Source organism: Cornus florida, unplaced genomic scaffold (genome assembly GCF_030987335.1).
Source record: "Cornus florida cultivar Cherokee Brave unplaced genomic scaffold, ASM3098733v1 CherokeeBrave_3.0.0_Hap2_Chr04, whole genome shotgun sequence".
Lineage (NCBI taxonomy): Eukaryota > Viridiplantae > Streptophyta > Magnoliopsida > Cornales > Cornaceae > Cornus > Cornus florida.
Genome location: NW_026775574.1, coordinates 81,132,282 through 81,204,370, shown reverse-complemented (window position 1 = coordinate 81,204,370; position 72,089 = coordinate 81,132,282). Strand labels below are relative to the sequence as shown.

General features: G+C 37.3%; 2 protein-coding genes across 3 annotated transcripts; both read right to left on the bottom strand.

Annotated features, from left to right (window-relative positions):
- Window positions 1–54,949: 54,949 nt before the first annotated feature.
- LOC132303653 (receptor-like serine/threonine-protein kinase SD1-8) lies at window positions 54,950–55,695 on the bottom strand. The gene is made up of 2 exons (XM_059800995.1): window positions 55,424–55,695; window positions 54,950–55,325 (listed from the first exon to the last, which is right to left on the bottom strand). The coding sequence occupies exons 1-2, from the start codon at window positions 55,562–55,564 to the stop codon at window positions 55,017–55,019; spliced, it is 450 nt and encodes a 149-aa protein (XP_059656978.1). The 5' UTR covers window positions 55,565–55,695; the 3' UTR covers window positions 54,950–55,016.
- On the bottom strand, window positions 55,431–69,832 carry LOC132303651 (G-type lectin S-receptor-like serine/threonine-protein kinase B120). 2 transcript variants are annotated; one of them, XM_059800993.1, is made up of 7 exons: window positions 69,612–69,830; window positions 57,297–63,003; window positions 57,089–57,198; window positions 56,604–56,851; window positions 56,014–56,224; window positions 55,681–55,918; window positions 55,431–55,571 (listed from the first exon to the last, which is right to left on the bottom strand). In XM_059800993.1, exons 2-6 carry the CDS (start codon window positions 58,655–58,657, stop codon window positions 55,695–55,697), a joined length of 2,154 nt encoding a protein of 717 aa, XP_059656976.1. In that variant the 5' UTR covers window positions 58,658–63,003; window positions 69,612–69,830; the 3' UTR covers window positions 55,431–55,571; window positions 55,681–55,694. The 2 variants fall into 2 exon arrangements, with proteins under 2 accessions (XP_059656976.1, XP_059656977.1); XM_059800994.1 differs by lacking the exon at window positions 55,431–55,571 and having other exon boundaries at window positions 55,779–55,922; window positions 69,612–69,832.
- Between the last annotated feature and the right edge of the window lie 2,257 nt (window positions 69,833–72,089).

Below are 72,089 nucleotides of genomic sequence, written 5' to 3'. Positions count from 1 at the left end.
TCGAGGCGGGTATGGACTTGACAAAAATTAAAAGGGGCGGGGCGGGATTTAGGGAAACATGCTCTAAACCCGCCCCGTTGCCATCCCTAGTTACCATCAAACTCAACATCCGATGTTTTTCCATTCTCAGCCTCTTGTAGAGTGAGTGCGTCCAAGAAGTTGGAAATGAAAATGAAAGGGATGGATGATGGGAAATGAGATGAAGCTGTGTAGGGAATTGGGTTGGGCCTACATTTGTTAAAGTTTTATGAAATTGAGCCCAAAGCAGAGGAAAACAAAAAAAACACATTGTTTTAACAGTATTAAAAAATAGTTATTAAAATTGTCATTAAAACAAAATTTGAAAATGTTTTTGTTTTATTTATAGTTTTCTAGTCAAGCAGTTAGCATATTAAATCCGATGCTTGAAAATAGTTATTTATCACATATTTGCAATTATATATATTAGTTTAATGATATTTTTTCACTTTTCAAGTTTTTACATGGGACAAAAGTGGGCATGTAAGTAGTCATAAATCATAATAAGAAAAAAATATTGTATTTCTTTGCCGGTAATGGAAGTGTTGGACTTATCGGAGCATCCCATAATTTACTACTAAGCATTTGCAGCCCCCAATAAAATAGTCTTGTCATTAGATTATCCCCTTAGTTTTGTAAAGATTATTTTTTTTTTTTTTATAACTAAAAATATATTAGAAAAACGTTCAAAATGGGAACGCGTCCCTAATACAAAAAAACAAAAGAGCAAAAGCCAAACTTACGGACCAACAGAGCCCAATAGAACAAAAAAGTCATTAGTTTTGTAAAGATTATTGGTGTTCAATTAGCTATTTTTCGAATTCTTAATTGCAATTTGTAGCTCTCATATGTGTAATTATTTGCTCATAAGTTCTCTTTTTCTCTTTATATTTGCGAGTTTTTTTTTTGGTAGCTCTCATGTAATTTCCACATTTTCTTCAAGATTAATAAGATAACTCTCTTGTTGTTAGTTATTTATTTTATTTTTTCATGGCCAACATATAATTATATTAATTAAAACTAGAAAAATCGACCCTTTTTAAGAAATTAAGAAAACATTCATGTTTGTTTAAAATTCTTCAAAGGGCCTACCAAATTACCTTATTATTTGGCTTGACTTTCAAATGAAAATTTAAAAGCACTGATGAAGGTGTTGATGAATATTTGACCTAAAAGATGAACATGAATGTCATGATCACATTGATAAAAATGTCTATTATTGCAAAAAGTTACGGCCATACGGGTGTTATCTATGAGAGTCCTCCTAATCCAAGAGAATTTATTCACACTTTATATGTCAAATGTTAAATTAAATTTAACTGTCACAATCAAAACCCATTCTTTCTTTTTACTTAGGATACCAATCTATGCCTATTTCATTTTTTTAATTTTAAGATTATCAATACCATCAAATTTTATAATTAAGGTAATTACAAAAAAAGAATTAAAAAATAAATTTTTTAGATTTAACGAAAAATGAAAAGATGAGACCATTGGAAAAAAAAATAATAATAAAATATTTCTATGTATATATATATATATATATAAATATGTGTAGATTAACAAAGAATTCAATATTAGACAGAGATAACTGACGGCAGCAGAGTAACGAGATATCAAAGTAATGAGTGTGCTATTAAATTAACAAAGTAAGGAGCAATGAAAAAAAAAAAAAAAAAAAAAAAAAAATTTAATCCAATAATTTTATCTTCTGAGCATGACGGTATGGGATCCCTAGTGTTGATTTTTATTCCTAGAGATGAGAGTAGAATTTCTTTTATTTTTTTATTTTTATTTTTTTTTCAAAGAGATACCTATGTGCAAGAGATGTGAAGAGAGCTTAGTATTTTTTTTTTTTTACTTAAATTTGGTTGGTATTGAATCTTATTCCAAAATTCTATAACTAGATCAGAGGGATGTAAATAATTTCCTTATTTGAGAGAGAGTGACACGTGAGCAAGAGACGTGAATAGAATTAGAAAATATTTTTTGTTTTTTTTTTCTTTCTTCTTTAGCAATTACGTTAATAATTAAATTGGGTGGTATTGATAATTTTATTTGAAAAGTGAGAGTGGTTTTTTTTTTCCTAGTTCGTACTTACACACATATACTTCTATCGAGGTTTGATTAATTTTTTACTTCTATTTGAAAAGTAAGAATCAGATATCACTAGATTACTGGTCTATTAATGATGGAGAGTAATTTTCCAATAAAATGAATATATATATATATATATATATTGTTTTTTTTTTTAAAAGAAGTTTGTCCTCAAGTTAGAAGCAAGTAAACTTTCAAGTTACAAATGTTTCTGAAGCAAGCAAATCTTAGAGATGCTTCTAAGCTACTATAGCTACTTAAAAGAATCAATATATCTCTCTAAATAAATAAAAAATAGAATAAAATCAAAGAGCAATAACGTACATCAAATTTAATAGTACAATCAAAGAGCACTGCACAACCCATCTTCTCCATCTTTGGTGAGACTCCGGCGACCATCCCAAGCGTCAATCATCTCTCTCTTCCATCGTAGAGCTCATTCGCATCTCACCCTTTCGCATCTCAACTTCCCTCTCGGTTTATAGGTGAGATCTAAACCCCTCTTGTGTTTCAAGCTTCGATTTGAGGAATCCATGCTTTAAATGTTAAATCTATGTTGTTTTGATGATGTATATCGCCATTGATGAAGCTTCGAATCTCTTTGAATACATATATATATATGTATATATGGTTTTATATGTTTTTGGTTTTTGATTTGATTTCAGGGGTCACGGGCCGAATCAAGTGACCAATGTTGATACTTTGTTGTGTAGATGGGCCCATGACCATGTTCGTGAAGGCCCTGTGTCATCCACGTCACAGATCTGTGACTTTTTGAGTTTCACCTCACAGTTCAATCGATCGAACTTTTTATTCGATCGATCTATAACAGATCAATCTCACTTATTCTCGATCGATCGAACTTGCATCGATCTCACATTTTTGTGATCGATCAAACTTCACAGATATACTTCACACATTTCACACACCATCTCTTGTGTTTCATGCTATCCCATACATGCCTAATGCCTGTGTTTTCCACATTGGATGCATTCCATACTTATACTGTCTAGCATGCTTCACATCATGTCACTCATTCTTTGTCACTTACATAGATTCATATTCCTTATCTGTTTTGTCTATCTTATTTGGCATACATGGTTCTATCAATTGTGTTTTAATTCTTTATCCTGGCATTGACTTCCTTTTTGCAAGTTTTCGTTTTATTTTGCAGGCCATGGCTAAGGTAAAGACTGTTGCTTGCGGACATTATCACTGTAGGGCTAAGCGAAGTTTGGACAACGAGGCAGGTCCATCTCACGCCCAGGACCCATTTAGGAGGAGCCAGCAGAGCCCACTCCACCTCAGTCTCCATTCGATAGTCGACTATAGTCTTCAGCAAAGGCATTTTTTTCACAGGTTGACGCTGAGGCTGAGCACATACCATCTCCATCACCACCACCAGCTCAGCCAGCCCAGCATTTAGACCAGCCATTGCCGAGATACTCACGCCTTTGAGTGGCGCACTAGTCGGTCTTTGACATAGACTACTTCTCCCGGTCTGTTCTTACTAGAGCAACATATGACGATATAGACCGGAAGGGCATCTCAGCCATACTAGCCCCTATCACATACCCAGTGTACCTGAGGTTGGTCCGGATGTTCTTCCAGAACCTTCGACCTACCCCGAGTAACTTGGCGGAGCTGCGGGCTACCATTGACGGCCACCCTATCAGTATCACGGTGGACACTCTTTCCAAATCCTGTCGTTGTCCACACGTCTGCCCTCCCGATCTCCAAGATACCCATCCTACTCTATGGAGGCCCACATATGCAGACATGGCCGTTGCACTCACAGGTCACTATGCCGGTAGTGAGACTTTCGCCACTCGGACTTATCTGCCAGACGACCTGTGGTTCTTCGATTTGGTGCTATACCGAAATATTTTCATGGCCGGCCACAAGATACAGAGGCGCGGCGACTATCTTATAGCTTTATACGCCTTCTATACATGGCACTGGCTGTCCATTCCTGCGCTCATCTGGAGCATTATGATGAAGCTGTATGTTGACCGTATCAATAAGGCCAAGCCCAAAAGGGCTAAGTATCTCCCATTCGGCCATCTCATCACACAGATTTTAAGAGACCAACGTTATCCCTTCTAGCCACAGGAGCATACTGAGTCGGGGCCTGCACATTCCAGAAGAAGTTGGGATAAGAGCTATAACGCTCTTATCAAGAGTCTACAAGACGACGCTGTCGAGGCAGCTGAGGAGCTAGCAATAGCAGCAGAGCAGGCGGTGGACGATATACCAGTAGATTCACCTACCATGCACATGGATATTGACTTGGAAAAGTCCGCAGAGGACCAGGAGCATCACTATCCGGCTGGGTCACCCATTTAGGATGAGGAGCAGGCTCAGGATCATCATTCTCCCGCTCCAGCGGTACCTAAGGCTCCAGCACAGACACCCGGCTTTGGAGAACGCATCCAGGCTTTGGAGGACGCCGTAGTCTCTATCCGAGCAGACACTGTCCCTATCTGAGCTGACATTACTTCACTCCGTACGAATGTCATAGCTGTATTACGTGATCTATCCAGAGACATTCACAGAGCACGCCCTGCTCGTCCTACCTCCTCTTCATGATTTCTATATCTTCTTACTCCTCTTATATATCTGTGATATCTGTATATTTTTTTTTATACTGTTATATTATTTTTTGCGGCTAGTCTGTTTGCCTTGATATCTCACTGGATGTACTGTACTTTATTATATTTTTCTATTTTATCCGTGATCTTTTGGATGTCATATTATTCTATTGATATATCTGTCTATGATTGACTCCATCAGGTGCATCCCAGTGACTTCAGTGAGAGAGAGTACTGCCCAAAATTTTCAAGACCACCCTTATACCTCTCTCTATTTTCAGTTGCTATCCCATTTACACTTGTATGTCCACTGTGCACTATTATTATCCCTTTTATTATCTGATGAGTTTTATCCAAGTGTCAAATTTTCAAGACCACAGTTAATCCCAAGTTTGGGGGGGCTATGCAACCGACTTTGGATACTTCTGTTCCGGCTATTCTTTGCTATAGTTGCACTGGTATACTATTTCTTGTTGTTCTCTTTGCACATTGAGGACACTATGCCATTTAAGTTTGGGGGTAATAGTGTGATTTGCAGTGTTTGCTTTAAATTCAAAATTTTGAGCATGACTTGTGTATTTGAGGAATTTTCTATGATTGGTTCATAACTAGCTATGATTTTGATCTTTTGAGGACTATATTGCTTAAAATTTAAAAATTGCTTGACTTGAGAGTCCAATACTCCTTGTATGCCTTGTGGATGCCATTTAGGGGTAAATTTTTTAAAAGATTGATATCATGCTTGCACTTATGGTCCACATCATCCTGATTTTGTGATTATTTTGAGATTCACTCTAGTATTCTACACTAGCACAGGGGCGCACTAGCATTCATTTGTGGGATACATGCTTTGTTGATTATTGAATTGGTTATATCCTAATTGGGCTAGTAGTGCATTGAAAGCTTTCATTTTGATAAAGGTGGATAACAACCCATTTTCACTAAGTAGCCGGGATTCTAGCTTCATAAAGCACTGAACTTCTCGAACCGAAAGGTGGAGGGCCCAAACTCTAAGTTAATAAATGAACTTGAAAAAAAAAAAAAAAAAAAGTTGCAAAAGCAATAAAAAGTGAGGATTTCTCCCAAAAGGTGAGAAGTGGGAAATGATTAGATGGAGGTTGTTTTGATTTGTAGCCTAGTTGATTTGAGCTTGTAAGTCCTTAGGGGTGTTTGAATACCTAGTGCCTTAAAGCCATCTGGTTTGGGAGTCATTTACAGAATGCTCGACCTCATGGATCGCTAGAAAGCTTAATAAATCAACACATTGCACTATGCTTCCATCTTTGATCCTAAGGATAGGAAAAAAAAAAAAAAAAAAAAAATCGAGTGAAAAGAATAAGCGCACCTAGAACTATAAAGCTTTAACAAAAAGTCCACTATTTGTCTTGATAATCGGTACCAGATTTGTGTCCTAGTTTGAGGGTAAAGATGTGATAATTTCTTTAGTTGGCTAAGATAGTAACATACTTGATGCTGGTCCACTCAAAAATGATTCTAGAGTTGTTTTGATTTGCATGATCATTTTCTTGATGTGTGGAGGACCATACTTGCTTCCTTGATATTGAAATTTTGGGAGATTGCTTAGAAAGGGTTGAAAAATTGCATACTTGAGGTAGTTTTCTCCCAATGCTTGTTTACAATATTGGTGCCTCTTTTGAAAGAATGAGCTTAATGTTTGTGGGTATCATTTCTGGAAAACCTCACGAGACTTTACTCGTCCACTAGGGGTAACCTAGGGGTTTAAAAGGCTTGTCGCATACGCTAAATGCAATCGTGTTCCCCACGAAAGTGGCTTTATCCATTTATTGCTTTCTAGATCATAGTTGTATAGTTGTTCTTTTCATTCCTTTACTTTCTAGTTTATTGCTATGGACTAGTAATATTTAAGTTTGGGGGTATGATGAGTACTGAAAAGTGCGCATTTAAACCACTTAAGTTTAGGAATTATAGAACCTTTATCTATCTTATTTTTCCGCTTTAGATTGATATTGTATTATTTCTATTTTTAGGTACTTATCCCCAAAATAAGCTAACTCAGCTAAATAAGAGCATAATTGAAGCAATCTTGAGATGAATCAAAGAAAGGAGCAAAGTGGGAGCAAAAGGAAGCAAGTGGTGGAAATTCAGCAAGTTCGATCAATCTCATCAAATATTCGATCGATCGAAAGTTCATCAATCTCAGCATTCCAAGATGGATCCAAGCTCTTTTGTCCTTATCCAAAGATCTCACAAAGTTCGATCGATCCAACTTTATTCCGATCGATCGAAAAGATTCCATCTTATCCACTTGTACCACCCTACTTACCACATTTGTCGCTTTCCCAAAAATATCTCAGATTTGTTTTTATCCAAAAAGGCACCGCCATAGATGTGACGGCCCAAGTTTTTCAACCCGATGCATCAGTGATGAACCGAAAGATGACCTGATAACGGATCCGAAATACGAAAGTAAAAGACAAAACAATGGTGTCTAAAGATACAACATGGCTCTAAGACACCATTATGACCCTCAACGAGGTCACGGAACCCAGAGGAATCAAATGCGGAAGCAACATTTCAAAAACGAACAAGAATGAACCTAGGGGCAAAATTATCATTTCTAACTTAAAAGTGGGTGGCACTGAGCACATCATTGGAAAGACTACGAAAAATTAATGAATTTAGACTCAAGAATCACTTGATTCGGAGTCCGAATGAAGAAGATATGGCTAACGGAAGAAAAATGGGCAAAACAGTCAAAAGTGCAAACCCTAGATCATCTAACCGGTTAGGAGACCTTCCTAACCGGTTAGGAGGCCAAAAATCATGAGAAAAACCCTGCCCACACTCATCTAACCGGTTACGAAACCCCTCGTAACCGTTTAGATGTGAAGGCGGCATAATGGGTAGCAAGAAACCCTGGCAGCAGGGGTTTTTCTGGGAAAAAAGGAAATTAGAGGGCCTAGATGACTTTTTCTGGAAAAACATAAAAAAGAAACCCCTATTAAAATTGATTTTTCTATGTGACGCACAAGGAAAATCAAAAAATACACAATATGAAATACCCAAAATGCCCCTCCATGAAATCCGGTCATGGAGGTCCAAAAAGCTGCTAAATTTAAAAATTGAGAGTTGAACTTCGGAAATTGTTTCCGATGCCAAGACGACATTTTATGGAAAAACACAAAGAATAAACCCCCCCTAAAATCACATTTTCTAAGTGACCATATGAACAACAGAATTTATTTTCTAAAGAAAATTCCCAAAATACCCTTAGGTTAGATTATGCAACAAAAGTGTAAAATGACTCCGTAGGAGGCTCATTTCACCAAAGAAGAAGCTTTGCCCTGAAACGACTATGCACGCAAAAGTAACTTACCTAGTAAGATATGCTACAATGATCCATTGCCCAAAAATATGGCCGATGGAAAATATGAACCCCCAAAGGCCAAAATGCCAAAAATGAAGTTTGAAACGAAAACTTGGAATTTAAAATCATGAGATGGTTTCAAAATACCGTTTGGCCATTGGCCATACTTCGTACATGATGAATGAATGATAATGAAAGAATCAAAATGGAATTCTCACACCCAATGCAAACATGGTGAAGCAAAAACTTAATATTTTTCAATACTTTCATAATAGTCGATGAAGTCAAAAATTACATAGGATACAAATTACATGTCATTGGCATCTGGCCTCATCTCATACATGTCAAATACATCGTAAAGAGTGTACTCATGTACACATTACATATAAGGAATCAAATGTACACATGTTGATATATAAGACTACAATTGGCATTCCAAGCCAACCTTCACAAAAATGGAAGTCTCCAAGTCCACCAACCATCCAAGCATAATGAAGACCTCAACTTTGATTCTTGTACCTGAAATATGCCCCAGTATCGTAGGGGTGAGTAACATAAAGCTACTCGTAGGAAATGAGCATGCATCGACCTACGTTTTACAAGTTTGCATGATTTAATCATTGTAGTTCATTCCACCTAACGTCTATGTCAAGGTGAGACTCAAGGAGCATCCTAGCTTCCTAAGATCATTTTTAGCATCAATCACCTCATTCATGTAATTTTAGCAACATAGGGTCATGCTTACACAAAGCAACAACATAGGAGCATGCTTACACAAAGCAACAACATAAGAGCATGCTTACACAAAGCAACAACATATAGATTTTCAAGGTTATCAACTTGAAGTCAAAAATTCAACATTAACTAAATTTAACAATTTAGCATAATTAGAATATCTAATACCACACATCAAGATATAGATTCTCTAGTTATCAACTAGAAATCTAAAAGTGTGAAATCAACTAAATATATCAATTTAGTATAGATGTACTTAACAACATCAAATCGCCAATAGCCAAAACCACAAGTCAACAAGGTAAACATGATTGTCAACTTGGAATTGAATACGAAAACAAATAGTGGAAGACTTGGACATCACGCTCGGAATTCTGCCGAGACCTCAATGGTTATTCCGGGCACTAACCCGCAGGGAAGACCACCCTAAGTACGCACTATCTCAATGACTTAGAGGACTCACGTCCCCATACTAGAGCCAAACCCTAGCCATCTCAACTCAACAATGTTCCAAGATTCCAAAATATGCCAAATAAGTTTATAACTTATACATATTTCTACTACATAGTAACAAGTTAGCAATATAACTCTCAATTGTGCATAATAAGCATTTCATATCCATAATGCTACGAAATCACAAGCCAACAATATATTCATATTAGAAACATACTCTCATGAATATAAATTTAACAACAATGCCCTTCAATGCATATAACACAATCAAGTGAATACTTCACAAGTCTAAATCCATGATCTTAAAATAGAAGCACCTTCTAAAACATGATTAAATTCATAGATAAATAAGATAGAATCTAATTACATCAAAATAATTAAACTCTCTAGATTTCAAATCATTTCTAATTGGCCCCAATTTAATATATGCTAATAGACATATCATGGTCATTACATATATTCACACAAACGCTTAATTAAGCCCATGAAACCACAAAAATAGATTTTAATTAATTCTCTTAATTAAAGTCTCTAGATTTCCAAACCCTACCAAATGCTCTCAAATTAAAGTATGTTAACAAACATGCCAAAACTTAACTTGGAAGCATAATAAAACTCAATTTCATGCAAGGTACGGCCATGAACTTTAATCTTTCACAAAAGATTAATATTAATTAAAAAGTGCAATTCTTATTTAATTAATCCAAATTTAATATATGTTAACCAGCATATTAAAACAAGATTTTCTACCATGCCACAATTCAAATCAAAGTTATATATCATCATGAATTTTAAATCTTACACAAAGAATTAAAAATTACTAACTTTCTAGATTTGATACAAGGTACATATATAAGTTATATAATCATGCTAAACACTCAATACAACACACACAAAAGCCTAAAACATTCCCTACCTTCATTTGAGATGAAATCTCAAATCCCCACCAAAATAGATCGGCTCCGAATCCGACGAAACTCCTAGGTTTTGTCTGGGACAACACCATGAACATGAATCCCAAGGAAGCCCCATCAAAAACACAACTTGACTTCAAACCCGAACTCAAGAAATGGCCAAAACGAGATTCCAATCGGTTGGAATCGAACGCCTCGCCGAGGGGAACAATAAACACTAAGGCATTAAGGTATTTCATTGAAGGGAAGAAGCTCAAAAGAAGAGAAAGAAGATGGCAGCCATGGCTGCCTCTAGATCCGCCCAAGAGAGAGGAGGGAGGGAGCAAAAATCTAATTTTTCACTTAAAGGCCCCCTATTTATAGAAAAACTCAAAAAGTGTCTCGAACGAGCCCCGCCAAGTCCAGAAAAATGAAATCTAAGCAGACGCGCTCAAACGGCAAAACTCTATGAACAAAAAAGATTCCAAATGATAAAATATGAACAACGGAAGATACGGTGTCTAAAACTGAGTCTCAAGCAGAGAGTTATGCCCAAAACAAGTTTGGCGCAAACTAGGGCAAGAAACCCTGAAACTGGAAAACATCGTCCAGGAGGAAATTCTATGAGTCCACAACTCAACGAAATGTGAAAATGAATCCCATACGAGGATCCAGGCTCAAAACAAGGCATTGAGCAATAACTTTCATTAATTGCACAATGACCCCTCCAAAAAGTGAAAACTGCGAAACTGCACCAGAATGAAAATAAAATATCTTCAAAAGATATTTATGAAAAACACCCCAAGAAAAAAAAAGTTTCCAAAGAACTTTACATCCATGCCCCTATGGACACCGGGAACGACCAGAGTAATTTCTCACGAAAGTAAAGATACGTATCTCATAGAAACCACTGAGAATGAAGATACGTGAAGTCAGAAATCAACTCCGAACACAAGAAGTGTGGTTACGCAAACAGAGTGACAAATGAAGAAAAGACAAAATAGGAAAAAAGACAAAAAGTGAATAGTGTTGAAAAACGAAAAATGTGGGAATGACTCGGTCCTCAAAGGAAGTTGTCAATCCACAAAAAAAAGTCTCAGAAATCACTCCGGAGCACTCGAGACTACACTAATCGACGAGAAACCAAACTCAGAAGGGAAAAGACAACGGAAAAAATTTATCTGAAAAATCCGGGTCATTACAACCTTCCCACCTTAAAGGGATTTCGTTCCCGAAATCCAGCCCAAACAAAACAAAAAGGCGAAACAAGGATAACTACGGAATACATCTCCAAGCACCCCACATAACACGCCACACCAGCGACCTCAAAGTAGAAAAGAAACCCCAAAACCAATGTCATTTGCACCCACGTGCTTATGACAAGACAACCTCTCGAAGGAAAAGTGACCACATGGCCACACAACAAGTCTGAACTCATATAGAGAACCCAAGGTCAGACAAAATAATGGAAAACAACAACCGTAAGCGTTCCTCCTGACAAACCATCATAAGGCACTAGTTCATAACCTGCCCCCCATTAGGTTTACCCATGAAACCTTTCGATACAAGTGACATCAATGTCAAAAATGATCATTGCCAAAAGCATTACGGGGACCAACATTTTGTGAGAGTTGAGATATGGTCCAAAGATGTTCGGCCGGACCATCTTGGCCAATCCCAAAACTCTGACAACAATGCTATAGGTATCGCTATGCTTAAGGCCCCAAATCCTCAATACAGCAAAACCAACATCTCCAATGTCTCAAAATACCCCTATTAACAACATTAATCAGGAATCCAAAACCTGACAAGCAAATCAACGCCTACAGAAATCAAAACGAACCTCACAATAAGACATTTCATCGAAAGTCCTTCATATTACCCCCTGAAATAGATCAACTACATGTAATACCCCTAATTTTAAAAAGGATTTTTCTGGTATTTAATGATATTTAATTTATTATTTAAGTGCATTTTATTTGATTATGTGTCATTATTTTTTTTATTAGGTGCTTAATTGTTTTCTTTTGTGGTGATTTAATTTATTTAAATGATATTTATTTTTAGTTATTTGATTGGAATTACTTGTTAGTGTTTTAATTATTTCATTGGCATTAATGGTTTAAGTGTAATTGGTTTAATTATTTTATGTGTGTCTTATTTGGTTTAATTGGGTTTACTAATTATTATTTTGTTCAATTAGATTATTTGTTAAGTATTTAATGGTGAATAGGGTAATTAGGTAAATACATCTAACTAGGGTTTTAATTACAGTATAAATTAGGGTTTTATATTATAGCCGTCGTAGGTTTCTACGTTAATTGGATGGGCCGGTTAGGATTGTGAGTTGGACTTAAATGAACCTAGGGTTTGGGAAAACTCTATAAGTATAAGATAGACGTCTGTGTAGGGTTTTTTTTTAAACAAAGCACACATTTTGTGGAAGTGGAGAAGGAAAAACGCAGTTTTTGCATTCTGCCCAGATTTCATCAAACATCCGATCCCACTTCGTCCGTGGTCCGATCGAGCTGAATTTTGGAGGAGAGGTTCACGACTCAGTGATGCACAATCTGAACGGTTGAGATCAGAGTTTGACCTCGGGAACAGTGATTCGTACTCGTGAACAGTAACTGGGTCGCACGGGTTTTTTCCATTCTGCCCAGATTTCATCAAACATTCAATCCTGCTTCGTCCGTGGTCCGATCGAGCTAAAATTTGGAGGATAGGTTCATGACTTAGTGTCGCACAATCTGAACGGTGGAGATCAGATTTTGAGTTCGGGAATAGTGTTTCGTACCCGTGAACAGTAACCGGGTTTTGGAACTCGCCGGGATTTTTTTAAGAAGACGACGTTGAAACTTTGAACAAAAGTTTGTGAGGCAAGATTCTATCCTTACTCTTTCCCTTAGGCTTCATACTCTTTGCACTCTTAAATGATTCTAGGATTAATAAAGATTAAACCAAACTAAAATGATATCTGTTTTGCTATGAAACTGGTAGTTACAGTAGTGTTGTATGCTTGTTCAACATAGACTAAGCATGTTTGTGGATGCATTGTGGTTCTGTGGTTTACGTTTTTCCTTACCACTGCTAGTATAAATTATTGGAAGGATGGGTCTAGATGATAGCTATCTTAACTTCTGTAATAGCAACTGTTGGAATTTAAATACTAGGAGGATTTGAGTTTAACACTAGATCAGTTTTGTGGAACACTATAATTTGAGCATGTCTACATACATACTGTGAATATTGTTTTGATGCTTACATTATCACAGTTAGTATCAACTGTGGAGGTTAGGATTTTGTGATACATACCCTACATATCTGTATGTCATTTGTAAGGTGTTAAATGGAAGTTTTAATTAATTCTGTCTTTATATCAGACTAAAGGGAACAACTTAAATTGGGCATGTATATGTTGTTGTTGTGACCCTATTTATCAATGCTTATTTTATCACTGCTAACATTGAATGTTTGGATGTTGGAATTTAGTTGATATATACTTGATTTATTGGTATTATTGACTACTGGAGGATTGGAAAGTAGGCACCGGTATGGGACGGTGGCATACTAAGGATAGGTTTGGTTTTTAAAACAATACCATTACGCACCTACTTGGAATAAGGATGGGATTAACTAAAACTTAAGTCCCGTGGATTTGTATTGTCATGGCAACTACTTGTTGAGCGGCAATACCAGGGATTTTGGATGGATTTTATATATGCACTGTTATGGTGCCTCGGTATGAGCTTGAGCCTCGGGACCGATGGCTAGGGAGCGTATATGCATCAGGATGTGTAGCTGGCTATGATGGTTGGAGGTGTACCCTGTTTAGGTATAGGTACATATGCCTACTTCGTGTGCGTTTTAGCATGTTACCTCTATTCAGGTTAAGACTGGCCTGTAGTCCAGTGAGAGTCCTTTAGTGTGACTATATATATATTTACGGACTATTAGCTATTGTTGAATTGTTTAGGATGTACATGTGTATCGAGCGTCAGTTTGGATTGTAGTAGTATAGAACTTGCGCGTGGGCCTGACCCACTTCTATTTTTCAGGTACACGACAGTTCCAAGCTTAGACGTGTTCGTGTTGAGCAGAGGTCTCTATTCACTCTTCCGATGATGTAGGGCTCTCTCTATAGTTTTATTTCTGGATGTTTATTACAGTTGTTCTATCTTCCGTTTGGATGTTTAATAGGGGTCCACTAGAAATGGATTCCCAAGTTGTAAACTGATGGAGTTTTGGAGTTTGGGTTTGATGGATTTTAATAATTATAATATTTTGCGGATTCTATTTTTAGTTCCTTCCAGCTTTAATTTCATTTCTTAATTTATTTTGTATTCCGTGTTCATTATAAAATATTAATTGTTTGATATTCCCTCGGGTTTGGGCCTGGGCCTGATCAACTCTTGTCTCGGATCCGAGGGGTATCATATTACAAGACCAATCACCATGATCAAACATCAGATCCACATCCCTATCACAGATAACTAAATCCTCAAAATGCAAACCCACTAAGTGGCACACACATCAAAATGCCAACAACCAAGGTCACAAAATGAATCTCTCAAAACCGTACTTGGAAACACCAAGTCAAATCAAAATCCCTCAATTTCTATCAATCCATAAACAACCACTGGAACTACGATTCCTCAAGACCATGCCTAGTTATAACTAGAACGAGAAACTCTATAATAAGCCATATCCAACAGCAATCCTCCAAAACTTTTTCTAAAAGTTAACCACATCTAGGTCTCCAAAATAGAAACAAGTCTCTAAAATACATTCTCAAAAGAACATCGAGCTCACCTCACGATCAAACAAATCCTCAATGATATGGACACAAGTCCCCATAAAATGATCTCACACCAATCAACTCACTCTGAGCACCACAGCCGTCAACAACCATGGCAAAAACTCCCCAAGGGAAGACATGAAAGAAAAGGAACCACCAGTCCTAAAAAGGACAATTCCACGACTCCATCTCTATAACGAAAGACAACAAGGCCAAAGACTTCACCCCCTACATGGAAGTAAGTCGACCAAAATCCAACAAATCCTCACCAAGGACTCAAGACAACAACGATGATTCTCATAGACCAACCAACCCCAAAACAGTGCACAACACGATGAAAAAGAAGAGACTCACTCCTTGTGAAGTCCCTAACACGAACCAACACAAAACCCTTGTGGAAACCCGCATACACACTACGTACGACCGAGGGAAAACAAAAGGGAAAACCAAACCTGGAAGTCATGCATATGACAAGGAATGCAAGTACCAGAAAGAAAATCTACTTATGTAGATAAAAATCAAAAGTACATGCTACACGTCTCCACATAAGCACAAAAGTCATGTTAGTAAAATACAGTAACAACATGGCATCTCTAAGCATATAAAGAAGGCATGCTAATGCCACATAACAAGAAGGCAAATGTGGATATACCTCCACCTACTCATGCATCAGAATATCATAAATCATACTACTAACATTATAGTAAACGAAACTGCATAAGACAACATGATGTAACAATGAACCCTATGGACACCGTGTCCTAGAGTGTCTAAGAAAAGAAAGGACAATTCCTAGTCATAAACTGTCTCCAAAACCAATGCGACAACAACCTGTCTCAAAGCAAACATGAGCCCTTACCACAGCGGTAAGACTCTAACAATCCATCTCCGAATCTAGAGGTGACACTACAAGTGTCACTAACAGTACAGTGCTCTCACTATCCGTAACATCAATCAATCGACTTGATCCCAAAAGCGTCATCACGCAAGAACTCCTCAAGGAAAATGGCAACTACAGCCATACTAATAACAACAAAATCAATCACGATGACTGACCTCCAAAACAACCATCATCATCATCGATCAAAAGGACAATGCCTATCAAAACAAAACCAACATTGATTCCATCCGAACTGTATTTGTAGCTCGTCAGTACGGTAGCATGACAGTGCCATGCACACACCCACAAACGTACCCGCCTACGAAAAAATGCAAGTTCCAGAGGAATCATCCTGAACAATCAAGGATCCTAAGAGGTCCATAATCTCATCATGGCCCAAAACCAACAAATCCACCATTACGGTAACGCCAAATGACTCATCTCATAAGAGCCTAAATAAAAGGTGACCATCCACCTACCTCAAAACCAATGCTAGGTCGACAACAACCTATACCACAACGAGACTATGACTACAATCACCATCAACCTCAACTCGTGCCTCAATGACCAATCCCGTGTCATGCCAAATATGCAACACAATTATGTATATATAATTCTAATCTAGCATACGTCACATGTCATGCTCTTTTCATTAGAATAAAATAATACTAAACAAACGCCATACAACATGTAGCACGTAAGCACATAAACATGTTATCAACCAAAATATGTTATCATAAAGCATATAAACACATAGAGTATGGCAACAAAAGCAAGATATGCACCCCAAAATCTGTCATCCTAAGGTTTTCGAACCTAGGAGCTCTGATAACACTTGTGACGGCCAAGTTTTTCAACCCGGTGCATCAGTGATGAACCGAAAGATGACCCGATAACGGATCCAAAATGCGAAAGCAAAAGACAAAACAACGGTCTCTAGAGATACAACATGGCTCTAAGACACCATTATGACCCTCAACGAGGTCACGGAACCCAAAGGAATCAAATGCGGAAGCAACGTTTCAAAAACGAACAAGAATGAACCTATGGGCAAAATTGTCATTTCCAACTTAAAAATGGGTGGCACCGAGCACACCATTGGAAAGAAAATGAAAGCTTAATGAATTTAGACTCAAGAATCACTTGATTCAGAGTCCGGATGAAGAAGATATGGCTAACGGAAGAAGAAGGGGCAAAACGGTCAAAAAGTGCAAACCCTATATCATCTAACCAGCTAGGAGACCTTCCTAACAGGTTAGGAGGCCAAAAATCATGAGAAAAACACTGCCCACACTCATCTAACCGGTTACAAAACCCCTCATAACCGTTTAGATGTGAAGGCGGCAGAATGGGTAGTAAGAAACCCTGGCAATAGGGGTTTCTCCGGGAAAAATGGAAATTTGAGGGCCTAGATGACATTTTCTGGAAAAACACAAAGAAGAAACCCCCCCTCAAAATAGAGTTTTCTACGTGGCTAAAAAGGAAAATAAAAAAATACACACTGTGAAATGCCCAAAATACACCTCCATGAAATCTGGTCATGGAGGTCCAAAAAGCTACTAAATTTAAAAACTGAGAGCTCAACTTCGGAAATGGTTTCGGATGCCAAGAAGACATTTTCTGAAAAAACACGAAGAAGAAAGCCCCCCTAAAATTACATTTTCTAAGTGACCATGAGAACAATGAAATTTATTATCCAAAGAAAATTCCCAAAAAACCCTTAGGTCAGATTATGCAACAAAAGTGTAAAATGAGTTCGTAGGAAGCTCATTTCACCAAAGAAGAAGCTTTGCCCGGAAACGACCATGCACGCAAACGTAACTTACCTACTAAGATGTGCTACAATGGTCCATGGCCCAAAAATATGGCCGATGCAAAATATGAACCCCCAACAGCCAAAATGCCAAAAATTAAGTTTGAAACGAAAACTTGGAATTTAAAATCATGAGATGGTTTCAAAATGCCGTTTGGCCCTTGGCCATACTTCATACATGATGAATGAATGCTAATGGAAGAATCAAAATGGAATTCCCACACCCAATGCAAACATGGTGAAGCAAAAACACAAAATTTTTCAATACTTTCATAATATTCCATGAAGTCAAAAATTACATAGGATACAAATTACATGTCATTGGCCTCCGGCCTCATCTCATACATGTCAAATACATCGTAAAGAGTGTACTCATGTACACATTACATATAAGGAATCAAATGTACACATGTTGACATATAAGACTACAATTGGCATTCCAAGCCAACTTTCACAAAAATGGAAGTCTCCAAGTCCACCAACCATCCAAGCATAATGAAGACCTCAACTTTGATTCTTGTACCTGAAATATGCCCCAGTATCATAGGGGTGAGTAACATAAAGTTACTCGAAGGAAATGAGCATACATCGACCTACGTTTTACAAGTTTGCATGATTTAATCATTGTGGTTCATTCCACCTAACGTCTATGTCAAAGGTGAGACTCAAGGAGCATCCTAGCTACCTAAGATCATTTCTAGCATCAATCACCTCATTCATGCAATTTTAGCAACATAGGTCATGCATATACAAAGCAACAACATAGGAGCAAGCTTACACAAAGCAACAACATAAGAGCATGCTTACACAAAGCAACAAAATATAGATTCTCAAGGTTATCAACTTAAACTATAAAATGCAACATCAACTAAATATAACAACATAGCATAATTAAAATATCTAATACCACACATCAAGACATAGATTCTCTAAGTTATTAACTAGAAATCTAAAAGTGTAAAATTAACTAAATATATCAATTTAGTATGGATGTACTTAACAACATCAAATCGCCAATAGCCAAAACCACAAGTCAACAAGGTAAACATGATTTTCAACTTGGAATTGAATGCGAAAACAAATAGTGGAAGACTTGGACATCACGCTCAAAATTCTACCGAAACCTCAATGGTTATTTTGGGCACTAAACCACAGGGAAAACCACCCTAAGTGCACACTATCTCAATAACTTAGAGGACTCATGTCCCCGTACTAGAGCAAAACCCTAGCCATCTCAACTCAACAATGTTCCAAGATTCCAAAATATGCCAAATAAGTTCATAACTTATATATATTACTACTACATAGTAACAAGTTAGCAATATAACTCTCAATTGTGCATAATAAGCATTTCATATCCATAATGCTACGAAATCACAAGCCAACAATATATTCATATTAGAAACATACTCTCATGAATATAAATTTAACAATAATGCCCTTTAATGCATATAACACAATCAAGTGAATACTTCACAAGTCTAAATCCATGATCTTAAAATAGAAGCACCTTCTAAAACATAATTAAATCCTTGGATAAACAAGATATAATCTAATTACATCAAAATAATTAAACTCTCTAGATTTCAAATCATTTCTAATTGGCCCCAATTTAATATATGCTAATAAACATATCATGGTCATTACATATATTCACACAAACGCTTAATTAGACCCATGAAACCACAATAATAGATTTTAATTAATTCTCTTAATTAAAGTCTCTAGATTTCCAAACCCTACCAAATGCTCTCAAATAAAAGTATGTTAACAAACATGCCAAAACTTAATTTAGAAGCATAATACAACTCAATTTCATGCAAGGCACGACCATGAACTTTAATCTTTCACAAAAGGTGAATATTAATTAAAAAGAGCAATTCTTATTTAATTAATTCAAATTTAATATATGTTAACCAACATATTAAAACAAGATTTTCTACCATGACACAATTCAAATCAAAGTTATATATCATCATGAATTTTAAATCTTATACAAAGAATTAAAAATTACTAACTTTCTAGATTTGATACAAGGCACATATATAAGTTGTATAATCATGCTAAACACTCAATAAAACACACACAAAAGCCTAAAACATTCCCTACTTCCATTTGAGATGAACCCCACCAAAATAGATCGGCTCCGAATCCGACGAAACTCCTAGGTTTTGTCTGGGACAACACCACGAACATGAATCCCAAGGAAGCCCCATCAAAAACACAACTTGACTTCAAACCCATACTCAAGATATGGCCAAAACGAGATTCCAATCGGTTGGAATTGAAGGCCTCGCCGAGGGGAACAATAAACACTAAGGCATTAAGGTATTTCATTGAAGGGAAGAAGCTCAAAAGAAGAGAGAGAAGTTGGCATCCATGGCTGCCTCTAGATCCGCCCAAGAGAGAGGAGAAAGGGAGTAAAAATCTGATTTTTCACTTAAAGGCCCCCTATTTATAGAAAAACTGAAAAAGTGTCCCGAACGGGCCTCGCCGGGTCCGGAAAAGTGAAATCTGAGAAAACACGCTCAAACGGTAAAACTCTGTGAACAAAAAAGATTCCAAATGATAAAATATTAAAAACAGAAGAGACGGCGTCAAAAACTGAGTCTCGAGCAGAGAGTTATGCCCAAAACAAGTTTGGCGCAAACCGGGACCAGAAACCCTGAAACTGGAAAACATCGTCCAGGAGGAAATTCTAAGACTCCACGACTCGATGAAATGTGAAAATAAATCACATACGAGGATCCAGGCTCAAAACAAGGCATTGAGCAATAATTTTCATTAATTGCACAATGACCCCTCCAAAAAGTGAAAACTGCAAAACTGTCCGAGAATGAAAATATCTTCGAAAAGATATTTTCTTAGATAACCCTGAAATAAAATATCTTCAAAAGATATTTATGAAAAACACCCCAAGAAAAGAAAAAGTTTCCAAAGAACTTTGCATCCATACCCCTATGGACACCGAGAGCGACCAGAGTAATTTCTCACGAAAGTAAAGATACGTATCTCATGGAAACCACTGAGAATAAAGATACGTGAAGTCAGAAACCAACTCCGAACACAAGAAGTGTGGTTACGCAAACAGAGTGACAAATGAGGAAAAGACGAAATAGGGAAAAAGACAAAAAGTGAATAGTGTCAAAAAATGAAAAATGTGGGAATGACTCGGTCCTCAAAGGAAGTTGTCAATCCACAGAAAAGAGTCTCGAAAATCACTCCAGAGCACTCGAGACGACACTAATTCCAAGAAACCAAACTCAGAAGGGAAAAGACAATGGAAAAATTTTTTCCGAAAAATCTGGGTCATTACAACAGAGGATCAATCCAGCTTCAATTCGATATATCTCAGCTATGTTCGATCGATCTCACCACCAGTTCGATCAATCAAACTTCCCAAATCCCGAGAAAATCTAAATTCTAGCTCACTAAAAGTTGTCTCATATCCAATCATTGAAAGGAATATTGGTATACGAGCCTAGATCATTTGGGGTGATATTTAACCTACCTATGTAAGGAATATGAGCCACTTTTTGAGAGATATACTTGAGAGTAGATAGAGACACAATTTCCATCTTCTTAGGGAAGAAGAAAAGAAAGGAGGAGGCTAGAGACACAAGATTGGAGTTCTTCCATCAACCAAGAAGAGGAGCAATCTCTACCATAGAGTTAGCCTTTGAGGGTTGGAGGACACTATCCATGAGTGGCTAAACAATCTCTTAGGGCTAGAGTTAGCCTTAAGCATGCTTTCTAGATCTTAATTTATGTATTTTTTAGGAGATTTGTATTGTGATACATGTTTTGACACTTTGATATATATAGATCTTGTTTATTCAATGATTTGTGTGGTTTAATGCTTCCAATTGATCATTTCATTCTATCCATATGTCTATGCATGCTAGAATAGATGTTCGTGTGTTTATCTCTATTTCTTGTGTTATTGATGCATGTCTATGTGTATTAATGCTATAGATCTAGAGATTGTCAAGACATAGTGCTTAATGGAATGTTCTTGTGGTTTATTTGATGGTTCATACTCATTTCTTGATGGATTGTGCTTCTCCCTTAGTTTAATTAGTTTAATTTCATGTCATTAGCTTAATTGTAGTGTAGTTGTAGTTTAGGTGTCAAATGGGAGGACAATCCATACTTGTTGTTTGATGTTCTATACTTATGAATGCAAGTAGCATATATCTCTAACCTTATGATGCGTTTGGATTGTGAGCTTAAAGAAAGGATTAATGGCTTAATTTAATATATTGTGCTATCCACCATGTTGCTTAGACAATATATGCTCAATTTGTCATCCATGCTTGTTGAAACAACCACACACACACTATGTTACAATACATGTTTTTCCCCTCATTAATCATTCATTAAGGGTGTAGAAAAGTTATGCTTAGTGGTGATCTCTAAACCCCAAGATCTCTCTCTTATTTTCTCTCCATTATATTTAATAGTTTACTTTAGTCTAAATTGCATCATAGTGTAATTCAACCACCAACCAATCTTTTGATCACTCGACCTACTAACCCTAATCTCGATTCCATAACCTAGTACGATCTACCAATCCCTTGGGACAATCCATACTTGCCCTAACTATATTTTTAGTGAAAGGTAGTAGTGGCAATTTCTAAATGTAAAACTTGGCCACATTCATCATAGCTCTACACCATTATCTTTTGGTGCACAAACTTTTAGGTTGGGGTCCTGACAAACCACCACCAAGTTTTTGGCGCCGTTGCTGGGGATTGGTTCAAGGGAACGTCGTATTTGTGGAATCAAATAAGAATTAGTACTACTTTGATCGTGTCTTTACTCCATGGGTTCGGTAGCAATCAACTCACTTGTTAAAAATTCTCATTGAGCACCATGCGGAGCAACCATAGTTAGCAAGTAGTAGCAATACCCAAGCTAGTAGCTAGCACCAGCTCTGGTCAGGAGGCCCTGACCCCTCACACGACCATTTTTTTGGTATTATTGTGTTTTTAAAATTCAGATTTTCTTCAATAAAAATAATTTTAAAATTTTTTTTTTCTTCAATCAAATAATGTATAAAAATTTATTAAAATAAGAGTTTGAAGGAACACAATTTAGATAAAATAGTTGGTATATTGAATTGTTAAAAATCAACATGACATCAACTATAGTCGCCTTTGTATTTTTTTATTAAATGTGGTATAACTGTAGTTTTGTAACCTACTCAAAAATCAAATATTTTGTGAGAGGTTTTAGGATGCCATAGAAGTTTTTTCATTATTAAATTTAGGTTTCCTTTATTGTCAAATCATCATGGTGAAGAGCTCTGGGAATTCACTGAACAAGCCTACTGCCAACCCTTTGATAATTGTCTGAAAGCAAGGCATAGGCACGAGAGAGCATGCCCCAAGCCTTAAACACAAATGGGCCCTTGGTGGTGGCCAACTTGCCTTAGGACAAGGTCCTGGGCAGATTTCGGTTACCCAAGGCGGGTCATGGTTAATGGTGGCAGTACATGGACACACAATGCATGGGCCGTGCTGGGTGCATTGTGGGCATGTTAGTGCTAATGCTTGGCACCTTGTGGCTTCGGTTGGCATACTTTGTGGGCTCGGTTTGGTTTCGTATGTCGACATAATGAGACATTAGTTGGTGGTGCATGGCAAAGGTTTGTGACACCTTCAGTGGGCAAATCTTGTTAGTACATGGTGTTATGAAATAAGGATCGAATAAGAGAGTTTATGAGAATAAGAGAAAAATAAATGACAAGAAAAAAAAAATAGCACACAGAAAAATGAGTCCAGGATTTCGTGGTTCGGCTATGTCTACATCCATGGGGAGAAGATAGATCAATATTTCACTATAGAAATAAAGAGATACAAGGCTAAGTGGCTCACACCCAAAACCCAAATTACACCCAAACTCTCTCGCACCTTTTCTCTACTTTATTGAGTAAACATACTCAATTTTGTTTTCGGATGATCTTGCTTGAATGAGATCCTCGGCTATTTATAGCCAAAAATCTACTTGCCGGGTAAGCATATTAAAGATAGTCAATAAGCTTCTTGTGTACACCAATGAAAGGCTTCTTCAATACGCACCTTGATTGGCAAGTTGCTGATGCAACTACTGACCTCAATTTGAGCCATAAAAGTCAACAAATCTCCCCTTTAGCAAAAATTCAAATGAGTCACTGTATCTCTGTAAAACAAACTGTCTTCTCCACTAAGCCCCTAAGGGTAATTTCAACATTTGAGAATACTAACCAAGTCCAAGCAATGCTTAAACTTAAGAGCTGTAATGGACTTTGTCATCATATCCGCCAGATTTTCAGCTGTGCCAATTTACTTTAAAGTAGTAATTCCTTCTGATATGACATCCCAAATAAAATGATATCTGACATCAATGTATTTGGTTCTCTCATGATACATTTGATTTTTGGTCAAATATATCGCACTCTAACTGTCACAATAAATAACAGTTTAGCTCTGCTACAAACCCAAATCACTAACCAAACCTCACAACCAAATGACTTCCTTTACTGCTTCAGTGGCCGCCATATATTCTGCTTCTGTAGTAGAGAGAGCAACTGTGGATTACAAAGTTGTTTTCCAACTAATTGCACAACCTGAGAGTGTAAAGATGTATCCTGTCAGAGATCTTCTTCTATCTAAATCACCAACGTAGTCGGAGTCCATAAAACCAACAACACTGCCAAAATTATCACTGCACTTTTGATAAACTAAACCAATATTTGCAGTACCTTTCAAATACCAAAGAATCCACATCACGGCTAGCCAATGCTCTTTTCCTGGATTATTCATATATTTGTAAACCGCACTGACTGCATGTGAGATATCAAGGCGAGTGCAAACCATTGCATACATTAAGCTACCAACTGCACTTGCATAAGGAACACGTGACATGTGTACCTTCTCCTCTTCGGACTACGGTGATAGAGTTGTAGAAAGACGGAAATGAACAGCAAGTGGTGTGCTCATAGGCTTGGAACTCTGCATGTTGAACTGCTCAAACAGTTTCTCAATATAAATCTTCTGTGACCCGGTCATTTTCCTTCTTTTCTTTTTTCGAAAATTTCTTTTTTTCCGTCTTTTTCCCTATTTCGTCTTTTTCTCGTTTATCAATTTTCCTTGCATAACCTCACTTTCTGTGTTTGGATTTGAATCCAGCTTTGCATACACCCATGCTATTTAATTTCCATGACATCTACATATTTACTTTTGTAAAAAAACAGGTTAAATGTTTACTTTTCTTGTAAAGGGCATAGATGCATAACTTCTTACAATTATTCATGACTTTTGGATTTTTAGTGTAATTATGCAAAGTAATTATTTTTTATCTTAGGGACCATTTTTCAATTTAATTTGGAAGATATTTTTAAAAGGACTTTTTTTGCAAATTCTGAAAAATGTGACAAGTGTCACTTTCCTATGGTGCCACTTGTTGGTTTTGTGGTGGAACCACTTGGAGACTTAATCTCATGACACATGGAGGGTGGAGATTCACCTATTTGTTAGCCTAGGATAGGAGCACTTGTTGGCATGGAAGGTTGACAAGTGTAGGCTCAATGTTAAGTCTTAGAAGTTTACTTAAGATGATGACAAGTGTAGGTCTCACAATTGGTCTTGCATTGTGTGTGTAAGAGAGGTAGTGCAAAAGCGTCTAGTGAGTGAAGAATCCCACCACATTTAGTTAGGGTTTGTGTCTTTATTTCACTTCATCACTTTCCTTTCAAGAACCCTAACTAAGCCACCATTGGAGAAAAGCTTGGTTAATAGCTTTCTTCTTCATTCGGCCTCCTTCCACTTACCTTAGACTAAAAACCTTTGGAGACAAAAGTTTCCTCTTACTCTCCTCTTCAAAAACCTTGTTTTGTAATGACCCGGTCATTTTCTTCCTTTTCCCTTTTTCCTCAAATTTTGCGGATAAATTTTTTCCGTTGTCTTTTCTTTTATGTGGATGGTTTTTTTTCGCTTAGTGTCATCTCGAGTACTCAGAATTGGTTTTTGAGACTCTTTCATGTGAATTGACAACTTCCTTTGAGGACCGAGTCATTTTCGCATTTTTCGTGTTTGGACACTATACGCTATTTTGTTTTTTCCCTATTCTGTCATTTTTCCTATTTCGTCTTATCTCCGTTTGTCAGTTTTTGGCACAACCTCACTTCTTGTGCTCGGAGTTGGTTTTTGACTTCATATATCTTTATCGTGAGTGGTTTCCACGAAATACGTATCTTTACTTTTACAAGAAAGTACTCTAGTTGCTCCTAGTGCCCATAGGGGCATGGATGCATAAATCTTTGGAATTAATTTCATTTCTTGGGGTGTTTTTCATAAATATATTTTAAAGATATTTTATTTCAGGGGCATCTAAGAAAATATCTTTTGGAAGATATTTTCATTCTGGGGCAGTTTCGCAGTTAACCCTTTTTGTAGGGGCTATTGTGCAATTAACGAAAGTTATTGCAAAATGTCTCATCTGGAGCCTGGATCCTCGTACGGGATTTATTTTCACTTTTTGTTGATTTGTAAATTCATAGAATTCCGTTTTGATCATTTTTCTCCATTTTCAGAGTTTTTGGACCCGGTTGCCGCTGAACTTATTCAGGGCATAACTTTCTGCTTGGGACTCAGTTTTTGACGCCGTTTCTTCCATTGTTCATATTTTCTTATTTTGAATCTTTTTTGTTCATGGAGTTTTTCTGTTTGAGCGCGTTTGCTCAAAATCCACTTTTCCGGACCCGGCGGGGCCCTTTCGGGGCACTTTTTGTGATTTACTATAAATAGGTGCCTTAAAGAAGAAAAATCAGATTTTCTTCTTCTTCCTCCTCTCCTTGCATGACCAAAGGCAGCCATCTTCTCTCTCCTCCTTTAACCTATTTTTCCTAAGTGAAAATCCTTCAGCCTTTGCATTTGTTGCTCGCCTCGTCGTGTTCTACCATTACCCCTTATTAGAAACCATTTCTGACCAAATTTTAAGTTTGGGATTTAGGCCAAGTTTGGATTTTCATGGTGCTTCTTGGAGATTCATATAGATCATGTTGTCCCCGACAAAACCTAGGAGTTTCGTTGGATTCGGAGCCATTTCGTTTTGATGGCTTTTGAGATTTTCATCTCAAATTGAGGTAGGGGGTGTCTTAGGATTATATTTGTGTTCTATTGATGATTATATATGCTTATACAACTTGTATGCATGTTTTGTATAAATCTTGTAATTTAATTTTAATTAATTTCTTTGTAAAGGATTTAATGCTCAAGGATATGTATGACTTGGAATTGAATTGTAACATGCTAGGAAATTATGCTTGGATATGTTGGTTAGCATATATTAAATTTGGCTCATTTGATTAAGAATTAAAACTTTTATTTAATATTTATCTTTAGTGAAAGTTTAATTCACATGGTTGTATCAAGCATGAAATCAAATTGTAATGTGGTATTTAAATAGGCCTTGGCATGTTCTCTAACATAGATTAAATTGAGGGCATTTAGAATTGTTTAAAAATCTAGAGGAAATTAATTAATTAGCTTGATTTATTTTGTTTTAAGTGCTTTAATCACTTAAATTGTCATTTGATGTTATATATGTGATGACCATGACATGTCCTTCAATATATATTAAATTAAGGTTATTTGGGATTAACTTGGAATTTAGAGAATTTAACAATTTTATGTCTAATTAAATTCTATTTTATTACTCCACGGATTTAATTACATTTTGGAAGTTGTTTTTATATTTAAATCATGGATTTGGATTTGGTGTATGTTCACTTAATTACTTTTGAGTATTGGATAACATAGTTGTTACTTTTATATTCATGAAAATATGTTTTTCCTTATTGAATATATTGTTGCTATGTGTAAGGAATTGCACACTTTGTATTTGACATCTTTTATGCCATAGTAGTTGTAGACTTTGAGCATGTATTGTATATGTTTTCAAAATTTGGGTTGTGCTTAGTAAATGGTTGATATCTTGTATATACATGTTGATATATATACATTGTTGCATAATTTGTTGATTTTGGAAACTTGGGGATGTCGTTGTTAGCTACGGCTAGGACTTGGTTCTAGTATGGGGGATTGTCCCTCTATATAGTCTAGTGCGCACATAGGGAGGTTACCCATGGGCTAGTAAACCTAAAGTAACTATGTTCTCGATCTGATCCTGCGTGACGTCCGAGTATCCACTTTGTTTGATTTCGTATTTCATTTCAAGTTGATAACTAGATGATATCATAACTTGTGGTTCCTTATTTGATTTCCTATTTTGAGCTTAAGATGTAACTTTGTGAAAGCAAGCTTTGTGCGTTGTATTGGAAGTTCCATTGTCGGTTAAATTGCATTGATATCATAAATTATATTTTGATGTTCAAATGTAGTTTAGGAATGATCCTATAGATTCATTTTGAACATAGACGTTAGGTGGCATAACCCACTCTTGTTGTTTTCGTATTTTGGATTTCAAGTTGAAGAATTTGAGAATCTATATATAGTTGCTTTGTATAACATGTTTCCATGTTGTTTGAATTGCATGAACAATGTGACTATGCTAAAAATGATCTAGGTAGCTTAGGATGATCCCTGAGTCTCACTTGACATAGACATTAGGTGGCATGAGCCCCTTTAACATGTTTCGCCTGAAGGTGATAAAACTGTAAAACGCTAGGTCGATGTATGCTCATCTCCTACGAGTAGTTTTATATTACTCACCCCTACGTTACTGGGGTATATTTCAGGTACAGGACTCAAGACTTGAAGATTTCATTGCCTTGGATCGTTTGGTAGCTTTATGTATCAAATTTGTATTCTTTGATTCTACATATGTAAAGTGTACATAAGTACACTCCTTTTAATGCATTTGACATGTAAGACATGAGGCCAAGGGCCAAGCAAGTTTATATTTGCACTTGTATTCAATTGGTGCCATATTTTGCTTGAAAATGTATTTTTATCAACTATGGAGGCTTTGTATGCTAAAACTTGTTAATGGAATGTAAAGAGGCTTTAGGCCATGTTGGTACATCTATTTTATCATATTGCATGCACTTGCATACTCACTTTGGCAAACAACACCATCCTTGATGAAACAAAAACTCTAAGTAGCATTTTTAGGGAGTTTTACCCTATTCTGTTCCAGGGGCATTTTGGGTATTTCACAATGCATTTTTTTCATTTTTCCATGCGATTCACATAGAAAACTCAATTTTGAGGGGGTTTCTTCTTTGTGTTTTTCCACAAAATGCCATCTTGGCCCTCAAAAATCCATATTTGTCCGAAAAATCCTTGCTGCTAGGTTTTGCAGATTTTTAGTGCAAATGTATTTGGTACTATTCATCGACTTTTTTTTGAAAAGTGTGAGGACCAATCCGAAAATTTTAGGGGTCTTGTGGGTGTATTTTAAAATTGTATTTTCAATTTAGGAAATTTAAAAACCTCCCGAAGCCCTATTTCCTTTCTTTGGGCAGCAACTCAGAGAAATTTTTACCCCCTTGACTAGATTTTCTTGAGGGCATTCTGGGCATTTTACAATGCATTTTTTTTGTTTCCGGTCACAATCGTGGTAGGAAACTTAATTTTAGGGGGGGTTTATTCTTTGAGTTTTTCTAGAAAAGTTCGTTTAGATGCCCGTTTTTACTCTCAGTTGCAGCAATAGTGGGTTGTCCTCGTCGGGCCACCACGACATCATTTTTGTTTTTGACCTTTCTCCTTCGGCCGGACTCCGAATAAAGAAATTCTTGAGTCTATTACATTTAATTTTTCATTGTCTTCCCAACGGTGTGCTCGATAGCAATTGAATCCACTTTTACAAAATGACCATTTTGCCCCTAGGTTCCTTTTTGCCCGTTTTTTAAACGACACTTCCGCATTTGTTTTCCTTTCAGTTCCATGACCTCATTGAGGGTCACATTGGTGTCTTAGAGATGCATTGTATCTCTAGAGACCGTTGCTTTCCTTTTAAGCTTGGTTGTTTGGATTATAGAGATTCAATTCTCTATTGAGGTAGGGGTGGTTGTATGTTTATCCTCTTTGGGTTTTATATATATTGGAGCATGATATATATTGATTATATGCTTTTTAAATTATTGTATTTGCATATAGATAGAGATTTATTATGCTTGACTTAGGATTTGTGAATTACAGCATGTATATGACATTTAAATGGAATAGGTAAATTATTGTTTAATGACTTGCCTAATACTTGTGATTTTATTGAGGGTTTATTAAGGATTTCTTGGAGTTGGTACTTATATTGTTAAGCAATAGAAATTCCATTGAAGATTTAGTGTAAAGACCTTGTATATAGCACTTGTATTTACTTGTAGGTAAATTACTATATTGCATGATTAGTAATTATGGCCTACATTGATATTAAATTGCTTTAGTGTAATGTGTAGTATTATTAACTTGCCACTTTAAACATGTAACTTTCGGGCATGGTTTGTGTGGTTTCACCCTACTTGTGCTTGGTAGGTAGTTTCATGCATTGAGATTATATAAATGTCATAGACTCGTTGATTTTTGGAAGCTTGTAAGGATATGAAATGTTGATGGCTAGGGTTTGGCTTTAGTACGGAGGATAAGAATTTTCCTAAGTCATAGTGCACACTAGGTTGTACCTTGTGGGTCGTAATTATCCGAAATAACTTGTATGGTCTCATGGCCACATATCCTAGTCTTTCCATTATTTGATTTCGCATTACTTTCCAAGTTGTAAATCATGGATTTCTTGTAGCTTGTAATTTGGTAATCTTAATTTTATTATGGTTAGTGTACTTGTTTATGTATACTTCGATGCTACGTATTTATCGTTTCAAACATTTGTATAGCTTGAGATGATCCCTTAGAGTACCATGGGAACATAAACGTTAGGTGGAGTGCACCCTTGTGATAGTTTATGTTTGGTTCACATTATACTTGAAACTATAGGGTAAGCGCATGCACCACATCCTACGAGTAACTTGATTACTTACCCTAGTCATTTGGGTTATTTTGCAGGTAAAGAAACTTTGATTTGGGATGCATCACATCCCTAAGTTTCCTTGATACCTTGAAGTATTTTGTTGTATTTTTTAAAACATGCAAGTGTTAGCATGTAGTATCATTTTGATGTAAAAATGTTATTTTTGCCTGAAATATGAAATGTGTACCTAAGTACATTTTGATACTTGTTTTGTATGTACAACATGAGGCCAAGGGTTATTAACTTGATGTTCGCAAGTGTGTACTAAAGTTTCAAGTATTGTAAATATAGCTTATTGTGAAAATTAGAGGTTTGACATGTCACAATTGTAATTAAGTTGCAATGAGGCCGTAGACTATTGTAGCACGTCTACTACATCATTTTATGTTTGCGTGCATACTCACATCTCACAAAACTCTTAAGTTTTGACTTTTGAACTAATTATGGATAAATTATGGATTTTTATAAATAAAAAAAAAAGTTCACGCACTGGAGTAGGTTTTAAGTTCCCTTTTGTTTTAGCATGTTAGGGATGCTCTTTTGAGGCTAAGGAATGTTTTTAAGCATGTATGGATCATATGGGATGCATGCACAACCTTAGGATTGGACCGGGGACCTTTTTCCTATCATTGCAGCAGTTTTTCGAGGTGTTTCGGTGTCCGAAACTTTATTTTGGTCGACCAATAGCTTTTGGGAACTTCATTGCACAGTAAATCATCAATTCCAATAGCCTTTTTCACTGTTCAGGGCTATTTCAGTCGACCGATGGCCTATTTCGATCGACCGATGGCTTATTTCGGTCTACCGATGTAACCAACCCTCAAAAACATGACTTCAGAAAAGTTTCTATGAGTTTCGGTCGACTGAAACTCTATTTTGGTTGACCGAAATAGCCCTTATACCCCAGTCTTCGAGATTTAGTTTCAGCACTGAAGTTCCAACTTCAAACGACCATAACTTCTTTATTTCTAATCCAAATGGGGTGAATCTTGAGCCTAAACTCAAGAATTTTCAGTTAGATTTCCAATGGTACCAATTCCATTCTCAGATTACAATCATAGTGGGAGTTATTAATGTTTTAGTGGGACAGTGTCAGTTTTCGCTTAAATTGGGAAAGGGTATTTTGTTGGATTCTTGTCCAAAGTTCTTAGAACCTCTTGGAATGTTGTAAAATGGTTATATTAGGTTGTATTAACCTTGTTTGACTTGTTTAGTGTCAATTTTCTCCTTTTATTTGTGAATTGACTATTTTGCCCTTAATTAACGAATTTAGCTCGTTTTGACACTAGTTTCCTCATTTGCTTTTCTTGAGTTCCGTGACTTCATGGAATGTCACGTTGGTGTCTTAGAGATGATTTATATCTCAAGGGACTTTGGTTTCATCTTTTTCTTCCGCATTTTGAATCCGTTATCGGATTAATTTTTAGGTCATCACTGACGCACCGGGTTAAAAAACTTAGGTAACGACAAGTGGTATCAGAGCTCATAGGTTCGAAAACCTTAGGACGACGGGTTTTGGGTACATATCATACTTTTGTTGACTTACTTTGATATGTTTACGTGTTTCTTGATAACATGTTTTGATTTAATAACATGTTTACGTGCTTATGTGGTAGTATGTTTTGGAGTTTACCTTAACTGTTTTAGTATGTTGTATATGCTTGGATGCCTTAGTATTTTGTATATGCTTGTTGGTGTTGGCATGTTGTATATGCTTGTATATTTTAGCATGACAGTATGTTGCATACATTTCTTACTTCTACTATGTGCTACTTGTTTCGTACATTCATGGCATGAGTCGCATTAGGTCTTAAGGACTTGCATTGTTGTTGACTTTGTCCCTTATGTGTGTAGCACTATGGTTTTGACTCATGGAGAGTCTTCTCATCACGTCGGAGTGGATGAGCAGGTTGCAGACACCGGGCTTGCACGGGGTCCAGGGAGGCCCAGGGCTCGACCGCGTGGTGTGGATCCTAATCTACCACGAGCGTCGACTTATGAGGAGCAGATTGCACAGGGAGTGACTTTGGGGATGTCAAAGTCCATTCAGCAGATGTTTCGTCAACATATGGAAGGGATGCAGATTCTGGCACCAGCACCAGCACCGGCACCAGTTGCTAATGAGGCATTAGACTACTTCATGAAGTTACAGCGGGTTAGGATCGACCAGTTTGTAGGGAGTATGGATCCACTTGCTTCAGAGGCTTGGTTTAATCTCATGGTATATAAGCTTGATAACATAGGAGTACCTACAGACCGATTAAGGATCTCCTTAACAGCTTCTATGTTTATGGGGGATGCCAATATCTAGTGGAGGTCCATAACCAAAATCCATGATATGGAGGTGATGACATAGGAGGAATTCAGGACATTATTCTTCAACTGTTTCTTTCCGAGGGCTATGAAGCAGGACATGAGAGTATAGTTTACAAGGGCAGGATGAGTGTCATTGAGTATGAGACACGCTTCACTTCTTTTTCCCGCTATGCACCAGAGATGGTAGCTACCGAAGAGCTCAGGGTAAAGAAGTTTCAGGATGGGTTACATCTTGATATTAGGCCACAGATTTTAGTATTGGAATTAAGGACTTATAGAGAGGTAGTACAGAAAGCTATGTTGGTTGAGGCAAAGGACCGAGATCAGCTCAGGATCAAGGGTTCATATAAGCAGTCTCATAAATAGGCTTCATCAGTATCTGTTGGGGGTCAGTGGAAGAAGGCTAAGGCCAGGGACAGTTCACGTATTCAGGGATAGTCACAGCAGGCTCAGTCTGTACCTGCAGTTCCAGTATCTTCGGGGTCATCCCAGGGAATGATTTGTCACCACAGTCAGCAGCCGGGGCATATTAAGCCTCTCTGCCCACAACTTCAGCCACAGGCCAGTTAGTCATAGGCTAGTAAGCCTACAGCTTTAATGAAGGGGGTTCGCGGAGCTTGTTATTATTACAAGCAACCAGGTCACTTCAGGAAAGAGTGTCTGAAATTGCAAGGTAGGACACAGAGTGGCATAGGTTCACAGGCCACACCGGCACAGTTAGCAGTTGTGTAGTCAGGTTTTAGGGTGCCTCGGGCACCGTAGTCAGCAGCACCGCCAGTTGGTTCATATCCAGTCAGAGGCTCTATGCCTACTACTTCCAGACATCAGCCGGGCCACCAGGGTAGTTCATATCAGTCAGGGGCTCAGGAACGGGCTTACGCACTGCCACAGGCCAATACCTTTGCTGGGACTTCTACAGTTCGAGGTATCTTTCCATTTTTTAGTTCTTGGGCTAGAGTTCTTGTTGACACAGGTGCGTCACATTCATTCATATCTGCTTCATTTGCACATTCATTGGGTCTTGAGGTCGCGTAGTGAGATGATTTCCTTTGTATTGACACACCAATTGGGGGTCCAGTGTTTTTGGACCGTGTTTGTCAGGGTTGTGCTATCGAGATAGCTGGGCGGACTTTAGAGTTTGATTGTGTTGTTTTCGACATGACGGGCTTTGACATCATTCTCATGATGGATTGGTTATCCCTTTTTCGTGCTACGATTGATTGCTTCTGCAAGAGGGTGACTGTTTGCACTCCCAAGGGAGATTGTTTTCACTTCATGGGAGATCAGAGTGATTCCCACTCGACGATGATTTTTAGTATCGGTGACTAGAGTCGCCACAAGTCTTACTTAGCTAGCCTGTTAGCTGACGAGCGTAACAGTTCGGGCCGTGTTTACCCAGCAGTTGTTGTGGAGTTCTTGGATGTTTTTCCAGAGGAGTTGACAGAGCTTCCTCCTCTTCAGGAAGTTGTCTTTGCCATTGATGTCATTTCCTGTACTACACCTATCTTTATGGCACCGTACCTCATGGCACCGGCAGAGCTTGACGAGCTAAAAGCTCAATTAGATGATTTAAAGCTAGAGGCTTTATTCGTCCTAGTGCTTCACCCTGGGGAGCACCGGTTCTTTTTGCAAAAAAAGAAGGATGGGTCTTTAAGACTTTGTATCGATTATCGCAAGCTGAACCACGCTATGATCAAGAATAGGTATCCTTTGCCTAGGATTGATGACTTGTTTGATCAGTTGAAGGGAGCCTTTTGTTTTTCAAAGATTGATTTAAGATTAGGTTACTATCAGTTGAGGGTTAAGGATGAGGATATATCTAAGACCGCTTTCCGTACATGGTATGGCCATTATGAGTTTTTGGTGATGCCATTTGGTTTGACTAATGTTCCAACAGCTTTTATGGACTTAATGAACCGTGTATTCAGTGACCATCTTGATCAGTTCATTGTGGTTTTTGTTGATGACATTCTCGTATACTTAGCTTCAGTGGAGGAATATGAACATCATTTGAGGACAGTGTTGCAAATCCTTAGGGATAATCGGTTGTATGCCATGTTCAAGAAGTGTGAATTTTAGCTATCAGAAGTAAAGTTCCTTGGACATGTTATGTCAAGGGGCAGAGTTGTAGTAGATCTGTCAAAGATTGAATCAGTGATGGATTGGGAACGTCCAAAGACAGTGTTTGAGATTCAGAGTTTTCTTGGCCTAGCTGGCTATTACCGGAGATTTGTTTAGGATTTCTCTCATCTAGCAGCACCTATGACTCGACTTACCCGCACGGGGTCAAGTTCGTTTGGAATGAGGCTTGTGAGTTTGCTTTTTAGGAGTTGAAGGTCAGGTTGACATCGGCTCCAGTGTTGATCATTCCTGAACGTGGTTTGGGTTATGTGATCTTTTGTGATGCTTCGCGGGAAGGTTTAGGTTGTGTCTTGATACAGACAGAACGGGTAGTTGCTTATGGGTCTCAACAGTTGAAGACTTACGAGTTGAACGATCCGACATATGATTTGGAGTTGGCAGAATTATCTTTTCCCTGAAAGGGAGGAGACACTATTTGTATGGGGAGAAGTTTGAGGTTTTCTCCAATCACAAGAGTCTCAAGTATCTCTTTTCTCAGAAGGATTTGAACTTGAGACAGCGCAGATGGGTCGAGTTCATGTAGGACCATGATTTTGAGTTACAATACCATCTGGGTAAGGCCAACATAGTGGCCGATGCATTAAACAAAAAGTCACGGGGGACTCTTGCTAGCATTTCTATTCACAGAAGGAAGATGCTAGAAGAGCTTGCAGATCTTGGTTTACAGTCTTATGAAGATCTTTTGCCAGTGATTTTATTTAGCCTTGTGGTTCAACCGGCTCTTGTTAGCAGGGTTATTGAGGTACAGTTGGAGGATAGGGAGATGAAGGCCATCCATGTTCGGATTTCAGGTTGTGAGAAGGTAAAGGGTTGGACCTTACATTCAAATGGTGGTCTCAGGTACAAGAGGATGATATTTGTTCCCTTATCTTGTCGTGAGGATGTTCTTCGGGATTTTTACCAGTCTTGGCTCGCAGTTCATCCTGGTGGTACGAAGATGTATCACAATCTATGGCGACAGTTTTGGTGGTAGGGCATCAAATGGGATGTTACACAGTTTGTGGCTCGATGCCTTACTTGTCAGCAAGTGAAGGTAGAGCATCTTCAACCGGCATGATTGTTGCAACTATTACCAGTAGCTGAGTGGAAATGGGAGTATATCACCATGGATTTCGTAATGGGATTTCCGAGGTCTCAGGTAGGGAATGATGCTGTTTGGGTTATAATTGACAGGTTGACTAAGACGGCTTACTTCTTGCCCATGGTAGTGATAGACAGTGCAGAGAGACTGAGTGGACTGTATGTGAGATAGATTGTCAAGCTTCATGAGGTTCATGTATCCATTGTTTCAGATAGGGATCCGCGGTTCACATCTCGCTTTTGGCAGGGATTTCAAGAAGCTCTTGATACGGGGCTTCATTTTAGCATGGCATTCCATCCTCAGACTGATGGTCAGTCGAAACGTACTTGTAGACACTAAAATTTTAGTGGGCTTTGGTTTTGACCAATAGACCGATTAAATATGGGCTTAATGTCTAATTAAGTTATTGGCCCAAGTTTGGTCCACTTAAATTATTTAATTAGCCCAGCCCAGATGGTTAAATATAAAGGTAATTATTCCTAATAAAATATATTTGGAATAATTATTTTTAAGGATAATTATCACAATATAACCGGCCCGGCCCAGTTATGATTTTATCCTTATCAAGAGATGACACGTGTCATCATCCTATTAATCCAAGAACCCTATAAATAGAGGCCTGAAGGAATGAGGAAGGGGACATAAATTCAGAATTCAAAAGTCCAGAGACTCAGAAATCCAGAGACTCAGAAGTTAGAGACACAAATTCAGAATCTAAACTTAAAAGCAAAGAACATTAAGCACATCCAACAACATGCCGTTCTTTATCAAATCCCATGGTGATCAACAATAAGCATATCCAACCGCGTGCCGTTCTTCATCAAATTCCACGGTGATTCAAGAAAAAGCTCGTGCAGCCCTTGGATCCAACCAACAAAAAAAAAAGAGATCAAATTAGAGGACCATTCTTTTTGTAAAAGATATCACAAAGGATTGTGCTCCAAATATTTCTGATTTAATAAATTATTATTTTGCCCATATTTTGTCTTTATTTGCAGAGAACAAAATTTGTGTGTACAAATTTTTGGCACGCCCGGTGGGACATCCTTTGCCTCTCATCTCTTTCTCCTACCATTAAGTTTTGTCTCTGTCAGATTCTATGGCTCCCCCTAAGACTCCGACAAACAAAAAAGCCCAAAAGAACATCGCTACTACAAAGGTCGATGCCAAAGCCACCATGAAAAGTGGCACGAAGGCCAAATCAAGTGATGGAAGTACCTTGGCAGGCCCCGTGACACGTAGCAAGTCCCAGGTAATCACATCATCCAAACATCAGCAAGACTTGGTGAAAACCACTCCTGCAAAGCCGACAAACATGAAAACCCAACATGTCAAGAACCTTGACGTTGTTCTAGAGGAGATTCCGCCGCCAGATTCACCTCATTCCATCCATGATGCTCGCTCTAGTGTCGATTCACCCCCAGAGTCACCACGTTAGACTTCAGAGCATTCAATCACTTTAAGAAACGTTGACTCTCAAGGCCTATCATACTCAGATGTGGTCACTGCTATGATGACTAGAGTTGTCACGGTAGAGGAACAACTAGCAACTATGTCTTATGCCATTGAGAACCTCACAAAGACTGTTGAAGAGAATGACTTACAAATTGCTACGCTGATGAACAAATTGGAAGTTCAGACCTTCGGTGAATCACCAGTACAATCTGGGTATCCTAAATTTTCCATAGCACCGCCAACTGGGAATCGTGCAACTTTCTCACCACCACCATCTAGGAATCCTACATCTTCCACAGTAATACTAATGGAGAATCCTAATTCTACCGCACACGGTACTCGCATAGAGGACCCCAAACAGACGCCGGTGATAGAATAGGTGGCTAGTCAAAACCAGACGCCGGTAACAGAACAGGCAGCTAGTCAAACCAATCATGCTTCTTCAGTCTCTTCATTATCTGTCGCACAATTGCAAGATATGATAATAAATATAATCCAAGCCCAATATGGAGGCGTATCACAGAGCACTCTCATGTACTCAAAGCCCTATATAAGGAGAATTGACAGTATGAGGATGCATGTAGGATACCAACCTCCGAAGATTTAGTAATTTGACGGAAAAGGTAACCCCAAGCAACATATTGCCCATTTTGTCGAGACTTACAACAATGCCTGAATAGAGGGGGACTTACTAGTTAAACAGTTTGTCTGCTCCCTTAAAGGAAACGCGTTCGAGTGGTACACCGACCTAAAGTCAGAGTTAATTGACAGTTGGGACCAAATGGAACGAGAATTCTTGAACAGGTTCTATAGCACTCGTCGTACTGTTAGTGTGATAGAGTTGACTAACACAAAGCAATGGAAGGATGAGCCTGTAATCGACTACATTAATCAGTGGAGAGCACTCAGTCTTGACTATAAGGACCGATTGTCAGAAATCTCTGCTGTGGAGATGTGTATGCAGGGAATGCATTGGGGCCTTCCTTACATTCTGCAAGGTATAAAACCTCACATATATGAAGAATTAGCTACGCGTGCCCATGACATGGAGATCAGTATGAAATCCCATGAAGGCAAAAGTCCCGTGGCCATGGAACCACGCAAGGATAAGAAAGACTGGAAGAAGGGCGATAAGTCGTCAAAGACCGCTGCTAAAGATTCCATGGCTATCTCAACCACCCCAATCAAGATATCTGTTAAAGATGATAAGAAGGATGATAAAAAGCCTCGCCAGTTTCAAGAGAGGGAAAGACAGCGTCATACGCTAAAGGAGTTAGAGAAAAAGGAATACCCCTTCCCCGATTCCGATGTCCCCAGCATCTTGGAATGTTTACTCAAAAGTAAATTTATAGAACTCCCTGAACGCAAACGCCCTCAAGAGATGGGACGTGTCAACGATCCAAAATACTGCAAATACCATCGTATTGTCAGTCATCCAATTGAGAAGTGTTTTATCTTCAAGGAGGTGGTGATGAATCTGGCAAAACAAGGAAAAATCTTGTTGGACACGGACGAAGTTGTAACTTTAAATCATACTACTGCTACTGTGACAACCTCTATTGTGGGGAGTACTCATTCTCAACCTTCAACTTTTGAGGTATATTGCACAACCATCCAGTTTGGCTCATTAGAAGCAATCCTCATCTCTCTTGGCAAAGGGAGTGCACTTGACGTTTCAACCTTTGGAAGGGTCTTTCCTCAGGATGATGAAGAAGGATGGACTCTGGTGACAAAAAAGAAACCACGGAAACAATGAGCTGACATTTTTCAGACTAGTTATTCTGACAGGGGGCAAAGGAAAAAGAAACCTCAATATCACTATAAGCAGTCTGGCCATAACAGAAAATAGGTCAAGAAGACACAGTCAACCAAACACGCCTCTATAAGCAAAAGGATCCAGAAGCCCATTACTTTGCAAGAGTTCTTTCCAGAAGGATATCTAGATGATGAAGTTGTGACAACTTATATGGTTTCAACTAGAACGAAACCTGATGGTAAGAATAGCAAGGATCAAGATGAAGCCCAGACTGTGGAGAATTATACAAAGGATACAGCAATCATTGAAAATTCCAATGATGATGAAATAGTTGGAAGTGCGCTGGATTCATGTTATGCACCAATTATTTTCACTAACGAAGATCTTCAGCTGGGTTCGACAATGCATAATTGTCCTCTTTTCGTCTCCGAGTACATAAAAGAACAAAGAGTTACTCGAATTCTTGTTGATGGTGGATCAGCGGTGAATCTTATGCCAAAATCTATGATGAAAAATCTCGGCATCACAGTCGACGAGTTATCTCGTAGCTGTTTGATTATTTAAGGTTTTAACCAAGGAGGACAGAGAGCTATTGGCATAATTCAGGCAAAACTAATTATTGGTGAGCTCCAAGCTGAGACCTTATTCCACGTTATTGACGCAAAAACGTCCTACAATTTGTTGTTGGGAAGGCCTTGGATACATAGTAATGGTGTCATTCCATCGACTTTTCATCAGTGCTTCAAATTCTACAAGAATTGCGCACAAATGGTTGTGGTAGACCATAAACCATTTACAGAAGCAGAATCATATTTTGTCGATGCCAAGTTCTATATCGATCATGATACACCTTCGGAAGTGCCCATCCCAAGCCATCCATCTACACAAGAGGTTTAAGAGGTTCAATCTACAAAAACAAAAGAAACTTTAAGTGATCTATCAGATGTTTCGGTGACAAACATTGTAAAGGTAGCTAAAACGAGAGGGGTCTCGGTAAAAGCATATCGGATGAAACCTATTTTGAAGTATGTTCTAAAATCTCAATGATAAGAAGGGCAGTCACCTGTCATTGAGATACTTGAAACCAAGGGATTTAAATTGAAGATGTCACAGACCAAAGAAAAAAAGATGTGCAAAATCTAAAAGGAGAGTTAACTCTTCCTCTCACTAAGATTAAAAAATCTTCGCCTTCCAAGCCTCCGTTAAAAGGGTTCATGCGGCCTTCTCAATCTCTGGTCAATCATGGATCACTTCTAAAACAAAGGACTGATGAAGGATTCGATCTTAAAGCATACCGACTCATGGCTAAGTTGGGGTATGATTTTACAAATCCTGCAAACCTTGGAAAACTGAATTCAGAGGTCACCGGTGAGAAAATGTATGGCCTCAATAAGACACAGAAGAAGTTGAAAGATCAAGGGCATAAAATCATTCCACCCAAGTTTGGTATCGGTTTCGTACCTTCTGAGCCACTTCGAATTCACATCACAAAAAAGGATAAGAAGTCAAACACTTTTTATATTGGGTTTGAAGAAGTCAAAGATGAACAAGACCAACAACTTTGCATCAAAAATCAGCTTTCGACCGTATAAGAGCTCCATGTGATCGAGCATCTGTATTCAACAGGTTGTCAAGCCAAAAGTCAAATGTCTCAAGTTCTCATGTCAACAGTTTGCCTCGTACCTTTGTTTTTAACAGAATGAGCTTTCATGACCAAGGAAGAAAATCTTCACAACCTCAATCTCGAAAGTCAGTATTTAATCTGATTGGTACTATTAATGATGCACCACTAAGAAGCAGCAAGAGTGGAAAGTCAGAGAAAACTAACATCGAGGTGGTGAACAATAGTGACGTTCGGAGCCTAGTGCCCTCACAAATGAAACGTAAGACAGAGGTAGATGTCACCAATGATATTACATTAAAAGCTCGAAGGTGAACCGTTGTATTCACTAATTAAGCAAAAGAAGTGGATAAAACAAAAGATATTGTTGAATCATCTTATGTTACTTCATACCACATCACTGTTGAAGAGGAACCTGACTCTGAACAACCAGATGACATCGAGAAAGCTCCACCAACACTAAAAGACGGGGGGCAGGCTACCGTTGATCAACTTAAAGAAATCATCTTAGGGACTAATGATCAACCCAGGCTAGTTTTCATTAGTGCATCCTAAGCCCTTCAGAAGAAAATGATTACTTTTAATTATTGTCTGAGTACAAGGATGTCTTCGCTTAGACATACAAAGAAATGCCCGGTTTTGATCCTAAAATTATAGTGCATAATCTTGCTATCAAACATGGGTCACGTCCGATTAAACAGTCTCAACATTTCTTCTGTCCAGATCTAGTTTCGAGGATAGAGGAAGAACTCAACAAATTGATTGAAGTAGGGTTCATTCATGAGGTCAAATATCCAACATGGATTTCGAGCATTGTTCCAGTGAAGAAGAAAAATGGACAGATTCGAATTTGTGTGGACTTTCGTGATTTGAATGAGGCATGCCCAAAAGATGATTTTCCTCTTCCCATCCCCGAACTCACTATAGATGTAACCACAAGGCATGAAGCTCTCTCGTTTATGGATTGTTACTCCGTATACAATCAGATAAGAATGACTCCAAAAGATGAGGAACTAACTGCCTTTCGCACTCCTAAAGGCATATGTTGCTACAAAGTTATGCCTTTCGGACTCAAAAATACGGGAGCAACATACCAGCGCGCCATGCAAAGGATCTTCGACGACATACTCCATAAGATTGTTGAATGTTATGTTGATGACTTGGTGGTTAAGACGAAAGAACGAATGGATCATTTACAGGATCTACGTACAGTTTTTAATCGCTTCCGAAAATTTCAACTCAAGATGAATCCTCTTAAATGTGCATTTGGTGTGACTTCAGGGAAATTCCTGGGATACGTTGTACGTCATCGTGGTATTGAGATTGATCCTAATAAAGTGGAGGCTATTCAAAAGATGCCAACGAATTTACACGAGCTTCGAAGTTTACAAGGTCAACTTGCGTTCATTTGTAGGTTCATCTCAAATTTGGCTGGTCGTTGTCAACCTTTTAACCGACTCATGAAGAAAAACGCCCCATTCATCTGGGACCAATCTTGCCAAATGCTTTTGATAGCATCAAAAAAAACCTTCTCAATTCTCCGGTATTGGGAGCACCTGTACCTGGAAAGCCACTCATACTTTACATTGCTACGCAAGAAGAATCGTTGGGTGCCTTACTTGCTCAGAATAATGAAGAACATAAAGAAAAGGCATTGTATTACTTAAGTCGCAGACTCACCCCGACGGAGCAAAATTATCCTCCAATTGAAACAAATGCCTCGCACTTGTCTTCGCCTCTAAGAAATTAAGGCATTATTTATTGGCTCATATGATACATCTTGTTGCAAGGGCTGATCCTCTCAAATATGTCATGTCTAAACCAGTCCTTTCTGGACGCTTGGCGAGGTGGTCAATTTTGTTCAATGAATTTGAAATTGTTTATGTGCTACGAAAAGCAGTGAAAGGACAAGTCCTGGCAGATTTCTTAGCTGACCATCCTATTCCAGCCAATTAGGAAATTTTTGAAGATTTTGTTGAAGAAGTCTTCCTTGTGGAAATCCTCCCTCCATGGATGATGTTTTTCGATGGGGCAGCACGAGCAGACGAGGCCAGAGCGGAAGTAGTGTTTGTCTCTCCAAAAAGACATATTATTCCATACTCTTTTGCACTCACTGAAAACTGCTCAAATAATGTAGCTGAATATCCAGCCCTGATCATCGGCCTTTAAATGGCAAATGAGATGAAGATCACGGATCTCGAAATATATGGAGACTCTAAGTTGGTGATTAACCAACTTCTTCAAGAATATGAGGTTAAGAACGATGTTCTAGTGCCGTACCATCGTTATGCCTCTCGTTTGTTGAAACGGTTTGATAATGTCATGCTAGAACACATTCCGAGGAAAGAAAATTGGATAGCGGATGCTTTGGCAAATTTAGCTACAACATTGGCGTTAACTAATGAGGACCTGGTTGATGTTCCTGTATGTCAACAATGGGTCTTGCCACAAGTCTTGGAAGATAAATATGAAGAAAGTAATTTGGTTTCTTGCTAGACACAAAAGGAAGAAGACTGGAGGCTCCCTATCATTGATTATCTGGAATATGGAAAGCTTCCCGAAGACCTACGCTACAAGACTGAAATACGAAGACGAGCACCTCATTTCATCTATTACAACGATACGTTGTATAGACGTTCATATGAGGGTCTTTTCCTTCGCTGCCATTGAAATGACGAAGCAACCCATGCAATGAAGGAGGCACATTCTGGGATTTGTGGAGCCCATCAATCTGGTCCAAAGCTTCACTTTTGTGTCAAAAGAATGGGTTATTATTGGCCCACCAGGGTCAAGGACTGCATGGAGTATGCGAAGATGTGTCAAACCTGTCAATTCTATGCTAACTTCATACACCAACCATCGGAACCGTTGCACCCTACTGTGACGTCATGGCCATTTAATGCATGGGGATTAGATGTAGTTGGTCTTCTAGACAAGTCTTCAAAGGGCCACTTGTATATCTTGGCTGCCACTGATTATTTTTCTAAATGGGCGGAAGCTGCACCCTATAAACATGTGAAAAAGGAAACAGTGGTTGATTTCATCAAGTTTAACATTATTTATCAATATGGTGTCCCTTAATACATCATTACTGATAATGGGATGAATTTCAAAAATAATTTGGTAACCGACCTTTGTGAGAAGTTTGGTTTCAAACAACGTAAATCCTCCGTGTACAATGCCCCGGCAAATGGTCTCGTGGAAGCATTCAATAAAACTCTTTGTGAGTTATTGAAGAAGGTAGTCAATCAGACGAAGAGAGATTGGCATGAGCGAATGGAAGAAGCATTGTGGGCATACCGCACTACACATCGTACGCTTACTCAAGCAACTCCATATTCTCTTGTGTATGGCGTGGAAGCGGTTCTTCCATTGGAACAACAAATCCCTTCGTTAAGGATAGCCATACAAGAAGGTTTTACAAGTGAAGAAAATGTCATCTTACGTCTTCAAGAACTGGAAGCATTGGATGGAAAGAGATTAGAAGCTCAACAACAGCTAGAGTGTTATCAAGCTCGACTTTCTAAAGCATTCAATAAGAAAGTTCGACCTCGGTCATTTCAAGTTCGAGACTCAGTATTAGCTATTCGTAGACCAATTGTCATGAATCGCAAGGGAAATAAATTTGTATCCAAATGGGATGGACCATATGTTGTTCGCGAAGTTTATACTAACGGCGCGTATCTCATTATTGATGAAGACGGAGTAAGAGTAGGGCCCATTAATGGCAAATTCCTGAAACACTACTACCCATTAAGGATATGCTCCTGATCATATGAGCTTAAACTGCACTATGCTCCTGGCCCGCATAAGCTTAAAACTGTCTACGGCCCAAAAAAAAAAAAAAAAAAAAGTTCTACATACTCTTGGCCCGCAAGAGTATAAACTGTGAACGGCAAAACCAATAAACAATGACAACATCTTTGTTAAACAAATAGAGATAATAAATCATTTTTTTTATTGCTAAGATTCAAAGTTACAACTTTTGGGTTTTTTTAAAAAATAAAAATAAAAAAAAGGATGATGATCAATATTAAAATTCCATAGCTATGATTTCGTCACGTTCTTGCCGTAATATCTCTTCTAGTTGCTTCACTACTTCAAGATCATTATTAGAGATGACGTTAGATTCTTCCACTGATTTTTGATCTTCCTAAAGTTTGGTGACAACTTCTTTCTTCTGAGATAACTGTGCATCCGCTGTCAATATAAGGACTTTAAGCCCTTGAGTCTCTTCCCTGACTTGTTGCAACTCCTTTACTAACTTGGCTTCTTTAACTTCGACTTCACTCAAACTAGACCGAAGTGATTGTATACCCTTGGCATCCTCATCTTCTATAGACCTAGCATTGGTGAGATGTGTATCAATACTGGCCAATCGTTGAGATTGAGAGTCTGAAGTCATCATACAAGCATAGGAAGAAGATGTAGCAACATAATTGGCCACATTATTCGTATACGAGTCAATTCGCCTCTTCAAAGTTGAATGGTCTCCAGGGAGTTTTGTGAGTCCCTCATAAAGTGTTGAAGTTTAGGTGCTCGAGACAATATTTTGTCGGTAGGAGTATTGCGGATGATACCTTTTATGAAATCAATAAAGAATAAAGCAGCACAGCAATGAACATCAATAACGACCTCTTCAACATTGAAAATTGACATTTCGGATGGGGCAATATGATGTAAGGGTGGACCCTATTCTTTTACCTCTCCAACCTTTTTGACCGCCTCCATAAGTTGACTAGTCACTTCAGCAACCCCCAAAACATCCGAGTGTGGAATAGCTCTGCTTCTTTGTAGTGAAACCTCCGTATCTTTTCCTATCGCAGTTACCAATGCTAAAGCAAAAGGTCCATAAATAGATTATTCACTGTATGTTGGGTTAGCAACAAAGATGACATCTTCCCTGAGAAATCCCTCGTTGCCCGTTGTCTATTAAGAACAGAAAGTGATGGTAAATAGAAAAAAAAAAAATTATAAAAAAAATAATAATAATAAAATTAAAATTAAAATTACCTGTATAGGTTGTGAATTGCTAGGTACTTCATTAAAAAATCGATCAAGAGAAGTGGCAACACGTTCCTGTACTGGATCAAGTCTCAACTTATCAGTAATATGTTTCCAGTTATGATCCTCATCACAAGTTTTCACATCCTCATTTGAATCCATTGATAACTGACGACGGTGACGGTTATTGATTAGTGGTGGGATATATTCTGCTATCTGGTGATAACTACTGGACCCTCCAACGACATCACAATTATTATGAGATTTGACGGTTACCGTTGGCATTGGCTTAGATGGGAGGCTTGACTTCAACCCCTTAATTAAAACCTTCCTGATTTTAGTTGGTTTCTTTGGTGGGGAAATCATCCGTTTAGATTGCTTTAAGGTAGTTTCTTACTGTGTAAATGGATCAACATAGACTTTGGCCCACCATTCAGCATATGCTTTCGTGACTCCGAATTTCTGAAGATTGGAACTCGAAGGAAGCAATACTTTACACCTAGTATGGAAATAGGTGGACAATCTCCATAGTTCCATAACTTTTTCTAATTTACCAGTACGAATGTCCCTCTTCAACCTCCCTGGGACATCTTGAGGAAAGTGAAATTGTCTGCTAAACCTATACGGATGTAAGGCTCAATGATGAAATGGTTACCTTGGCACAATGTCAAATAACTGGACCGAAGAGGCAAAATATTCAAAGATTGAGAATTTTTGCTGGTTATCATCCACAAATAGTTGCTCTGGCTCGAATATTTTAGACAAATGTGATAAATTGACACCTTCATAAAATCTGAACAAATTTTGGGCTTCTGATTCATCGAAGTGTTTCGCTGACCCTTCCCCTTCAAATTGTATCATTTGAGGAACATAGTTGTGCTCTGGAGAAATAAAGTGTGTGTTGAAATATTCGACCAGCCATCCATACACATAGTGAATGGGAAATGGCACTACTGAATTCCATGGGGTAGGGGAAGAAACAATATCGTTCAAGACGTTGTAAATGTTGGCCAGGACCGGAACAGAAAGACAAAACCCATCACCATCCGCAATCATACTGGTAACTTTGAAAACTCCAAGGCAAATCATATTTTCAGGGCTAGAAGGCAGAATGAATTTGCATAACCAACAAGCTACAAAGGCAGCTAAATAAGTTTTACTTTTCATCCCCTGTTCTATTCCAAGGCCGGTGAATACTTCATCCGCCTGCAAAGTCCAAGTATGAACGGTGGTGATCACTCTAGAAGGATGCTTATGAGTCTGTTTGGGACGTTGTGTTTTGTTCTTTGACGTTTTTCTTTTAGATTTTTCATACTTTATTGGGCCTTTAAACCAAAACTTTACCCAATTAGAAATCTTCACAGTCTGCTCCGTTGTATGCTGTTTACAAATATGGTGGAAGACAGAAAATAAGTGCCGACAGTAAGGAGGAAGGAAAGGTTTACCGTCTTAGTCTGAATCTGATAACTCTTTTACAGAAGGGATAACTTCTTCGTATTGTTTTCCAGAAAAAGGAAGACCTCCTATCACATACAAGTCACGAAGAGAAATTGACAATTCGCCTATTGAACAATGGAGGGTGTTGGTAGAAGAGCACCAAGATTCAAGGAAAGCTTTTAAAAAAGGCCCAGGGCGATCATATGTGAATAAAGAAGCAAATATTGCACCATATAGTCTTTTTTCTTTAAGTAATTTAGCATAGCGACCCATGATGTCCTCTGACCATTCCCATTATCCATTAATATAGAATAAATCAGGAATCTTGAAGGAATTTCCCCATTTAGTTCCTTTAGCACGCATCCTATGACCCAAAAGTGAAAAATGCTCCGACGCCTTTATTGGCTCGTGAAGTGCAGAGCGTAAAATCAGAACATTTGAAATTGAGCTTATCTCATTATTCTGATTGTAGCCAAGGTTAGAGAGCTCACAGGATGATATGCGAGACCACTCTGGCAAGTCACGGTACAGAGAATCAGAGTGAAGCGGTTTCAGTGCAAAGCGGCCAATAAGAGAAGTTCTGACATCCAAAGTAATTCCTTTCTCTATGGTGTCGTTCTCTTGCTTCAAAATGGTGATAGTATAGGGCTTGAAACTCTTGAAAAATACCATAGTTGACTATCACTCCCTGAAGAAAAAAAAAAAAAAAATCATCAAAAGTGTGGATTGGCATGGATGGAAGATTTTAGTTCCGAAGGAACAATGGGCCCTTACGGACTAGATGCATTCCGAATGAACAATGGGTCCTTACGGACTAGTTGCGTTCCGAAGGAACAATGGGTCCTTACGGACTAGTTGCGTTTCGAAGGAACAATGGGTCCTTACGGACTAGTTATGTTCCGAAGGAACAATGGGTCCTTATGGACTAGATGCATTCCGAGGGAACAATGGGTCCTAGAGGGACTAAAAGCAGGAAAAAAAAAAAAAAAAAAAAAAAAAAAAAAAAAAAAAAAAGATAGTCATACCAATTATTTGTGTTCGAGCAGAGGCCGCAATCCAACACAGTCTTAGAAATTGTGATCTGACAAGTCTTCAGAGATTATTGGAATTGATGTCAAACCCTACAATATTGAGGGTATATATAGGCAACAAAATACCTCTAAGTTGTATTGGGATTTGGATAATTTTGTTCAAATAGGAAAATAAAATTCCAATCCAAAGTTGGATAGGAAAGCAAAAGAGGAAATCTTACAATCCAAAGTTAAATAGGAAAGTCAAATTCCAATCCAAAATTGGATAGGAAAGCCAAAAAAAAAAAAAAAAAAAAAAAAAAAAGAAGAAGAAGAAGTTGGATACTTCAAGTCCCACTTGAAAAAGGAGATAAGTCTTGTCATCATCCTATTAATCCAAGAAGCCTATAAATAGAGGCCTGAAGGAAGGATGAAGGGGACACAAATTCAGAAGTCCAGAGACTCAGAAATCTAGAGACTCAGAAATCCAGAGACTTAGAAGTCAAAGACACAAATTTAGAATCTAAACTCAAAAGCGAAGAACATCAAGCACATCCAACAACGTGTCATTCTTCATCAAATCCCACAGTGGTCAACAACAAGTACATCCAATGATGTGCCGTTCTTCATCAAATTCCACAGTGATTCAAGAATAAGCTCGTGCAGCCTTTAGATCCAACCAACAACAAAAAGGAGATCAAATCAAAGGACCATTCTTTTTGTAAAAGATATCATAAAGGATTGTACTCCAAATATTTCTGATTTAATAAATTATTATTTTGCCCATATTTTGTCTTTATTTGCAGAGAACAAAATTTGTGTGTACAGTACCATTCAGATATTAGAGGATATGTTACGGGCGTGTATCTTGGATTTCGGAGGTAGTTGGGAGGACTACTTACCTTTGGTTAAGTTTGATTACAATAATAGTTACTAGACCATTATTGGCATGGCACCTTTTGAGACGTTGTATGGCAGACCTTGTAGATCTCCAGTTTATTGGATCGATGTCGGTGATACCGTTGCCTTGGGTCCTAACATTGTCATTGAAACTACAGAAAAAAACAAGTTGATTTGGCAGCGGTTGGCTACTGCACAGAGCAGACAGAAGAGTTACGCTGACAGGAGGAGGCGTTCCTTGTCTTTTGAGGTAGGGGACCATGTCTTTCTCAAGATTTCTCCACGCAAGGGACTTTTGAGATTTCGATAGACTGGCAAGTTGTCTCCTAGGTTCATTGGACCATTTGAGATTTTAAAGCGCATTGGTGAAGTTGCTTATCATTTGGCGTTGTCGCCAAATGTGGATAGGGTTCACGACGTCTTTCATGTCTCTATGTTGAGGAAATATGAACCAGATCCATCACATGTTTTACGGTGGACAGATGTTGTTGTTGATGAGGATGTGACCTACGAGAAGGGTCCGGTCCAGATTTTTGATTCATGGGAGCAGGTCTTACGGACCAAGACCATCCCATTGGTTAAGGTCTTATGGAGACACCACGGCTTTAAGGAGGCTACCTGGGAGCTAGAGCAGGAGGTTCCCTCTCGGTATCCCCATTTGTTCTCTCTTTCAGGTACGACTTGATTTCGGGGATGAAATCCTTTTTAAGGAGGTTAGGTTGTAATAACCCGGTCATTTTCCTTCTTTTCTTTTTTCGGTAATTTCTTTTTTTTCGTCTTTTTCCTTATTTCGTCTTTTTCTCGTTTATCATTTTTCCTTGCATAACTTCACTTTTTGTGCTCGGATTTGATTCCAGCTTTGCATACACCCATGATATTTAATTTCTATGACATCTACATTTTTACCTTTGTAGAAAAATATGTTAAATGTTTACTTTTCTTGTAAAGGGTATGGATGCATAACTTCTTGCAATTATTCATGACTTTTGGGATTTTAGTGTAATTATGCAAAGTAATTATTTTTCGTCTTAGGGACCATTTTGCAATTAATTTGGAAGATATTTTTAAAAAGGACCTAAATGCAAATTCTGAAAAATGTGATAAGTGTCACTTTCCTATGGTACCACTTGTTAGTTTTGTGGTGGAACCACTTGGAGACTTAATCTCATAACACATGGAGGGTGGAGATTCACCCATTTGTTGGCCTAGGATAGGAGCACTTGTTGGCATGGATGGTTGACAAGTGTAGGCTCAATGTTAAGTCTTGGAAGTTTACTTAGGATGATGACAAGTGTACGTCTCACAATTGGTCTTGCATTATGTGTGTGTGTGAGGAAGTGCAAGAGTACCTAGTGAGTGGAGAATCCCACCATATTTAGTTAGGATTTGTGCCTTTATTTCATTTCATCACTTTCCTCTCAAGAACCCTAACCTAGCCACCATTGGAGAAAAGCCTGGTTAATAGCTTTCTTCTTCATTTTGGCCTCCTTCCACTCACCTTAGACTAAAAACCTTGGGAGACAAAAGTTTCTTCTTGCTCTCCTCTTCAAAACCCTTGTTTTGTTTTCCTATTTTAAGCTTGGTTGCTTGGATTATAGAGATTCAATTCTCTATTGAGGTAGAGGTGGTTGTATATTTATCCTCTTTAGGTTTTATATATATTGGAGCTTGATATATATTGATTACATGCTTTTAAAATTCTTGTATTTGCATATAAATAGAGATTTATTATGCTTGACTTAGGATTTGTGAATTAAAGCATGTATATGACAATTAAATGGAATAGGTAAATTATTGTTTAATGACTGGCCTAATACTTGTGATTTTATTGAAGGTTTATTATGGATTTCTTGGAGTTGGTACTTATATTGTTAAGCAACAGAAATTTCATTGAAGATTTAGTATAAAGACCTTGTATATAGCACTTGTATTTACTTGTAGGTAAATTACAATATTGCATGATTAGTAATTATAGCCTACATTTATTGTAAATTGCTTTAGTGTAATGTGTAGTATTATTAACTTGCCACTTTAGACATGTAACCTTAGGGCATGGTTTATGTGGTTTCACCCTACTTGTGCTTAGTAGGTAGTTTCATGCATTGAAATTATATAAATGTCATGGACTCATTGATTTTTGGAAGCTTGTAAGGATATGAAATGTTGATGGCTTGGGTTTGGCTCTAGTACGGAGGATAAGAATTCTCCTAAGTCATAGTGCGCACTAGGTTGTACCTTATGAGTTGTAATTACCCGAAATAAGTTGTATGGTCTCATGGCCATATATCCTAGTCTTTCCATTATTTGATTTCGCATTACTTTCGAAGTTGTAAATCATGGATTTCTTGTAGCTTGTGATTTGGTAATCTTAGTTTTATTATGGTTAGTGTACTTGTTTATGTATACTTGGATGCTACGTGTTTATCGTTTCAAATATTTGTATTGCTTGAGATGATCCCTTAGAGTACCATGTGAACATAGACGTTAGGTGGAGTGCACCTTTGTGATGGTCTATGTTTGGTTCACATTATACTTGAAACTATAGGGTATGCGCATGCACCACATCCTACGAGTTACTTGATTAGTCACCCTAGTCGTTTGGGTTATTTTGCAGGTAAAGAAACTTTGATTTGGGATGCATCACATCCCTAAGTTGCCTTGATACCTTAAAGTATTTTGTTGTATTTTTGAAAACATGCAAGTGTTAGCATGTAATAACATTTTGGTATAAAAATGTTATTTTTGCCTTAAAATATGTAATGTGTACCTAAGTATACTTTTTGATACTTGTTTTGTATGTATAACATGAGGCCAAGGGTTATTAACTTGATGTTCGCAAGCATGTACTAAAATTTCAAGTATTGCAAATATAGCCTATTGTGAAAATTAGAGGTTTGACATGTCAAAATTGTAATTGGGTTGCAATGAGGCCGTAGGCCATTGTAGCGCGTTTACTACATCATTTTACGTTTACGTGCATACTCACATCTTACAAAACTCTTAAGTTTTGACTTTTGAACTAATTATGGATAAATGATGGATTTTTATAAATAAAATAAAATAAAATAAAATAAAAAGTTCATGCCCTGGAGTAGGTTTTAAGTTCCCTTTTGTTTTAGCATGTTAGGGATGCTTTTTTGAGGCTAAGGAATGTTTTTAAGCATGTATGGATCATATGAGATGCATGCACAACCTTAGGATTGGACTGTGGACCTTTTTCCTAGCATTGCAGCAGCTTTTCGAAGTGTTTCGGTCGTCCAAAACTTTATTTCGGTCAACTGATAGCTTTTGGGAACTTCGTTGCACAGTAAATCATCATTTCCAATAGCTTTTTTCATTGTTCAGGGCCATTTCGGTTGACCGATGGCCTATTTTGGTCGACCGATGGATTATTTTGGTCTACCGATGTAACCAACCCTCAAAAACATGACTTTAGAAATGTTTCTATGAGTTTTGGTCGACCGAAACTCTATTTCGGTTGACCGAAATAGCCCTCATACCCCAGTCTTCCAAATTTGGTTTCAGCACTGAAGTTCCAACTTCAAACGACCATAACTTCTTCATTTCTAATCCAAATGGGGTGATTCTTAAGCCTAAACTCAAGAATATTGAGTCAGATTTCCAATGGTACCAATGCCATTCTCAGATTCCAATCATAGTGTTAGTTATTAATGTTTTAGTGGGATAGTGTCAGTTTTTGCTTAAACTGGGAAAGGACATTTTGTGGGATTCTTGTCCAAAGTTCTTAGAACCTCTTGGAATGTTGTGAAATGATTATAGTAGGTTGTATTCACCTTGTTTGACTTGTTTAGTGTCAATTTTCTCCTTTTATTTGTGAATTGACCATTTTGCCCTTAATTAACGAATTTAGCTCGTTTTGACACTAGTTTCCCCATTTGCTTTTCTTGAGTTCCGTGACTTCATGGAATGTCACGTTGGTGTCTTAGAGATAATTTATATCTCAAGGGACTTTGGTTTCATCTTTTGCTTTCGCATTTTGAATCCGTTATCGGATTAATTTTCAGGTCATCACTGACGCACCAGGTTAAAAAACTTGGGTCAGGACACCTTTCAAATACCGAAGAATCCACTTCACGGCTAGCCAATGCTCTTTTTCCTGGATTATTTATATATCTGCTAACTACACTGACTGCATGTGAGATATCAAGGCGAGTGCAAACCATTGCATACCTTAAGCTACCAACTACACTTGCATAAAGAACACATGACATGTGTTCCTTTTCCTCTTTGGACTGCCGTGATAGAGCCGCAGAAAGACGAAAATGAGTAGCAAGTGGTGTGCTCATAGGCTTGGAACTCTGCATGTTAAACCACTCAAGCAGTTTCTCAATATAAATCTTCTGTGACAAACTCAACCTTCCAGCTTGGCGATCTCTCTAAATTTCCATGCCCAAAAACTTCTTTGCTGCACCCAGATCTTTCATCTCAAATTTAGTATTCAACTGAGATTTTAACTTGTTGATTTCTGACATGTCTTTTGCAGCAATAAACATGTCGTTAACATATAAAAACAAGTATACAAAAGAACCATCTGAGAGCTTAATTTTCGTTTGAAACAAAATGTTTTGAAATATAAAATTATTTTCCGATCACCTCAATTTCTGAAGTGTTATAATAGTATTTACTGAACATTTTTCAACATCATAGCTAGCTTAAGAACAAAGAATATTTCCCCATATTTGTATGTCTGGTTACTCATTGATATACCACAATGTCAAAACATCTATACAGTATTGGAGGTTGGAAGGATAGGAAAGTGAATCATAAACAAAAATGACTTCACAATAATATTGTTAATAAATCAAGAACTTATAATTATATAGAAAATCTATTAACAAAACCTTGGCATAATTGTTTAGTCCTCCACCTTCCCTAAACGGGAGGTTGAGGGTTTAAGGCCCGGTAAAATCATGCGCGCGAGTATATATATTAAATTTTACTTATCACACAAAAAGAAGTTAATATTATGAAAAATTCTTATACTAAATCCCATCTTTCTATTAGATCACCGTCTTTCTAATGCCTGTCACTTTATTAGATCTCATCTTTCTATTAGATGACCTTTTAGTGTCTTCATTGCTCTTACAAAGAAATGATGATCAGCAGATGAAGTTACCAATCCCAAGCAAGTAAACTATCCAGTGTCAAATACTTCTAAAGCAAGCAAATCCTAGAAAAGCTTCTCAGCTACTATAGCTAGTTAAAGAATCAATACATCCCCCACAAAACAATAAAAAAAAATATGATAAATTCAAAGAGCAATAAAGTGTTGGAAATTAAAAAGAGGAGAACCAACTTGCTCTGTTTTGGAAGCCAAAAAAAAGACTGAAACTGATATATTGTTTCTGAAAAAACAGAGATTCTAAAAAACCACACTATTACATTGCATCGACATATGTTAATTTATAGATAAAACACATGTAGTGGTCATCCCCACTTTCTTAGAACATGCTGAAAGATAAACATAAAAATAGGAACAACTATCTCCACTTCCTATTCTGCAGTTAACAACCAAACACTAAACCCACTAAACTAGGACAATAAAAGCGTGGGTGAATTAACTACATCATGGATGGATTTGCATCATCAATTTTCATCATAAAGTATATCAAATTTAAGAGCATAATCAAAGAGATTAGAATTTCCATTTGATACAAAATGTCTTGCGAATATGAAAATACTATCTCGCCTCAATCTCTGAAATTGTTACAGTATTTATTGAATGGTTTTCATTATTGCTAAATGATGCATTTGTATTCACCACAAGCCGGCAGAGAGAAAAAGTAGGTTCCTTAGGTTTTGGTAGAGGTGCATATTCATTATTAAGCATTGAGACAACGTCAGACATGGTAGGTCGATCATCAGGATATCCTTGAATACAGAGAAGTCCTATGTTAATGTATCTTAACAATGTAGACGTAGAAGAAGGATTATCCAATGTTGGGTCCATCAACTCCATTCCTCTATCAGCATTCCACAATTTCCATGCCTGAAACATTTCATTATATAATTTGGAAGTATTATGCTTAGTTTAATCTGAAATCATATATCAACTTTGCAAGATAAAAAAAAAAAAGAGTTGCTTACATATCCGAGGAGGTGAAGAGGGTCACTGTCATAAAAACTAGAGTTCTTCTTGCCACTAATAATCTCAAGTAATAACACTCCAAAGCTAAACACATCAGATTTTATGGAGAAGCGGCCTTCCATTGCATATTCAGGAGACATATACCCACTAAATTTTAATATATAACATAATCAGATTTAGTAACTCGCGATAAATCTTTCTTTAATGTATCATATATATGCTGTGTGTGTTAGCAGAGGTTTTTGCTTCTACTTACTAAGTTCCAACAATTCAATTTGTGTTTGCTTGGGATTCATTACCACCAAATATTCTTGCCATGCCAAAATCTGATATTTTGGGATTCATTTCGCTATCTAGTAGAATGTTACTGGCCTTTAGATCTCTATGAATTATACGAAGTCTTGGATATTGATGTAGGTAAAGTAGTCCTTGAGCAATGCCTTCAATGACGCAAACACGTGTCCTCCAATCCAACATCCCTTGTCTGTTAGGATCTGTCTTGTGTTCACATTAATGAACATGACATTCATCTATGTTTAGTAAAAAGAAAACATTAAAAAACACAAATTAAATATAAGAGAACACTAACCAAACAAGAAGAAATCCAAACTTTTATTGGGCATATATTCATAGACCAATATGTTTTCATCTTGCTCAATGCAGCAGCCCAAAAGTCTAACAAGATTCCGATGCTGGAGTTTGGCTATCAATACTGCCTCATTTCTGAACTCCTTGAACCCTTGTCCAGATCTTCCAGAAAGCCTTTTCACTGCTATTTCTTGTCCCCCGAGTAATTTGCCCTTTTTAGGAAAGAGGGGACAAAAAAAGAAAAAAAAAAATCTCATTTGAATGGTTACTTAACAAGTCAATTAAATAACAATAATAATGAAGACTGTAAGTGCTTATGAGGAAGCCACCTTGTCAGCGAGTTTCCAGGGAACTAGATCATTTCACTAAAGAACCAAGATTAAAGTTGAAAATAAAGTTGTGCAAGTTTTAAATTCCCTAAACCGTGCAATGGTAGAAGTCTCATGCATTCGGTTAACCCTTTTTACGTACATTCAGTTAACCTTTTTTACAAATTGTTAAATGAATAGTTTTCGACATTAAATTTGGAGGGCTCCAAAATTGTCATTGGTTCTAAGGTAAAGCGCTTCAATTCATATCTTAAACTTTTACCTTGTAAACTGGTCCAAACCCTCCCTCTCCAAGCTTATTTGCAGTCGAGAAGTTACCCGTTGCAGCCGAGACACTTGAAAAGCTAAAGGATGGCAACTCGACATCCTTCTTTCTGTTTCTCTCTAGCTTATTTTCGTCGTTTGTTTCAGCAGCTGCATTTGTATGAGCACTAAAATCATATGTTAATAAATCCTCGCTTGAATCTCTCTCTCTTGAATCTTTCTCTTCTTCCCTTGAATCTTTCTCTCCTGTTTATAACAAAACAACAAGGCAATATATTATTTGGAAATCACAAATATAATAAGTTCCAGAAAAAAGACAATTTGTGGTCTATACTGGTCCAAGTCAATTCTAAGTGTACATATTGTTAAATTAATGTTGCTCTCGGAAGAAGTTATGTTCTCATTTCATAATTGAGTTAAATACATCATGTATGAATTCTTTGAATATGGACTGAAAGTTTTGTGGCTACTGCTTAATTATACCTATTTTCTTCAGCTTTCTCTTGATTAAACAGCATATGAAGCCACCAGAAATGAGAACCACTAGTGAAACCGGCACTATTATGATCAACTTCAAGTTCATCGTGTCACCTGAAAAATAATATATCATGGTTAATCACAATTAATTCAAAGCAGAATACCATGTAAATAGAAGTTACTTTTATTTATTGCAAATTGCATCCACATAGCTCCAGCTTTTGGAAGCTCAGAAGCAGCTAGTTTCAGATAGAGATCTTGTTTAGTACTGTTGCTTCCATTTGAGAGTTGTTGTAGATTCAGTAAATCCCCTTTCCATACCAAACACCCATTACTAACATAAGCATAAGCTGTGCAAGAACAATTTTGCATGCAAGCTAATTCACACCGTTCAAGGCTTTGATTAGGAACTACTTTTGAATTTTCTGGTAACGTTGTCATGTCTGAAATTTTCAAAAATCTTTCAGTCATTCCATTGGTATAAGTACCATTCTGGCATTGCAATGGGGTCTTTCTCATACAACCACCTACCCATTTATCTAGCTTTGTGCCTTCAGTTGAAATTGGCTCAAATCCTTGCAAACATTCACAGGCGTAGCTCGTGAGATTACCTCTGAAGATGCCAAAGGCCCCGCAAAAAGCATAAACCTGAGATTGTCGTGACACTATGGGTCCAAGCCATGTAAAATCCGAATTCCTACTGATGCCAGACAACCATGTTAGCAGCATGAAATTTCCTGACATGGCCATGACAAATCTTACTAGTACAGAACTATTGGAAGGAAAAAATGTAAGATAGGTTTCGTTTTCATTTGATACAAAATTGTAATTCAAGAATTTAATTGATTTCCATTCAGGAACGGAGCTAAAAGTATCTCCATTCCAAACTCCACTACTCCAATACCTTTTGGAGTTGTTCCACTCTATAAAATATTCATTTCTTTCAACTGGATCTATCCCGAATGAAAACCTACCAGGAGCTGGATCATCTGAATATTTCCATGAAGTAAGGACTCGAGTTTTGCCGGTAAGTTTATTGATGCCAAGCTTTGCGCCAGGCAGAAATGCATCCGTTGGGTGATCAAAACTCTGCCAATATATTGTAGAAGGATTTATAACATCTCTAACTACAAAATTCCCATTATCTAGAAGCACTGCTTCAGTGGAATTTGGCGTTGGGGACACAAAATTTGTTGACCAAATTGGATTTCTATCAATATTATCTATCAGGACTAAATTACCATCTCTAGAGAACTCAAGCTTTGAAGAAGATGGTTCAGACAACATTTGTTCTCGGTTAGCTACCCAAACGATAGTCTGGAAAGTAACATTTTTATACCATATGCCAAGATAGATCTTAGGTGAATACTCTGAAGTACCTTTGTTGAAGAATCCCAGTTCAAAAGTGCTACCTTGAGACACCAGGGTATGCCTTTCTGAGACATAGAGAGACTGGCCCACTGAAAGAGCATCACCTCCAATAGAGATAGAGAAACAGGAGTTGTGTAACAGCTCGAACAGAACCAGAACACATATGAAGAAGTATGGTCTTGTAATGGTGCCACTGTCCCTCATCTTGGATGATAAAGAAGAAGATAATTTTCTTAGCAGAAAAATGTAATGGTGCCACTTTCCCTCATCTAATTGGATGATAAAGAAGAAGAAGATAATTTCTTAGCAGAAAAATGTATGATAAAGAAGAAGAAGAAGAAGAAGAAGATAATTTCTTAGCAGAAAAATGTTTCATCCATACATTTACTTCCCCTCATGTTCAGAGTCAATGCCAACATTCCACAACTTGAGTGGGAAAGCGCATGCGGACGCGCACCCACAGAAAAGCAGATTCAAAAGTATAGACAACAACTAATCAATGGGAATATGGAGTAAGAAAATACCAGCAGTTGACCCACAGAAAATTATTGTGGTTGATTGCTGCTACACTAACAATAATATGGGAAAATGATTTTAAAGCAGAGTAATTATGGAGAATTTTTTGACCTAATATTTTTAATTAGACAACGTATACAAAATATATATAAGGAAGTGGGATATCCCACTTTCTTATATGGTGCATAAATGTCATGACCCCAAAATTCTAATAAAATGCTCTGATACTAAATTTGTAATAACTCTAAAAAAAAAAAAAAATTTGGCAAGACCTCTACTAAAAAGGATCCTACAACAACCTGCTAAAGTGCATAAAAATGCAATAACCTCTCGTAGACCTTCAAAACTTATCTAACATGTCCCAACACACAATGCAAATAATACATTTCAACATTCCTTTCATCCATTCATTATGCCTCAACATAGTTCTTTTCATGATGCAACAACCACATACCCTTTAATTCAAACATCATAATTACAGTTCCAAAAACTTGGCTAAGATCAAAAGTCCATGTCTTACAACGTTTAGACAACTTATATTAAAGTTACAGCCCATAATTATAATTACAATAACAAGAGTCCATAAGTCTCAGTACAGAATACAATATGCTAAGTTTTACAAAAATAGTGTAACTTAGATACAAAAATAACAAAATAATCATCTAATCCATACTAAGCCTGTGGTGGAACGTCATCCGCCACTTCTTTTCTGTGACTCGAAAAATGTTAAAAAATAGAGGGATGAGCAAATTGCTCAGTAGGTAGTGCCTAAGACACACCTCTTGTGACCCAATGAATCCAAGCAATGAATAGAAAAAAAAAAAGGAAACAAGATCATGCTATACCGAGGAAGAATACAATACAATTTCAAGCCTAAAAACAAATAATGTCGTGCCATGAAATGTAATGCCGTGCTATGTCGCACCCCATTTCAAAATCACTTCCATTCATCACTTTTCAAATTGTTAATGTAACCCGTCCCTCGGTACCCCCTTGGCGACACGAGAGAATGATTGACCATTATCCTTGACCCTTGGTAGCCCCGCGGCGTCGTTTGGGGCCGGATAGCTCAACCACGCTAGGGGTTTTCTCTAGTTCCCTCTAGGTCACATTAACGCCACAGACCCTCGGTACCCCATTGGCGTCCGGGTTTTCACAAAATCCTTTTATCAAATCGTTTTCCCAAAATCATTTTCTTTCCTTTTTAAATAATTTTCCCAATTCTTCCCAATACTTATGCATGAATGCATCATACCATTTTATGCCATGTCAATTCTCATAATCATACATTTAATTCAAGTCCAAACCACTTAGCATGCTTTACAAGAATTTTCAAAAAAAAAATACAACATACTTACATTCATCAATAATCAAGCATAGTAAACATTTAGAACATGAAATCAATTTATACAAGTATGTTATTTCATGTAATTTCAACTAAACACATGGTCACATACTTTGTTTACAACAATTTAATCATTTTAAAAGAAAAATCAACACAATTAACATGCTAGACAACAATTCAAGAAGGAAAATTCACAAATATGATACCCCCGAATTTTCACGTGTAGGTTGGCCAGGCCCACACCCAAAAATACAGGAATATCAAAATAATTTAGTATTTAAACGAACACAGAATACAAGAAGAATAAAAAGAATGAATAAATCGCTAAATGAAATTCTATTAATAAAATAAAACCTCCTTTACAAAAATAAATCCCATGAATTTAAAATTCTAAAATACAACTCGGGAATCCTATAAGTCAAGAACCCCTAAACCATAAACTATTAATTCACCAGACATCTAACAATAAATAACAATACTAAAAAGTAAACAAGTTGAGCAGATGAATGACAGTCTCCCAACTGCGGATCCTCAACCTCGAGACTGAAACTTCTAATAATTTGAAAAATAAATCATGGGTTAGACCCACGAGCAAGTTCCTTCTACCCAACCTCTGAAAACCAATAAATAAAACATCTCTAACCAAAATCATCCTAATTAAAGTTTTAACCTTTAACACAAGATGATACATATATATTATATATATAAATATATAAAGAATGTGTTCATTCATATATTCCTTGAAATCCAAGACCATAAACAATGATAAGACTACCTCCATATTTAAACTAACCATCAAGTACATTATACTTTTAAGAGAAAACTCCTTTAAACCTAAATTCCGTATTTAAATAGTGATTTAACCATTTAAATAATAAATAATAATTCAAGAAATATTTTCCTTCAATCCAAATCCCAATATCCACCAATGTATGATTTTATTGATAAATATCACCTAACAAAGATTTATATTTTGGCAACTCATCCATGCCTTCACTAATATTATTTTATCAATACTATAAAATAATATATTATTCTTTAAACATTAGTTTATTATAATATAAGAATATTTATCACCTCCAACTTATAAACACAATATCCATAGATGTATATTTAATCATCAACTTACCTAGCAATTTATTTGTAATTTGGCAAATCATCCATGCCTCCACAAATAAATATTTATGTTTTGACAAATCAACCATGCCTCTAGAAGTATGTTTATTTATACGATAGCAACTCAACCATGCCTCTACAAGTAATACATTTATACTTTGGCAAATCAACCATGTCTATTAAATGACAATCTGTTTATGTTTTGGCAACTCATCCATGCCTCCAAAAGTATGTTTTTATCCATACTATTAATTAGCCATGTATATATTTTATTCGTATAATTAATAAGACAATTTATTTATGCCTTTAGCAACTCATCCATGCCTCCAATTTAACCATATACCAAACTTTACAATTAACTATGAAATAAATTATACATAGGCACTCCATGCAAGTTATAAGCATATAATTAATTTAAAAAAACAACCTATTATGATTTCATCAACACCGTCATCACATATATAAACATGATAAATATCAATGAACAACTTATTAGTTGATTAGGTTATATTTATATGTGGCAGTATAACGCGTAGGCATATATAACACGTAGGTTACATAATTTAGCAATATCCAAATAACACGTTACACGTTAAATATAAATATTAAGAATTATTTTGTCAACACCCAACCAATACAAAATTATCTAAATTGGTTAAAACAATCATGGGATAAGATATATATATACAAAATTCCATTCAACTATGCAAGATTTGAGCCATTTTGGCACTCGAGGAAAGAGATACAGACATAATACTAAAACGGAAATTGGAGAAATTTCCTAATTGAAGAAGGATTCTTCCTTTTCTTCTAATCAATTTCTTCACATGCATTTATCCTATGTCTGGGTGATTAACATGCCAATTTAATCTATAGACTTTGATACCCAAGGTGATAAACTTATGGGTTCTAAGACGAGAGTTGGAAAAGAACTTGCCTGAAGGTTTCGAAACGAAACCAACGCTTCAACCTTGGTTGTCTCTTCCAAATATGACGTCCTCTTTCTTTGATCTGGCCTTCTCATTATCAGCCTTCCCTTCTTCTTTTTCTCTACTTCTCTTCTTTTTTTTTCTAACGTTAAAAACCTTTAACAATATAACCTTATGTGCATATTTATAAACATTAATACCCTAATCCTATTCCTAGTATGACTACCAAAATAAAAATAATAATAATCTTAAATAAAATATAATATATATATATATATATATATATTCCTCACACAATAAAAATAAATTATATATATTGCCAATTCAAATCCTCCTCCATGTAGGACTCCAACTATATTAATATACATAAAACATATAAATATAAATATATATATTATGTAATATATATTTATAAATCCTTTTTAACTATATTTATTATATATATGCATTAAGTCCTATACATATATACTTGCTATAAGTATATAATTTTCTATATATATATATATATATATATAATCCATTTAATATGCATAATATATATATATACTCATGCATAAATCCATGGGCCTTTAAATCATCCCAAATCCTTTAAGGCTTCCTTCTCCAGCCCAAGACCCAAATCCATCAGTCCAAATAATCCAAACCTAATCCATTAAATTTAAACAAATAATTAAATAAATAAATACTTAATTTTAAAACAACTAAATACATGTAGCACAAAATCAAATAAGAATTAAGAATCAAGTCATATCATACAAATAAAAATCAACACGCTAACAAATCAATCAACAATCAAGCACATCATCATACCAATAAATCAAATAAACAAGTAAACAAATAATTAATTTAAAATAAATAAATTCATTAAATTCATTTAAAGACAATTAATTTAATTAAATAATTCCTCTAAAATATAGGGGTATTACAATAAAGGAGCAAGAAATTTCATAGATTAGGAACCCCTACCCTGAAAAAGAATTTTCCTCACTAGATCATCAAAGCCTCAAGCTTCAGGCCTCCTCTGCAACTCTCGGACCTCTCCCTGTCTGTTTATCTCGGCTCTCACTCTCTGTTCACTCACTATGTGTCTTCGCTCTAATTTATCTGACTTTCCCTCTCTGTTTGCTCTCTAATTTATCTCTACTGTCTTTCTCTAATACTCACTAAGTGCACAACACACACACACACACACAATATATAAGCATATTGCACCGACACAATACAAACAGCTTATGCCTCTATCAGAAAATATCGTCTCACTCCAATAGATACAGCCCACATGAAAGGCCAAAGCAAAAGGGAATTATTGGCATAAAATTCGTCTCGTAAGACCCACTCCTATCATTACAATTTTCTTTTTGCTCTATCCCATTTCGGCAGTGACATTCAACCCACCTGCCTTCTTCATCTGATGCCATCATTTCTTTTCATTTCATCAGACCAATATACAAACAAATACAATACATCTCCACAAAATCACCATGTGCAAAATACCACCAAAGTCAAATGGTGGGGCCCACAACCATATCACAATTCTATCTCCATCTCTTTTTTCCTTCGGCCAGCCCTATTCCTTCTTTCCACTTCACCCATCAGATTGCAATATATATATAATATCTATATCATATATATACTATGCAATGAAACCAACTCAAAAGAGTCAAAACCATTTAAACCTCTTAGTGGGACCCGCAAAGCTATTCCCAATCTTTTTTTCTCCCCACTTCGGTTGTTCCTCTTTCAGCACACAAGAGAGATATATATATATATAATTTAACAAAAAAATAATAATAATTTCAACTCTTTACACAATTCCTAGTGGGCCTGCACCAAAAAAATCTTTTCCATTTCTCTCTCTAATTTCAGCACCTATGACTTCTCCCTGTCAGATGCTACAAAACCAATTTTAATAAACTGAAAAACATGAATCAGTCTCCAACTGCAACATAAACCAAATCAATTCCAAACCCATTTAAAATCTCAATTGCTTAAGTCTCCAATATAAAATTAAACTCAATTTTGACAACTAAAAATCATGAAATAAATATAATTTCAACCTTAAAAATCTAGGTTGTCACATTCTCCCCCACTTAAAAAGAATTTCGTCCCGAAATTTAGATCCAACAGTCTTCGCATACCCGAAAACACCAACAATCACAAAACAAAGTCCAAATCCTTACCCCAGGCGATGTAAGATACCATGATATGTAGGACGTTGTGGTAGCTGTCAGTGCTAGTCACTTGCCCACACACTCCGTAACCATGGTGGTAGCTAGTCGATGCGTCACCCGTCCACTAAAAAAAACAATAACAAACCCAGGCTACCTGCCCAATCACACTAACCAACCATCCCAGTAACTGCCAGTGAACGCCATCCGCCCACACATACCCGGCTACGATTGGTAGCTAACCAGTACTACACGTTCGCCCACTCACACCCGTCTACATCATCACTACACTCACACTTTCGGCTGGGTACAGGCTAATAAAATTTTCAATTCATTTAAACACAAATAATTCACTATACTCCCATTATCATAAAAAATGTCCTCTTTATACAAAATCAATTTCCTCAAATATACACAAAAATTCTCCAAATAAATAAAATAAATCCTACAACGCCGACTCTTTCACCTAAGCCCGAATATAACAATCCATGTTCATCTTCGGTACCTGAAACTGAAGGGTGGTGAGAAGGAAAGTCCAAGTAGGAAAAACCATAACAAGAATTTCAATAATCAATGATCATACCGCAAACCCTTTATCGGACACATGGTCCTACCTAACACACCTCATCACTCGAGATTAACCACCTGAATTCACACTATCACACCGACACAACGCCCAATACCATACTCTCACTATTCGTGACAACTTGAAAAAAATTGTTGACCTTTGACCCGACATCGTGTTAAAGAGGAACTGATTCAGGAGAAATGGTTGGCCAGGCCATTCTCGCCATCGATCCGGTCTCAACGCAAACGTCGTTCCTGTCCTCAGGTCTAAACCTCAAATACATCCCATTACATAATCATCCTTAAACTGCCATTCACGACACATTCTCTAGCCTTCACCGCTAATACCAAGCACCGGAAACACACAATCCCTATTTAGCAACTCTTGCCTCACGCCACCGATCAAGACCACTCTCAAAACAAGCACCACCGAAACCAAAAACCCTACTTTCCTCCGTGGGAGCGAGTCGACCCAAACAACCAAACCTTTACCGGTGAACTCTAATAACGTAACAAATTACACACAGGTCTGTCCACCCACGGATGCGCACAACTCTTAAACGGAGAACAAGATTCACGACAAACGACGCCCTTGCCAGGACTAGAACAACGGAAAGGGTAACGTACCCCGCTCTCACAAGAGACTGACAACTCGCACCTGAATGCACCCAACACCTTGTCACAATCTACTCACTAATCGTCCAACCATGGACACCCAATCACACCTGAGATGAAATGGACTCCTTACACACAAGGAGGTGAATTAACCAGATACCCGTACGGAACTATGAACTCAATTCTAGGCGATCTCGCTACTAACGAACCATCATACACTATCAACATCGAAACCTTGCACACGCTACTCTACAACACCCATGCCAACCAAAACCAATCAGATAAGAGCACCCATTACTCACAACGTACAAACATTAGGAACGATCACAGCCTACCGAACACTGCATCCTACTCTATCTGGAACCCGTTACTCCCAAATGACAACCTCTATGCTATACGATGACATTAGACCACCCATTACATCTCTACCTTTCTGGGCGGCACTCTCTCGAACACCGTGCACACAAGACCCGTGACCTCAGTCACAACAACCCACTGACTCTTCAAAAGAAAAAGATGCCTATATGGCAACACCGCTCTTACTGGCTCTAAAGACTAAACCGTTCACAATCGCCTCAACTGGCGTACAATCACATCACATATCTAACAACACATAACAAATAACTCAAAATTCCCAATCCCTCCTCAGACCATACCTTAGACTGTCCCGCTCATCAGCATTAATCATCACATCATAACACCTTTATTGTCACTCACTTCAAACAACAGTTCAAACCTATCATCCCAGCGAATCATCAAGCTACACTACCAAGCGATTCTTCCTCCAACATCCTTAAGATAACACCATCATAACAAAAGAATAAGCATCACTCTCGATACTTCCCACAACAACCACTACTTACCATTAGAATATACGGCAATGTCATGCCTACAAATCCCAAAGGAAAAATGAGTACAAAAACCAGAATGCTCAACACCAAACTGTCTCCTCAAAACCATCTACAACACAATCAGTCACCAACACTCAACCGATTACTCGAACCACTCTTTCTAAGGCAATTTACATGCCTAAACAAGAAAACTTGACGCCCTAAGTTCAACATCATTACCTCCCCCTCTTCACCATTCCTCAGAACTCCCTTGGCCCCGACAAAAGTCAAATGGGGCTACTAGCTACACCTACGAAATCACCCCCATCCTAATCATTATAATCATCAATTTATCTCTTCGGATCCTCAAACAACAAGTATCACCTCCCGATACTCCAGACGCAATATGAAATACAACCCCAGTCCATAGCTTCCAAATTCTAAAACATAGTCCATTTGGTACACAATACCCACCAATTATTACCTTATCTACAATCGACCAGCACTTCAATGACCCCATACTACCTGCCTTATCGCACAACCCCACACTACACAGCTAAAACTGACCACAATACCTCACCTCGAGGCTCTCTCGACAACCGTGACAACCTATAACCCCGATCATCCACCGAGATATGCAATCAACTCACTAAGAGTCAATTACCCATAACACGCTCCTGTAGCTATTCAAAATGAGGATCACCCCTCGACAAACCAGTCTCTAGAACAAAACTCTAACAACCCACGAACTAAATCACATTAAACAGTCAATCACCCAACACTGGCATGGCTCTAGTCAATGCCTACGCCATCCTAGACTTACAGAGTCCAACAACCCCTCAACAATCAAAACCACCACACTTCTGTGGACCGTACTAGAATACCCAAAAAATACATCTACCACCGATAGACTACACTAGTGATTCTAGCAACCTCTATCATACATATCACAAACCGGTTCGAAAAGAACCTCCGCACCACCCCATGACCCAAGTCACAAACACTAACCCCCTAAGGTCATATATTCCTCCCATGAAACCCTCACTTCGTAAACCTGATCTTGCCGCAAAACCCATGCACTAACACATGAAACTCATACGTCTCGCGCATGGACATCGCACTGTGCCATAGCAATCATTCGAAGGTTGTGCCCTAAGTACTACACCCCAAAAACAACGGGAAAACTGAAGCAACATGCACCGAATAGCTCGATCCACGAGCTAAAGACCTACATCATTCGTTCGATAAGAACCTTCACCCAAACAACCCTGGAGCAACCGAGCTCTTCGCCTACTTAGGTTAAAACCCACACAACTAGCTATACCACAACAAGTACTCTACTATACTAGCAACCACCCCATGCTCGACCACATACTTTTGTACATGCATACTTATGTATATAATAACCGAAACATATACCTTGACACAACCGTGTCCTATCCCATCAATTTAAACAACGAGTCCATTAAATCATTATGTGAAAAATAAATATTCTGTTCATCATTGTCATTTTTTCACAATTAACATGTTTTCAATTATTTATACATTTCATCGTCATTGCCATATAACACACATTTTAACAATTATACACGTAAGCATGTGAACACTTAGCAAATAAGTATGTCCTTTAAAACCGTAAACGCATAAACAATTAAGCATACTTCTCAGATAACAAACACATAAACAATGCAATCCACTTTTTATACAACCCTAGGTAGGTCTCTACCCGTTGTCTTACTGGTTTTTGAACAATTGCTCTGATACCAACTTTGTCACAACCCGAAAATTCTAATAAAATGCTTTGATACCAAAATAATACCAATTAAAAAAAAAAAAATATTAGCATGACCTCTGCTAAAAAGGGTCCTACAACAACGTGCTAAAAGGCATAAAAATGCAATGGCCTCTCTTGGACCTTCAAAACTTATCTAACATGTCCCAACACACAATGCAAATAATACATTTCAACATTCCTTTCATCCATTCATTATACCTCAATATAGTTCTTTTCATGATGCAACAACCACATACCCTTTAATTCAAACATTATAATTACAGTCCCAAAAACTTGGCTAAGATCAAAAGTCCATGTCTTACAACATTTAGACAACTTATATTAAAGTTACAGCCCATGATTATAATTACAATAACAAGAGTCCAATCATCTAATTCATACTAGGCCTGCGGTGGAACGTTATTCTCTACTTTTCTGTGACCTGAAAAATGTTAATAAATTGAGGGATGAGCAAATTGCTCAGTAAGTAGTGCCTAAGACACACCTCTTGTGACCCCGTGAATCTAAGTAATGAATAGAAAGAAAGGAAACAAGATCATGCTATACCGAGGAAGAATACCATACAATTTCAAGACTAAAAACAAATAATGTCGTGCCATGAAATGCAATGCTGTGCTATGTCGCTCCCCATTTCAAAATCACTTCCATTCATCACTTTTCAAATATTTAATGTAACCCATCCCTCGGTACCCCCTTGGCGACACGAGAGAAGGATTGACCACTGTACCTGACCCTTGGTAGCCCCGCGGCATCATTTGGGCCCAGATAGCTCAACCACGCTAGGGGTTTTCCCTAATTCCCTCTAGGTCACATTAACGCCACAGACCATTGGTACCTCCTTGGCGTCCGGGTTTTCACAAAATCCTTTTATCAATTCTTTTACCCAAAATCATTTTCTTTCTTTTTAAAATAATTTTCCCATTTCTTCCCAATACTTTTGCATAAATGCATCATACCATTTCATGACATGTCAATTCTCATAATTATACATTTAATTCAAGTCCAAACCACTTAACATGGTTTACAAGAATTTCTAAAAAAAAATACAACATGTTTACATTCATCAATAATCAAGTATAGTAAACATTTAGAATATGAAATCAATTTATACAAGTATGTTATTTCATGTAATTTTAACTAAACACGTTGTCACATACTTTGTTTACAACAATTAAATCATTTTAAAGGAAAAATCAACACGATTAACATGTTAGATAACAATTCAAGAAGGAAAATTCACAAAGGAGTAAGAAATTTCGTGGATTAGGAACCTCTACCTTGAAAAAGAATTCTCCTCGCTAGATCATCAAAGCCGCAAGCTTTCGGCCTCCTCTGCAACTCTTGGACCTGTCCATGTCTGTTCATCTCGGCTCTCACACACTCTCTCTCTCACTCACTCTGTGTCTTCACTCTAATTTATCTAACCTTCCCTCTCTGTTTGCTCTCTAATTTATCTCTACTGTCTTTCTCTAACACTCACTAAGTGCGCAACACACGCACACAATATATAAGCATATTGCACGGACACAATACAAACAGCTCATGCCTCTATCAGAAAATATCATCTCAGTCCAACAGATACAGCCCACGTGAAAGGCCGAAGCTAAAGGTAATTGTTGGCCTAAAATTCGTCTCGTGGGACCCACTCCCATCGCTATAATTTTCTTTTTGCTTTAGCCCTTTTCGGCAGTGATGTTCAACCCACCTGCCTTCTTCATCTGATGGCCATCATTTATTTTCATTCCATCGGACCAACATACAAACAAATACAATGCATCTCCACAAAATCACCATGTGCAAAATACCACCAAAGTCAAATGGTGGGGCGCGCAACCTTATCACAATTCTATCTCAATCTCTTTTTTCCTTCGGCCAGCCCTATTCGTTCTTTCCACTTCACCCATCAGATTGCAATATATATACATATATATATAATATCTATATCATATATATATATATACTATGCAATGAAACAAACTCAAAAGAGTCAAAACCATTTAAACCTCGTAGTGGGACCCGCAAAGTCATTCCCAATCTGTTTTTTCTCCCCCACTTCGGCTGTTCCTCTTTCAGCACACAAGATAGATAGATATATTATATGTATATGATGTAACAAAAAAAATAATAATTTCAACTCTTTACACAATTCCTAGTGGGCCCGCACCAGAAAAATCTTTTCCATTTCGGCACACATGACTTCTCTCTGTCAGATGCTACAAAACCAATTTCAATAAACTGAAAAACATGAATCAGTCTCCAATTGCAACATAAACCAAATCAATTCCAAACTCATTTAAAATCTCAATTGGGTAAGCCTTTAATTTAAAATTAAATTCAATTTTGACAACTAAAAATCATAAAATAAATATAATTTTAATCATAAAAATTCGAAATGTCACAATAAATGACCAATCATGAGTATTCGGTTAAGAAAGTTTGTCTAGTTCTTCTTCCTGAGTTTCACTATTCATACTTATATACAACATCTTTATAATTAGTTAATATTTTTAGGTATGTCTTATTTTAATTTTTTGAATTGTAATTTAATAGTATTTCCTCTATCTCTTAACGAAAAACGTTTCATACGACTTTGGCTAAAATATATCTACATATACATACACACATACATTTACTTCCTCTCATGTTTGAAAAGTTTGGGAACGCGGTCCTCTTATTCATCCTACCTTACTTTTCTTACGTGAATATAATTTAATTTTAGAATCAATGCATCGAAATGACGAATTACGTACGTTGAACCACTGAACAATGTTGCACAAAATATTGAATATGAGTGTTGAAATGACGAATTAGGTGCGCTAGCTACCCAAAATATGATCTGCTCAGCAAAAATTATATACAATATGACAAGAATAGCTTCTAGCATGACATGGTATAAAAAGTCAATCTTGAATCTATGACCCATTGAATCAAACACCTAGAGCACACACCACTCACATCATCGTACGGACATGGGAATTTCCCATGCAACTAATTAAATAGCATCATTGCTTTGATTACTACATGAAGGAGGAGGCATTCCCAATAAATAAATAATATATATAAATTCATATACATATACTCTGTTCTAACATTGTTGAACAAAGATTGCAGTATTGCAGACATCCCTAACCTTTGATATTATCTCACTCAAAGTGATTGTTAAAAGACTTAAGTATGTGACCTCATTTTTGTTAGTTCAAACTTCAAACTAGTACCATTGATTACACCAAAGAATAACCCTTAAAATTGGGTTCTCAAGGTGCAAAAATGATATAATTTGTATTTCAATCACTAGCACCAAAGAGTATTATGATACCACCTTGGACTAGTAATATCTTCTTCTTCCTTCCAAATGGAAATGCAATAACCCTTAAAATGTGCGGACAATTATAGGTACATGTCACTTGCCTAACCCCAAAAAAATATATTAAAAATAAAATAAAAAATTTACTTACTGTATTATGATAACTTTGCAGCCTGTGGACAGAGCTTATGTGGCTAAACTATGAGCCAGCCTTAGTTTTACTCTTTACAGACCAGCAAATATTTTCTGCATTGGCTATTTGATATGGCAATGGGCTTCTCAAAAGTCTTGCCTTGTTTGGGCCATATGGTCTTGATTTGGGTTCGTGGCTTTTGCTTTTTCAGTTTCTGAATTGCTGGGCCATGTGCTTCGTCTGTTTGGGCTTTCCTTATACCTTCTGTACATTCTTCCTAGGTATATATATACTTGCTTGAATTTTTTTGAAAAAAAA

Coding starts and splice junctions, on each gene's coding strand:
- LOC132303651 (XM_059800993.1), bottom strand. CDS start 58,657: ATGAGGGACAGTGGCACCATTACAAGACCATACTTCTTCATATGTGTT. Junction 56,852..57,088: donor GAGAAAGCTGAAGAAAATAG/GTATAATTAAGC, acceptor TGTTATAAACAG/GAGAGAAAGATTCAAGGGAA. Junction 55,919..56,013: donor TTTGGATTTCTTCTTGTTTG/GTTAGTGTTCTC, acceptor AACACAAGACAG/ATCCTAACAGACAAGGGATG.
- LOC132303653 (XM_059800995.1), bottom strand. CDS start 55,564: ATGTCTCCTGAATATGCAATGGAAGGCCGCTTCTCCATAAAATCTGAT. Junction 55,326..55,423: donor CTCTTCACCTCCTCGGATAT/GTAAGCAACTCT, acceptor GAAATGTTTCAG/GCATGGAAATTGTGGAATGC.